Source organism: Paroedura picta, chromosome 13 (assembly GCF_049243985.1).
Source record: "Paroedura picta isolate Pp20150507F chromosome 13, Ppicta_v3.0, whole genome shotgun sequence".
Classification (NCBI taxonomy): domain Eukaryota; kingdom Metazoa; phylum Chordata; class Lepidosauria; order Squamata; family Gekkonidae; genus Paroedura; species Paroedura picta.
In genome coordinates, this window is record NC_135381.1 from 25,114,629 (window position 1) to 25,186,717 (window position 72,089).

Below are 72,089 nucleotides of genomic sequence, written 5' to 3' on the forward strand. Positions count from 1 at the left end.
GGTGGTGTAAAATTAAGAATCCTTTAACAGTACTATAATTTGGGAAGGAGAGATGACATTTATTGAGGCTTAATCGGAAGAGGGAATAATCTGAATTGGGTACATGTTCGATCTTTAACTTGACACGCACCTTAGTGAAGAATTGTTTTTTGGTAGATCTGTGATATGTGCTGTGGAAGATAATGATTGTACCAAGCAATTCAAGGTGTCTGTCAGACAGAAATATCACAAGTTCACAGTAAATATGTTCTACTACCAACAGGTGAGAACCTAGAGAGATTAAGGTTAGCTACAATAAAACAAACAAGCAGAACAGCAAGATACTGACTTTAAAAAATGAACAGTAGATAGCATATTAGATGAAGTTATAAGATTAACCAAAAAAGGGCAAGGGGAATGTTCTTTCTTGTATAAACCAATTCTTGTTCAATAATCTAAGAGGCAGGCAAGCACCGTTAATCAGGATGTTACTTGACTGCTTTTTTTTTTTAACTACAAGATTAGGTCAGCTTGTGCAATCAGGGAAAAGTCTCTTATTATCCTTATTCCATTATAATCATTTAAATAGCTCCTTTAGTTCAATTTATAAATTGTATGCTAGTGTTGTACGCTGAGAGACTATTTGGCTAAAGCACTGCGTGAGTTTGGTCAGTAGTTCTAAAGGGTTTTGTTTAGTTTGCAGTTCTGGTAGTGTATGATGCAGCTTGACATGCAGACAGTCTTAAATGTTATAATCTGTTGCTGAAATACATACAAAATAAAACTTTAAAGCAAACAGTTCCCTGAGAACTATATACTCACATGGTCCTGATGTTCCACCTCTTACCTCTCATCTCTGTTCTTGCTGTGACACTTAAAAGTATATCATATTTGAATTGAATTAAGAGGCAAGACAAATACCACTGTCATCAATGCACTTATAATGTTGGGTTTGTTCATGCAAGCCACTTTAAGCTAGTGCTAGTACTTAAAGTGGTGCTTTGATCAATAGTGAACACAACTGAAGACTGTTTGCTCCTTGTGTAGTTCAGATTATGAGCATACATTAACAGTGTAATCCCATGCAGAGTTATTCCACTTTAGCCCCACTGAAATCATTGGGGTTAGAGTGGAGTAATTCTGCATAAGATTCTATGGTAAATTTACCAAGACAGAGTCCATTGTGATGCAATAGTATCAACACTGTGTGTTCATTCCTTGTGAGTAAAATGTTTTTGCAAACTGCTGCGCATTTCCGTCAGACATCCAGATAATCTGACAAATGTATGTATGAAGAAAGTGTGTCTGAAATAAAAATCAGTGATTATAATTTACCTCCCTTCAGTCATATACTATTTGACATTTACTGATTACATTTTATTGCCAAGCAGGTGCAGAAATATATACTGAATTATTTAATTGATACTTAAATCTCTCATTTAATGTTTTATTTATGTATTTAATCCTTTGTAAACTTAGCCTCTGGGGAAAGGTAGAGTATAAATGTAATTAATAAAAACCTGGAAAGGCTGGAGGCCCCTGGGCAGGGAACTCACCACCAGCAGAGGCAGCTCACACACAGCAGGGATGTGCAGCCTCTAAGCCTTGGAGAGAAGTGGGAGGATGGGGTGGTCGGGTGGGCGACAGAAGGCGATTGGCTGGCTGCTGGACAGACAAGTTGGTTGGAGGAGGAGGCACTCAGGAGCAGGACAGCCACCCTGAGTGGGTATTAAGCGCTGAGTGGCACTTAAGCCTTGAGACCAGCTCCTCCTTCTAGGCCTTACCGGAATTAAGGGAAACAGATGTTGGTTCAGCTACAGCCACTAATTGTCTTATTTTTAAGAGATAGTTCTGTTGGTTCCTGACACTTGTAGCACAGCAAGTGTTAAGGCTGGACAAGAACTGGGATAAGTAAGTTTGCAAGGGGGCACTTTTTGTTGAGGCTGTGCAGCAGGAATGCCCATGTCCAATTTTAAGTCTCCAGTTTGTACATGTACACTATGCCTATTTTTATGGAGAGGCAGATCATGGACTACAGTTACCATGTGCCCCTACCAGCATGGCCACCCCTACTCTACAGTCTCAACCTTTCATTTGACAGGAACATACCATTGTATTTTTCAGAAAGGCTGAGGGCAGGATGTTGAAGCATGCCAAAGTAAATATTCTCTAGTGTTAAATAATCTGCTGGCATGAAAGGGTTTTGGGGGAAGTATGTTACAATAGGATGCCCTATTTGACTGAAAGGCCAGGTCGCAAATCTGTTGCTTAAGTATATCTTTGGCTTTCTGAAAACCTAGCTGTTATCAGAGCTGAAGGGAAGAAACAGTACTTTTGTTATTTTCCTTCAACAAGTCTCAGCCAATTTGAACAATGGTTATCTTGAAAAATAAGAAAAGCTTGTCCTGGGGGCAGGGGGGGTGGTGCTACAGTTTAATTTTAACTAGTAAGTGGTTATTTGAACTCAAATGCAAGCCTTAGGGCAGGTTCAAGGAATTAGCCATGTAATCTTGCAAAAGGTGGTGTTCTCTTATGCATTTAACTTGCTGTTTAAAATAGGAAATGGTGTTTCATGAAATTGGATTTCATATTCATATATATAAAACAGCATTGTGTAAATTACTCCTTTGGACTTGGGGATCAAAGTTTAAAAGGAACAGTGATTATTTCTACTAACGTTTTATACCAATTGTGTATGTGTTGAGACAAAACTTGGTTGCCAAGTCAATTGCCAAGGAAAGCAGAGAGAAATCCATAATTGAAAAGTGTTGAGAGAAGAGATCAGGTCAGGTGCACAAGCATAAGGGACTGAAGGAGCTCCTGATGTCACTACATAATCAGCTATTCACTTTTGGTGAGATTTCACATAAATGAGTAGAAAGCCAACAATTTCCTGACAACACAAACATCTAGAACCCTTGTGCAAAGCATGTGCCTTGCATCTTTTAGAATGATTATGCTGCCGCCATTCCAGTGTGCTGGGGTAAAAAGCCCCACCGTCTCCCGCGTATGCACAGGGGCAGGGCATCCTGGGCACACGCTGGCTGCCGTGGCACAACGGCCCTGTGCACACAACGCGGGGTCTGAAGTGCCAGTAAGCTGCGGCAGCGGCTGGAGGGGGGGACCAGGGGCAGTGGCCCCCGATGCAGGATGGTGGGGAGCAGCATGCTGCTCTCCCAACCATGGTGGGGGGGTGGGAGGTCGCCACTGTCTGCTCCGAAGAACCACGGAGCCGGCGGGGGCGAGAGGCATCTCTGCAGGGATGCCGTAGGTCAGGAGGAGCCAGGCCAAAAGCATGGGGCTCAGGCGGCTTGGCTCTCACGAGTCCCAGAACTCTGGAAAAACTCGCATTCCATTAACGTGGGTCTTCCAAAGGCCTGGGCTGGGCTGGGCCCTGGCTGGCGGCGGCGGCGGCGTGCATAATCAGTCTTAGTGTCTGAAATACCATAAATGTATAATTTGAATGAGATGGGTTGTTACTGTTTCTTTCGGGCCTTGTCAGATTTGTACTTAACTTTTTGGATCTACCTATGCTAAACATATACCTTTCTGCTTCAAGCAATCTGTTTATTTTCAGTCACAATACAGTGAGGCTTTTTTTCAGGATCAGATAAGCATAAGGATGATTGGCAACTGCAGAACTGCAGCATTTGGAAAAGTAGGATACGAACTTCAACTGCTTTTGTCACAGGACATTTTCTGGTTAACAAAATACACCTTATTTAAACAATTAGTCACCATGTTGCAAATTAAAAAGACTTTAAAAATATTGGGTGGAGTGGTACTTCAGCTGGATAATGCACCCAAAGAACCCTGGGACTGAAGGGAATGTTTCTCCTTTGGCAAGAATAGCTATGGATTGGCTTTCTACTTCTTGCTGGAAGTCTTTTGGGATGACACTTGAACAGATCTATTGCTCTTCGTGTCAGAATCTCTATAGTAAAAGCTGCATGGCTGGCAGGAATACAAGTTTTCACATCCCTACTAGCTTACAGCACAGAAAATTGCAGCTGCTAAATATTTTCCTTCCACATTTGAAAGCACAGGACAGCAATAAGTTTTTCATAGGGTTACAACTGGCTGCCAGGCGATAAGGTCTAAGGTGAGGGGTGATGGCTGATTCTGATTATTAATTTTATTAGTTAAATGTATACACCACCATTCCTGGCCAGCCAATTTGCAGTGGCTCACAACAGTTCATAACAATAAAGCACAATAAACAATAACACTAAAAATATGTGCCATTCCATTCTCTCCCAGCCCGTGCTAAGCCTGCCTCCTCTGCCATGCATTCAGGGAAGGTGTCTTATATTGGAATTTTGGAGGAGGGGCTATAGATCTTTATCAGCCTGCCCTCAAGCAACCGCTTGGTGGATGAGCTCTGTCTTGCAGGACCTGTGGAACTACAACAGTTACATCAGAGCCTCAGCTCTTCTGGGACCTCATTCCACCAGCTAGGGTGGAAAAGGCCCTGGCCCTGGTTGAGGCCAGGTGAGCTTCACGTAGGCCAGAGACCTGTTTAAAATCGCAGAGCATAATGCCCTGTGTGGGACATAGGGAGTTAGACGGTCCCTCAAATACATAGCTGTTATGTTCTGTTGTATGGATCTTTTGCACTTTGTGAACGCCCATGGTTGTACAATAAACTTAATTCTGAAAAGAAATTGTTACAGCCTAGCTATGAGGTTCCTGCCCAAGGAGACTGAGCCCAGCTTTCAATAATTTCCATAGTATGTATGCATTTTGTATTCCTGGGATTATGACAAGAAACTTTTTTCACTGGGAATAATCACCTGCTAATAGCCTGAACACCTAGCAGGAACAAAGTGACAAGTCCTTAAAAGAAAAAAGCATCAACTGAGTATCAATTTGTTTTAATCATCTGGTTAATTAGACACACTTAGTTATGCCATATGTTATATGTCTACAATTAGTAACAATTATGAAAAACACATATTGCTAATATTCACTATTACATTATCTCTGTAGTTCCAAAAATGATCCCCCCCCCCCCCCATTTCAACAACCCGCTCCACAGAGTTCACCTCACAGCTCTAATTCAGATTTTAGGATTATTCCAGTTCACAAAACACCTGCATATAAGTTGGCAACAAAGAGTCAAACTGCCATCAATGCAACAACTTCAGTTCTGTTACAAGGAAGGAATGAGTTCATCTGGGATTTCCACTTGCCAGATACCTTTGTGTCCTCGAGCAGGAATTGGTTCCAGCAGCCACCTTGGGTTTGAAATTACCGTCAAATATTTCTGCTCCAAGCCCAAAAGTACGGCTTTATTTTCCAGATCCAAACAATCTTCAGAAGATAAGTTTTCTGGACACTGTGATGTCTCTCCAATGTCAATTAGCCCGGCTATAACACCTCTACCAAATTTTTCACCTTCATATAGCAAGTCTTCAATTTCAGGTGGTGTCATGCCAAGTCTCTTCTTAAGGATATCTTTCCAGGTTAAGTAATCCCAGTCTTTATAAGCGATGTGGATAGCAAGGGTGCAGGATTCGTACTCTGCCAGCAATGGCTGCCAACGGGTCTCTATTGTTTTCACTCTGTTTAAAACAAAGCCAGCATATGGTTGTCGGAAGGAAAGACAGGCAAACTTCATTTTTCTTCAGTGTGATGCTCTCTTCTACATGCCTCTCACATCACCTTTAATTTACAAACAGAATAAACCAGAATTAAGAATAGTGCTCAGAGTTTAATTCATGTGTCAGAAGCCTTTCTAAAGTAACTGTCATGTGAAAATTTAAGAGTAATGGGATATGGCCTCAAATCACAGTTGCCCTAGAATATTTTGCCTAGGCAAGAGAGATTTTACTCCCTGAAAATAGGATTGCAGATAGAAAATGGTTAAATTGATGAACTAGGGCTGAGGAGACCTGGGTTTAAATCCCCACTCCACCATGAACCTTACTGGGTGACACTGGACCAATTACTGTTTTTAGTGTAACCTCCCAGGACTGGTACAAAACTGGTACCCTGAGCTCCTTCAAGTAAATATATCATTGAAAGATAAAACAGCGCTGGGAAGAAGGTAGACTACAATACATTGAATTATTATTGATTTCCTAAAGTTACTGATTCATTAACCACAAGGTGTCCCTTGTTGCTTTCAGGATAAGCCTGGTCTCTCACCCCACCCTGCCACCAAATCCTGAGCTCTAGAAAGTGTCTACCATTGCATGGGCCCACACCTCACTGCTTTAGCAACCAGTCTAACAGCAACCAATGTCCTCTCTAATAAAGTCACAAGTAAGAATGTTAACACAATCTGCAGGCCCCTTGCCTCAGTATTCCTCACCTGGATAGTAGTATTATGAATTGGTTGCATAATTATCCAGGTGATCACATGCTGCAATCTTGGGATCTGATGTTACAGTCTTTGGTATATAGTAACTCTGATCAGGCCTTGTTTATGTAGAGAAAGACTGGGGTATGGTTTCTGGCTGCACCAACTCCACACTACTATGCCCCAGGCTTTGGAAAATAAATAAACATATCTCCCAGGCTTGAAGCCTGCCAACCAGTGCTTAGAAATGTAAGGCCTAGTTTACACATCCTGGAAAATGAGGTGACAGAACAGACTGTGCCACTTCAGACGATAGCTGGGGATTCCAGTTTTGAAACAACACACATACACATTGTCCTGAAAATTTAGCAACAGCTCTGTAGCAGAAGTCCCTGGCATCCTGAATTAAAAGGATTTGATAACATGCAAAGTGAAAGCCTTCCTAAGGCCCACTGATAGAGGAGACAATGTTAGCTTTCACGCATGCTAAATAATGCCGTTTCAATCTCCTCCAGTGACCATTTTGCAAAGTGGTGCCTTCCATAAAGATAGATTCAAGTGGGTAGCCGTGTTGGTCTGAAGCAGCACAACAAAACAAAATCACAGTCCAGTGGCATTTTTAAGACCAACAAAGATTTATTCAAGGCGTGAGCTTTCGAGTCTGAGCAAGAGGCTCACGCCCTGAATAAAATCTCTGTTGGTCTTAAAGGCGCCACTGGACTCTGATTTTGTTTTGCAAGTGGATTTTGCCATTTCGCACCTTACAATCCCACGACAAAGTGCAGCGAGTGAATATGAAACAGCTCCCTGCACTGATGTGTATGTATCTAAACAGAGAACTACCGCAGCGGGAAGAAAGCTTCTACCTTCTCTCTTTGCTTGCTGAGCTGGTTTTCCATTTGTGTTTATTTATTTTAAAAGAGTGCCATTACAAAACATGAACCTCTAGAGCAGGGGGCAGTCAAACTGCGGCCCTCCAGAAGTCCATGGACTACAATTCCCATGAACCCCTGCCAGCGAATGCTGGCAGGGGCTCATGGGAATTGTAGTCCATGGACCTCTGGAGGGCCGCAGTTTGACTACCCCTGCTCTAGATGCTCCACCTACAGTGTGAAAATTCCTACCTTTCACGAGTCGATAAGACAAAGCCATGCTGTGTTTGCAGGCCCGCCGCTTTCCCTAACTTTCCCTTCCCGCGCGCGTCTAAGCGGGGACGTCTACGACAACAATAATGCAGGGGCTACATAACCCGCAGGCTCCTTTAAAGCCCAAGGCAGCGGCAGCGAGCCCCAAAGGCCGCCTTTTCTTCCCCCCTTCGCGCCCCCCCCCGCTTTTTACCTCCGCGGGCGAGAAGCGCTTCTTTCCCATTCCTCGCCGCCAAGGCCTACCAAGATGGAGACCGCGGCACTGCTGCTCTTGCCGCCCCTCAGCTGGTCACAGCCGGCGGCCGGTCCTCCCTGCTCCTGTCGCAAGAGGGAGGAGGAGAGCGCTCCGCCCGCCCGCTCTCCGCGCTTTGGCGATCGCGCACCGGGTTTTCCTTCCGCCACTCACTGAGACGAAGCGTGGGGCGGGGAGAAGGAGGGCGCCTCTTCATGACTTTTTCCCTCAGAGGAAGCGGCAAAAAGTAGCCTTGTATGGAGGCAAGAAGCCTCTGTTGGCTGTAGAGCAGGGGTAGTCAAACTGCGGCCCTCCAGATGTCCATGGACTACAATTCCCATGAGCGAATGCTGGCAGGGGCTCCTGGGAATTGTAATCCATGGACATCTGGAGGGCCGCAGTTTGACTACCCCTGCTGTAGAGTGTTTTGATGGCAGGCCGTGGGAGAGGGAAAGCCAAACTTAGATTTATAGCTTGATTTCACTTGGTGCTCCTCCCTGGTTCTCCTTCAGTGATGTTGCCAGAGCCTGAATCTTGGCACGTAATTTAGATTTTAGAAGTATTGTTTTTTTAAGTGCCTCTGAGGCGGTGCAGAGTGCATTTCTGCAGCAGGGTTTGCATTCGAGAACGCTCACGTTTCAGGAATTGAGGGAGAATGTGTAATTTCTCCTTAGCAGCCCCTCTCCCGGCGCTTTTTCTTCCCGTCAGAAAATAAACGATGCCAGTCAGTTTGAATTTCGGTGGGTCGGCTAAAATCACGTCTCCTTGGTTGCTTGTAAAAGACAATATAAAGGCAGAAAACCCACGTGGTCAGTGTTTTTTGTTGTTTCCGAACTCATTCAACCTTTCTCCAGAGGATGATTCTCCATAAGAACCAAAGCAAATATCACTATGAGCTGAAACATGCTCGAGCACTCAGTTGGAGGGGGACTGTCCTATTGGAGGTGCTAAAGTTTTTTTTTGGGGGGGGGGTTTGATTTTTTTACATTTATAGACTGCTGCTCTTGGCCAGCCAGCCTGCAGAGGCTAACAAATTTGAAATACATAATTAAAATTCACTTAAGGCAATATGGTAAAAACATACATTCCCTCAACCTTCATCTATTCTGCCCCTGCCCTTGTACAATGACCCCCCTGCTGAAATCCCCAAGTATTTGTTTGTTTGTTTGTTTGTTTGTTTGTTTATTAGACTTACTCCCCGCCAATCTCGGCAAGCAAGCTCATGGTGGTTTACACAAGAAAAGCCCCAAATACAATAAAATCCAATAAAAACAAATTAACATAAAAATCATCACATGGCAGTAAAAAATAAATCCTTCCACAGCAGCATGACTGCCAGAAGGGGTGTCAGAGAGACTACATCAGTTGGCCACCACCAATGGTGTTCCAAAGTTAGGTGGCATGTCTTCTGGGTCAGGGGGGGGGGCATTGATCTACTCCCAGCACTGACTTCATCCATAGACCTTGCAAACGAGCTCTGTCTTGCAGGCCTTGCAGAATGTGGCTAGCTCCCACAAGGCCCACAGATCTTCTGGGAGCTCTTTCAACTAGGTAGGGGCCAGGACCGAAAAGGTCCTGGTTGAGGCCAGGCAAGTTTCTCTGTGGCTGGGCACGTCCAACAAGTTGGTACCCTCAGACTGCAAGACCCTGCAGGGGGTAAAGGGCGACAAGCGGTCCCTCGGATCAGTGGGTCCCAGACCGTGAAGGGCCTTAAAGGTCAAAACCAGAACCTTGAACCTGATCTGGACTGCAAGTGGCAACCAGTGCAGCTGCCTCAGCACAGGCTGGATATGAGCCCTCCAAGGTGTTCCTGTGAGGACCACACAGCGAGTTACAGAAGTCAATTCTGGAGGTGACAGTCGCATGGATCACCATGGCTAGATGGAGGACTGGAGGGCCATATTGGACTTCAAGTTCCTAAACAAATTAATTAAATTGCACCATTTTTGCATGGAGACCCTAAGGTTGATAGCAGAGGCACTTCAACAAGATGTGTTTCTAACTTCTATAGACCTCTAGGAGGCCTATCTCCATGTCCCAATTTTCCCTCCACACAGGAGATTCCTCAGGTTCTGTGTTCAGGTGATACATTATCAGTACAGGGCTCTCCCCTTCGGGCTATCTTCTGCACCCAGAGTCTTTACAAAAATCCTAGTTAATGCCTCGACAGGTCTAAGGATACAAATAATTGTATAGATTATTCTAACTCCCCACATATTGATTGGGTCAATATGTGTTCAGGTCAGGAGAAAGAGATTGGGTTTCTAGATACTCTCAATGACTGTAAATGGAGTAAATGCGCACTGAACCTTCCAAGGGGGGGGGGGGGTGTCCAATTTTAGACTTTGTCCTGAGTCACACCCAAGACCTGGTAAGAGTTGTCAATGTGATAGCACCAGTAAGGAACAGTGCTCTTAATGCTATCGTTTAACATTTATATAAGTAGGGAGTTGCCCAAAAAGAACAATACAGCCACATTTCACTTTAGAAGGGGTAACTTCTCTCACATGCAGGGGCTTGCGAAGAAGAAAATGATTGGAAGGGTAAGGAAGGTCTAATCTCTTCAGGATGCTTGAAAACTATTAAAAACTACAGTCCTCGAAACTCAGGTAAAATGTATACCTCAGGTTAGGAAAGGTACAAATAGGTATTTAAAAGGCCTTCTTGATTAACGAACAAAGTAATGGAAGCAGTAAAAGGTAAAAAGGATTCCTTTAAGTGGTGGAAGGCTTGTCTGAGTGAAGTAAATAAAAAGGCTCACAGGCTAATAATAAAAATGTCTACAAAGACATTAATAACAGGAAACCAGCCAGTGAAGCATTAAGACCCTTGTATGACCACAGGGTAAAAGAATTACTAAGGGATGATAGGGAAATGACAGAAAAGCTGAATGCCTCCTTTGCCTTGGTATTCTGGCCTGAGTCAGATTGAGGTAATAAGAGATGGCATAAAAAGAGATCTGCAAGAATTAAAATGTGAGCTTGAAATCTATCACTAAAATTTGTCTCCATTCCTGAGGACTAGAAGGTAGCTAAGGAAACCGCCATCTTTAAAAATGGTTCCAGAGGAGATCCAGGACATTAAAGGCTAATTGGTCTAAGATTGATACTAAGTAAGTTAGTAACCACATTGAATTATTAGAAGTGAATTGAAAACAAATCTGCTAGTATCATAATGTCCCTGTATAAATCTATGGTGAGGCCTCATTTGGAATACTATGTAGAGTTCTAGTCACAATACCTCAAAAAAGACATTGTAGTATTGGAAAAGGTGGTGGGGGGGAGAAGGCTACTAAAATGATTAAGGGGATGGAACACTTTTCCTATGAAGAAATGTTAAAGAGGTTTAAGGGTCTTTAGCTTGGGGAAACTACTGAGGGGTGATATGATAGAGGTTTATAGGAAGTGGTGGCAGCTACAGGCATAGACCACTTCAAGAGGGGATTAGATAAACACATGGATCAGAGGTCTATCAGTGGCTATTAGCCACAGGGTATGGATGGAACACTATGTATTGAGCAGTGATGTTCTAAATTCTTGGTGCTTCGTAGGCAACAGTAGGCTTCTGGAGTTGGTGGACCTCCTGATGGTACCTGAGATTTGGCCATTGTGTGACAGGGTTGGACTGGATAGGCCATTGGTCTGATCCAACATGGCTTCTCTTATGTTCTTATGCTGTATTTAAAAATCTGGTTGTAAATTTTATAAAATAAATACTTAGCTTGAATTATTCTCCCATATGGACAAATCTAGTCAGCAATCTGTAAATCCACAAGCTGAAATCATTATATCAGGCTTGTTTTATTTTAAGCAAGCAAGAACAAAAGTCCCTTTGTTTGAAACTGACTCCCCCCATCCCCTGCTTTTGATTATATTTTGCTGGGTACAGCAATTTTATAAAATTGAGGAGAAATGCATTTTCTCTTTTCTGAAAGCAGTGTATATTAATGTAGTCATTCTGTTACTAGTCCTTATGATGAAATATGTATCAATTTGTTGGAGAAAATTGAACTGAATGTTTATGGAATATATTCAGCCACCTGTTATATAACTTTAAGTATCACTTGTGCTATTTTATGTACCAGAAAACTATGGAACACAAGCAAGAAGTACTCTTTGACAGTACTGATTTGTTGCAGCCTTTCCTGTCTAAATGGATTAGTTAAATTGCATTGAAAGTAATGTCACTATTGAACTACCATAAAATCAGTGGAGTGGAGTATTGTGAATAAATACAGCACATAAGCCACAGCCTTTGTATCCCCAGAAGGAAACCATAGCTGTTTTACAGTGGCTAGGACAGGGGATCTGTTTATCTGCAGCAGCTGCCACACTTCTATGATCCCCATAGGGATGGTATGGTACAGGAGCTCATACTCCAATTGCACAAGCATTAAGTCCTCAGGAAATATATCATCTAGCCGAGATGTTTTGTACATGGAGAAGAGAGCACAAGGACAACTGGATAAATCTTTTATGGTTAGGATTGGCATTGGTTGAAGGGCTTGTGGAGACAAGACCACTTGACTCTGCCACAACAGCAAAGTTTACTTAAGTGGTATGTTTGTGGCAGTCAGCAGGTAAGAATTGCTCATGTTGAGGCAAATGAGGTTTATTATAAATTGTGTAAAGTATGACTGCTCTCTAAATAGCTTGTTCAGCTGTGGACCAATTTTTATCTCTGCTCAGACATTGTCGAACAGAGAAAACATTAGGAACAGGTTGAAGGAAGAAGGAAATATGTCAGGCTCATTGCCCCCCCCCCCATTATAGATTCAAATTTGGGGGGGGGGGGTAGCATGGTGGTGTGTTTTCTGCTGTTCATTCAGGCCCTCCCAGACTCAGAAGCTAGTTTATGAAGAGTGAGTGCATTAGAGATGGACTGCAAGGTATAAATCAGATGTGGTAGAGTGGGATACTGAGCAGGGAGAGTCTACAAGCAGGAGTAAGGTAATGGCTAGAACAATGTCCGGAGCCCTCTTTTATCCCTTGTAAATACTTAACCCAAAATACCTTTTAAAACTCTGTAGCCAGTAGTGAATAAAATTCAATAGCATTTAAAAAATATCTGAACAACCTCATTCCATAGATGTATATGCGTAATTAATGTCACATGTGTTAAACATATTAATATTCTTTGGGCATTTTCACACTGTCTAGTAACTGGTTGCTAATAGTTTTTTTCCTGTCATTTCATATAATGTTCATATAAACCAGGGGTAGTCAAACTGCGGCCCTCCAGATGTCCATGGACTACAATTCCCAGAAGCCTGTTCATATAAACCAGGGGTAGTCAAACTGTGGCCCTCCAGATGTCCATGGACTACAATTCCCAGAAGCCTGTTCATATAAACCAGGGGTAGTCAAACTGCGGCCCTCCAGATGTCCATGGACTACAATTCCCAGAAGCCCCTGCCAGCATTCGCTGGCAGGGGCTTCTGGGAATTGTAGTCCATGGACATCTGGAGGGCCGCAGTTTGACTACCCCTGATATAAACCCATTTGTGTCAGGTTAGCAAACCATGGTTGAGCTAGTTTCGAGAGAAACTACTATTTTCTGTTTCCTACCCCCTCGTGCTTTTGAATCTCTGTGGTGTGCTGTTTAACACCTGTAGCACTTCCTACAATGGTTCTTCCCCTGCCCCTTTTCCCCAGGCAATTTTTTGTGTGTGTGTGTTCCAAGTTGAATGCTATAGTGCTAAACCAAGATAGCACAACAGTGTCTCATTCTCAGGGTGTTCTCTAGAGCTCTAATAATACGAAATCTGTTTTACTATACAAATGTTATCTTCTACCCTGAATCACTGAATTAAGATGGGAAAGATATAAATAACATTTTTAAATGGTCAGAATCTTAAGTAGCTGAGCCAGTACTGGAATTCTTGACACAGCTTTCAGCCCTCCACTTGACTCACATAGCCTTCCAATCTTGTATTTAGTGAGTGTATTGTATAGTCCATTGTCAGACCACAGAAAATGTGAAGAATGCTGCTACATGAATAAATAAATAGTAATAATTTCTCCAAGGAATGTGAACATCTGGCATACTTGATTTTAGAGATCTGCATATGAAAGGGATTTTTTTAAAAAAAAAACCCTCTGAATTCAGTTAAATCTTCATAAAGGCCAACTCTAGAAGTGTAAAATATAAATGTTTAAAAACCCTCTAAGTTTGATTAAAAAAAAAAAAAGCACCCCACCTTGTGTCAGGGGGAGAAAATAAAGCTTGCAGGGAGTATCCCTTTGCTGCAATTTCTTCCAGATTTTCACAGCAAATCAGTTTGGAAAAAATGAGGGAACACTGTGGAAAACCCCAGGATTTGCATTAATGCACTACAGTGCTGTGGGGAGTAGGGGAATCATGGCTCCCAACACTATCAAACCCAGGGCAACTATTCTGTGTGGACATGGCCTTTAAATATATATATATATTACTGCAGTATTGTTAAACAAATGCACTTCCCCAGAACAAAAAGCAATTGTTCCATTTGTATGACTCATATTATATGTCCTGAATCGGAATTCACCATGCAGTGCCAGTGTTAAAACTGTCAAACTAACTAACACATTTAAAAAAATCCAGCTGTAGTAGTAATCAAACCTTGCTGGTTCAATGTGCACACACTTGTTGTTGTTGAAGATTAGCACATTTAGCACATATGGCACCCAGTTGAAGTGCATGAGTCTTGCTTATCTGTTGGGCTAACAGCAGGGATTAAGTACCAAGTTTTTATTAGTAGCAGTTGTGGAATCAACATGTGGTGTGATGTTGACTTGTGTTTCCAAAGTTGTTTTGCCTCAGAGGAAGGTGGAGGGAAGGGCATTGGAATTTATCAGATTATCATGTGCTCTAGAAAAACAATATTTGCTGTTTTAATAGACTTACTGGCTGAAAAAAAAAAAAACGGGAAGCTGCCTGCAGCTGCTGAACCCTGCCCTTACTAGAAGCTATAACTATAGCAACAAGGAAATATTACAGTATTATGATCACAAACTAATGTCCACGCATTTTGTTGTTGTTTGCTCGGTTTGCAGATTTTCTCATGCCTGTTGCAAATATTGCATGGTCTTCCTCAACATCTTTGTCGGCCTGGCTGTCCACTCTTCAAATACTTCCATAGTACAATCCCCACTGAAACTACTGGTATTTTGTACATCAATTTTTCAGTCTTTGGGAATATAGAAGTGCAAGTGGGTGACCTGCAAAGATTTCCCTTCCTCCACTCTGTCCTCTTTTCCTACATATCCAGTTTCCTTTCTAACCAACAACCAACCTTCCTTTATATGTCCCTCCTCCCCGGTTTTCATATTTCCTTTCCCAGGAAAACTATGGCTCCCATTGGACAATGACAGCTGAGCTTGGGCCATTTGTACTGAAGGAGTATCTGCAAGGATGTACACAGGGTACCTAACTTCCCCCTGTATCTTCACCCCATACTATTTCCTCTTTCCTCTGCTTCCTACTCTCCTCGCCTACCCATCAATCTACCTTTAATCTGCCCCTCCATCTTCACTTATGTTTATTATTTTTTGATTTCATTTATACCTTGCCTTTCTCCACAATGGTGATCCAAAGCAATGTACATTGTTTTCCTTGCCTCCATTTTAATTCTCACAAAAATCCCTGTGAGATGAGGTAGGGGCATTGTTTGTGACTGGCTTAAAGTTACCTAGGTCAGGGGTAGTCAACCTGTGGTCCTCCAGATGTTCATGGACTACAATTCCCAGGAGAATTGTAGTCCATGAACATCTGGAGGACCACAGGTTGACTACCCCTGACCTAGTGAGCTTCCACAGCAGAGAGTGGATTCAAATCAAGCTCTTCTAGATCCTAAGATGATTAACACTATATGCTCAAGGAGGCAGGAACAAAACTTCTTCCTGTCACCTGTGGTGAGTGTCACCCATCTCTCAGTCTTCTTCCTGCCTCTTCAGGGAGAGCAGTCAGTGGGCTATCTATCTCAACTCAATTATTTTTTCATTTAGGGCAATAGCCTCAGCAGCAGCTGCACATCAAACTTTGTTCACCATTTACCATTACCATTCAACATTTATAGTTACAGCTCATCCCTTCCAAGGGGACAAGCTATTGGGGACCAGTTAGAAAAAATATTGGTAGAAACCAGGGACAAAAAAAGAAAGTGCTACTCAGATACATTACTAAGGAGGGTTGTTGACTGTACTGCCCTGCCAGACTACATACAGGAACCCAATAAGTACACCCTTGGCCATGAAGCTGAGACAAAGTCATGAGCTAGAATCAAAACTCCAGGGCCATTTTAAAGAGTTCACCCAGGGAAGTTCTCCATTTTATCATCACAATAACCTGTTGAAGTAGGTTAGGCTGAAAGTGTATGGCTAGCTTGAGGTCACCCAGCAGTCCTCCCTGGCAGAGTGGGGACGTGAAACTAGATCCTAGTCTAATGCTATTACTACAATGCATCACTGTCTCTGAATGGAAAGTGATCCAGACATATACATGCCTTCACATGCACCCCCATTTGGGGTTGCCACCTCCAACCTGGGGTATTCCTGTACATTTGAGGCAGAGCCTAGGAAGAATAGGGCTAATCGTGTGTTGAGCAGGGGGTTGGACTAGATGGCCTGTATGGCCCCTTCCAACTCTATGATTCTATGATTCTAATAGAATTTGGGAGTGATGCTTCAGAGTCCACCTTCAAAAACTGTCATCCTCTCTGTGGAAACTTGCCCTTTTAATCTGAGATCCTTTGTAATTCTAGAATAACTCCTCCCCACCAGGGTTGTCAATCGTAACTCCACTACTATTATCTAGGATTTAAGAGTTTCCAGGCAAGCTTCAGCCGCAGTACTTGGCACTTAAGAAACAAAATATTAATTCATAGAACATTCTGTGTGGAAGAAGGTACACAGAACGCTGGATTTGAGGTACTGGTTGTGAAAGCTTTATTTCTGATCAAGATACTGAAGAAAGACCTGTTTTTATTTACTTTCTGAAAGCAATGGGTTAAATATACCTTGTTATGCGGTTCAACATACTATGGGCACTAGACTGTGTCTCCAGAACTTAGTCTGTGTTCAGTGACTGTCTGTGGCACCAGTACATTTGTCACTTTTACCACTGAAATATTAAAGAATAGTTTGTTATTTCTGCCATAACCTCAATTAATAATTTACTCAGGTGCTACATTGCTTAATCTTTCAACTGCGCAGGGGAGGGGGGAAGAGAAAATAACCTGCAATGGAGTAACTAGTATAGCTGTTCAGTTTAGGACCTCTGGAGAGGGCCTTTTTGCCTTACCCCAGAGCATTTATTCTACTATAGAAGTAGCTATTCTGAAAATAGGGATAAAAGGGGGCTGTGGTAATCCTGCATTTCTCTCTCTTTTTCTAAATTGTTAATGGTTTTCCACACAGCTAGTGAAAAATCTCTCCCTTTCGCCTTGTTCAGTGAAGCATTTATTTTTTTTCCTATGCTGTGACTACATAATGAGGACCCACTGAGACAATATGTGTAATGCATACTTGTACGCGTGATAACCAAGGGAGATCAGACTTTAATCATAGGGCTCTGTTTACTAAGGCAGGAAAGCAGGGGAAGAAGAGTTATGTAGGTGTTCTGATGTTGCATTGTAGAGTATTCCTTAAGAAGCAAGATATGCCTTGATTTTTATATGATTACTGAATGTCCCACTGAAACGTGCACATGATTCAGGAGGAACAAATCATCAAAGCATACAATTAGGGCGGATTTTCCTCTTTAAAAACATTCTTCATCTTATTACCCAAAGGCAGATTACAATTTCAGAGTGCATTTGCTTGTAATGTTTTTCTCTCTGCAGATGAACTGTACTTCCATAAACTTGGCGAGGCAAAATGATTCAAAAGCACGTTGTTAGCCCTATTAAATGTGGGATTAAATGAGATGCAGCGTTTTTGAAGCATCTGATTTTACTCCAGTTTTTAACTCCACCCTTTCCCAATAGGTGAATCAGGTACCCATTTTTTTTTTTGGTGGGGGCAAAACAGAAAAGCCTATTAAAATTTATATTGCACAGAAATTAAAATTGCCCATACCAACTTAATCCTGGCTGTGAGAAGTCTTCCTTAAAGCACTTCTGGGAGGTTATTTGGATTTGGGCTGTGATGGACCTTGGTACTGTACACCTTATAAGAACAATAATCAAGAACTCCTCTCTCTGTAACTATGCTGTTCAAACTCATTGACAAGAGGTGCACTCAAAGTATCGAAGGTGGTGGCACTCACCCTTACCAGTTTTGTCCCCTGCTGCACCTGGGGCCAGGGGGGATGGGTTGAGTTCTCCATATCTCTGGGACCTTATCAAATAGAACCCATTACAAATTACTCAGTGGGCAAGCCTGGGAGGAAGCACTAAATCCAATCAGGAATTCTAGGCACATATGTATTTCATTTACATTTAGTATTCAGATTATTTATTTATGTATTTGTTTGTTTATTAGATTTCTTTACATTTACTATTCAGATTGTTTGTTTGTTTGTTTGTTTACCGCCCTCCCATATGGCTCAGGGCAGTTCACATACAGCATTGCAGAGGTAATACATAGAACAGTCTGAACATATAATACAGTCACAAAATAACACATCAGCAACAATGCAACAGTGGATCTAAATCAACAGAACTGCAATGGCTTTGGTCATCGATAACAACAACTACAACTTAGACAAACCCCCAAGGTCAGGTTGGTTCAGGTCATGGAGGGAATGAGAGGGGACTCATGGATGTTATTGGGTTTGTCAGACTCAGAAAAATGCCTGGTGGAGGAGCTCCCTTTTGCAGGCCCTGCGGAACTGGGGAAGTTCAGACAGGGCCCTGATCTCCTCAGGGAGCTCATTCCACCAGGTGGGGAGAAAACTCTGACCCTTGGTGAGGACCGATGCGCTTCTTTGGAGCCAGAGATCACCAGCCAGTTGGAGGTGGTAGAATGTAGTACTCTTTTGGGGGCATAGGCAGTCTCTCAGATAAACTGGGCCCAGACCGCGTATGGCCTTAAAGGTAAGAAATAAAACCCTAAGCCTGATCCAGAATTCAATTGGGAGCCAGCTGAGTTATTGGTGTTCCGGCCAGATGTGGTCTATTGGTGAGAATCCTGGCTGCAACGTTCTGAACCAGTTATAGTTTCCGGATCAAAGTTAAGGGTAGGCCTGCGTAGAGTGAATTGCAGAAGTCAATCTAGAGGTGACCTTCGCATGGATCACTGTGGCTAAGTGTTCTGGTGCCAAGTAGGGAGCTAGTAGCCTGGCTTGGCATAGGTGGTAGAAGGCCTGCCGCACCACTCTTATGACCTGTGCCTCCATGGAAAGGGAGACATTGAGGATCACACCCAGGTTTGTGGTGGAGTGTGCCATTACTAGACGCACTCTGTCCAGATTGGGTAAGTGCACTTCCTTGCTTGGCCCCTTCCTACCCAGCCACAGGAAGGGTTTGAAGGGTTGAGCTTCAGACTCTGCTTGAGCTACTTCATCACTTCTTCCAGACATCTGGCTAAGGGTTCTGGGGGGAGGGAAATTAGGGCAGTCATCCAACAGGAGGAAGAGCTGGATGTCATCTGCATATATCAGCACCAGCTGATCAAGAGGACGCATGAAGATGTTGAATAAAATAGGAGACTCCACATGTGAGCTGCCCTAAGGACCATATGGTGATCTCAGGTATGAAAACCAATGATTACCACAATTACATGAATGTCCAATGACAGAGGTTATGAAATATATCCTTATTATTGGAGAATTACATGCTACGTAGCGGAGTATATTTTGTAAAACTACTTCAAGCTTTGATTTTTATAACCCATATATCTAGAATGATATAAATGGATGTGCCTAGGATTGCGGAGCATATCAACAGTAACTATATCCTAAAAAGAAGATATTAGTCTTTAGCATATTACAATTTTATACTCTGAAATGTAGCGTCAGAGGCAGCCGTGAATATCTACATCCAAACTTTTACTCTGACAGCCATTAATTGCAAAAGGATCTGTTAAACAGAAGCTTATATTTCAAAATATTCCTTTTTCCATTATACCGTCTCCTTTTTTCCTAGACTCTGAGCTTGGACTGTCAACTGATTAAAATGTAGTTGATTGATCATCCGGCTTCAAATGCAATTTAAATTACATTCAGGCGAATTTAGATTAATTTTGGGTGATGAATTATAATTTGTGCACAAAGCTGGTCTGTGCAGTCTTACATACATCTTTATAAGGATATTTTGGATCATCCGATCTGTGTTTTAAAAAATGGATGCAACTTTGTTGCCTTCTTGTGATTGAAGTACAGTCTTTTAAATAAGAGACTTGCGAGTGAAATTCAGCTGGTTTTCCGCAGACCATGACATGTACACGAACAATAGCATCCTGTGGTGCTGATGGCTGAACTCCAGCTTGCTCCATGGATGGGAGCTTTTGTTAATATTCAGCATCTATCTTCTCGGGATTGTATGACAATTCAGTCATATCCTTGAATAACATAATATGGATGCCCTTGCAGCTTTACCCATTGAATAATGAGGCTCAAACACATAATGGGTTGTACTGTAAAGGTGTCCACTTTCTGATGGCATCTATCTGTGGAATTCAACATACTGGATTTCATTAGCTGTAAACTAAACAACTAGATACTGAAGAGTTTGGAAAACATAGTAGATATTTGCAATATTAATAGGAGATATTTTTGTGCCGCCTTCCTTTCCCTTGGGTTAGCTATATTGGAATTGGGTTAGCTATATTGAATTTTGCCGCCATTCTTGTCGTAACTTTTGTATTAATTGTATTATGTTTTGTTGTACTTTTATTGTTTTAGGGGATTAGTTTTTATGTGACCCGCCTCGAGCCTCCGGGGGGAGGCGGGATATAAATTTAATAATAATAATAATAATAATAATAATAATAATAATAATAATAATAATAATAATAATAATAATAATATTGTTATATGCATGATAAAAAGTAGTCTTTGAGAACAAAGGAATTTTTAGAAAGAAACTGCCTTAAACTGATGCAGCCATTAAACAGGCCGCCTTCCCTTTCCCTCCTCTTTTCCACCTTACCTCGTTTTTTCATTCTCTGTTCAAGTGAGAGGGTTGGTGGAAACTGGAGTCTTTCATTGATAACATTAAATAAACAGTGCTTAACAAACCAGGAGACGTCAAGATGAAATGTAGGTAGTTTAGTGATATTATATTTTATGTAATGAAAACAGATTGATTATGTCAAAGGTTACAATGAAAAAAATAAAATGGAATTCTTGTGCCAGTATAAGTTAGATGCTGTAAACATCTTGCCAGGAAAGCAGCAACAGGTCAGGAATCCTTGCAATGTTTTATGGTATATGTTTGACATGATTATTTTATAATTCATAGATAATGCAAAATCGATGGGCTTCTTTTGTATAAATGTATGTTAATGGAGGATGGTCTGTGTGCTCTATGACAGGGGTAGTCAAACTGTAGCCCTCCAGATGTCAATGGACTACAATTCCCATGAGCCCCTGCCAGCATTCGCTCATGGGAATTGTAGTCCATGGACATCTGGAGGGCTACAGTTTGACTACCCCTGTCATAGAGCACACAGACCATCCTCCATTAACATATATTTATACAAAAGAAGCCCACAGTTTGACTACCCCTGCTCTATGATCTCTTGGTAAAGATAGAATGTGTATGATTTCTTGGCCAATAAAACCATATCATATTTCTGAGACCTTGCCTCCTCTCCTAGAATCATAGAATCATAGAGTTGGAAGGGGCCATACAGGCCATCTAGTCCAACCCCCTGCTCAACGCAGGATCAGCCCTAAGCATCCTAAAGCATCCAAGAAAAGTGTGTATCCAACCTTTGCTTGAAGACTGCCAGTGAGGGGGAGCTCACCACCTCCTTAGGCAGCCTATTCCACTGCTGAACTACTCTGACTGTGAAATTTTTTTTTCTGATGTCTAGCCTATATCGTTGTACTTGAAGTTTAAACCCATTACTGCGTGTCCTCTCCTCTGCAGCCAACAGAAACAGCATCCTGCACTCCTCCAAGTGACAACCTTTCAAATACTTAAAGAGGGCTATCATGTCCCCTCTCAACCTCCTTTTCTCCAGGCTGAACATTCCCATGTCCCTCAACCTATCTTCATAGGGCTTGGTCCCTTGGCCCCAGATCATCTTCGTCGCTCTCCTCTGTACCCTTTCAATTTTATCTACGTCCTTCTTGAAGTGAGGCCTCCAGAACTGCACACAGTACTCCAGGTGTGGTCTGACCAGTGCCGTATACAACGGGACTATGACATCTTGTGATTTTGATGTGATGCCCCTGTTGATACAGCCCAAAATGGCATTCGCCTTTTTTACCGCTGCATCACACTGCCTGCTCATGTTTAGTTTACAGTCCACAAGTACCCCAAGGTCTCGTTCACACACCGGTCTCGTTCACACCCAGAAGCGTATCCCCCATCCAGTAGGCATGCTTTTCATTTTTCTGACCCAGATGCAGAACTTTACACTTATCTTTATTAAATTGAGCCTGGGACAGAGGAGCAAAACAATACTTTGAAATCAGATGTTTTTTAAAGTCTCAAAACCTCTGTGGAAGAGAAGAGGGTTGGCAGAGAATTCTGATTGAATATAAGGAAGAACTGGAATTAATGTTTTAACTTATGACCTTTGTAATTTTTATAAATAGTACCCTTGATAATGCCCTGCTTGGTGTCTTCCCTGTTAAGAGGGGGGGGAGGTCTTTGCCTCTTCCTAGGCAACTCTGGGGCAACTTTCTATATGTGAATAAATTTCCCTAAATCACAATGTAAGTACACCATTCTTCTACTGTTTTCAGTATGCACAAAAATAAAAAGGAAAAAAAATCTTGCAGTCCTTTGCTGGCCAACTAGAACATTAGTTCCATGGAATATAATTGTACTTCAGAGTTTATCTCAGTGTACTTGGCTCCAATGTGCTTCATGTTGTCATGCTTGTTTGGAGGTTCTAGCAGGAGAGGGCAGCTATCGTATACCCTTGACCGAAGAACGGGACACTCCTTCTATCTGGGATGGTCATCCTCTTCCACCGAGCATGCAGCTTCGGGAGGGACGCACATGGAGCGGTGAGGGAGGTAGGGGACACCCGCCTAGCCAGCCAGATCAGCTGAATCAACCCTGGTGATCAATGGGGTGACAGATGTCTCAGCCAGACCGCCTTCACATCCAATGTCATGCTTTAAGGCTGAAGTGCTTGGAAATCTTAATTCTTATGTATTTGTAATCTAGGTGACCATCTGTTTGCCATGCTGTCAATGTAACTAGGGTAGCCAACAGTGGGTTGGGAAGTCCAGGGTTACTATGCATTGGCAGGCAACCTGTTTCTCTCTTGCTTTGAAAATCTTATGGAGTTACCATAAGTCAGCTGTGAATGGATAGCATTTTTCATACATTTTGCTTTGAGTTCCTAATGAGAAAAGTGGACTGTGACTTAAGATGCCAATAGAGGCAAAGGAGGACAGGGTTCATATAGTGTTAATAATTCCATTAGGTGTGGCATTTCACACCCATTCTTTTGCCAAAGAGGAACAGGAGCCATTCACTTCTCCAGCTGTTCACACTAGTTGCCATGTACAATGCTAAATACCAAAAATCACATGGAGAGTCTAATTCATAAGCTGCCGTATTAGTCCCATCATATCATAGAAAGCTAAAGCAATACAGCAATTACCTGTTAAAACAAGACCAGGAAAAAGGGAAAGAAAACCACCATCAGGCAGAAGCACAGAAAGTGTACAGAGAAGCTGCTTTCTGGATGCTTCTTGGCCACTGCAAATGCAATACCACTGTGGAGAATTGCCACCGTGTTGGAGCAAAAATGAATGAACTGGGAGGGGTAGGTTCCAGTGAAGAAACAATTATGAAATAGTACAGATGCACTGGGACAGCAATATGGCCATAATAAATCCAAATAGAGTCGTCTCTCTTCAGTTTCAGATGTTTTTAAATTCTTACTTCAAATAAGTCCCAACGCATTTCGCCTGCTGGCTTTGTCAAGGGACAAATTATTAGTGTTTCAAACACACTTCTTATAAGCAAATGCTTGTCTCTTGGACAGAGTATAAGGTCATATTAACCGCAGCTACTCCTAGCTAATGGCATTCCAGACGCATCATAGCCAGATTTCCCACAGGCGTGCTGAAGCTTGTTTCTGCTTCCCATGGTATCTGTGTCACCTGTGATGCTTAGGGGTTGGGCCCCAGCCTGGCCTCCTCCTCAAAGGTGATCACGGGCATCTGATGGGGGCCATCTCACCCACTGACCATTGAAGCCATGGGAAAAACTAACCTCCCCCTTCCCTCCACCCTCACCCCCTCTTTCCTCCCCAAACTGGCCCATGCCAAGCCCTTGCCTCACACAGAAGTGTGTGGGGGATTCTTCTGAGCCCCAATGCCATAAGCTGGCAAACCACTCCTGCGGCAACCCCTGCCAACTCTAATGCTGCTGCAAGAGTTGCCCGCCAAGCCTCCAACTCTCCCAGCTCACCTTGTGTTCAGCCTGGCCACTGCAGACAGCAACATGCTTTCCACTGCTGCCCAGGGGAGGGAAGAGGCTGGGCCCACACACACTGCACCTTTTAAGGTTCCACAAGCCCATGCCTAATTCCCATCCCCTTTTGGCACCAAAGGCTGGTGTGCCATTCACAGCAGGGCCCTGCCAGTGCAAATGCTGCGGCAGTATGTCCTCCTTGGGGCCTGTTCCTCCACTGTGGCAATCGGACCATTGATGGAATGCATGGCTGCATTTGTGCTTGCAAACTCAAAAAAGTTGGGGACCCTTGCCATAGATTTAACTGTTTTAATGGCATCATTTTCATGTTTCCTAAAATATAAACAGTCTTCCCAGGGCTACAAGGAAAAGAGGCAGCATACTCACCACAACGATTTATTACCCAACGCCACAATTTAGAGGAAAGCAAATTTAACTATTCCAGTTTGAGTGGCATGAAAGCTTAACATGCTGTCATTTTCTTCCAGGAGAATCCCTGCTACCAGTCCTGCTAAAATGGGATTACCATATGTTTGTCCACTGCTTCACTGTTTTGACATTGTATCTGAGGAACACAAATGCTCATACCTTGAATCACACTTTGTTGGTCTTAAGGGTACCACTGATCTCTAAATTTGTTCTGCATTCATTCTTAAAAGATGCTAGAAGCTTGGTCATCAGCTTAACCACATACACACGCCTTGCAGAAATAAGTATTGATTTTCTGCTCTGCAAAAACAAAGCCTCAGACATTCTGATAAATGATTGGGCAAAGCTGAAAGCTTTCTAAGTCAGAGAAAAATGTTTAATATAGACACGTCAGGATCTGGGTGCAGATCTTAACAGCTTCATGTGTACAGTTTTGGGTCTATTCTAAATGCATTGCTTAGGACACAAGTTTGTACAAGTGCACCTGTAAATGAAAACTGAAATGTGGAAGGATAACTATGGCTACCCTCAGGTCAAACTGATAGCTAATCCATCATGTATCTTGGTGTTTGCTGTGCTAAGCACATCTGTCCATAGACAGGGCAAGCATAGTCCCTCAGCAGTAGAAGAGGGGAGAGTGTATGTGTGGTGGAAAGATTACTGTTTTGTGCATTCCCTTGAAGCCTTTGGTAATGCATATTAGCATTATATTGTGAAAAATTCAGCAAGCCTCTAAAGGATGCAGTGTGTTTGTGAGCAAACACATTTGCATCTCAAGAAATTGAAGGTTTAAGATGAGTAGATTCAAAAGAGGAAAAAACACATGTTGATTATGCCTAGCGCATGTCTGTGCCCTGAGTGTTTACCTCTTAAATTCATTGAGTTCAACTGGGAAGAGAGGAATGCAATACACAGAGGGTTATGAATAGGAGATAAAAGAGAGCCCTAGCCCTGTGGAGAGTGGCAGACATTACCTGATGTATGCTGACAGGTCTTTGTCTTTCACCCGTTCACAATGAAGCCCAGCTTTCACTGCTTCTAGTCCAGGGGTAGTCAAACTGCGGGCCTCCAGATGTCCATGGACTTCAAATCCCAGAAGCCCCTGCCAGCATTCGCTTATGGGAATTGTAGTCCATGGACATCTGGAGTGCCGCAGTTTGACTACCCCTGTTCTAGTCCATACATGACTGCTTACCACAGAGTGAGCTGACCTGCCCCTCTATCACATCAATGCATGAAGCTGCATTTTATTGAGTGTCAGTATTGCCCATTTTGACTGGCAGCAGCTATCCATCATCACAGATTTTTGTTACTTACTGCCTGATACTATATGCCAGGGGTAGTCAAACTGCAGCCCTCCAGATGTCCATTGACTACAGTTCCCATGAGCCCATGCCAGCAAACGCTCATGGGAATTGTAGTCCATGGACATCTGGAGGGCCACAGTTTGACTACCCCTGCTATATGCTGTGGCTACCTGAGACCTTCCGTTTGCCAAGCAGGTGTTCCGCCACTGACCCTCAGCCCCTCCTCTCCTTGGCAGCCTTCACGATAGCACTATAGATGTCTGTGACTACACATTGTGCCAGTATGTACAGCACCTCTTTGGAGATAATCAACCCCATTTAATTGGGTAAATAACAGAACAGGAATACCAAAGCATTATAGTTTTTCTCCAAATAAAGGTGTTCCTTGAGATTAATTATGAACCATTGCTAATTAAGGGCATGTAAGTATAAGGAAAGAGCCTCTTGTGGCGCAGAGTGGTAAGGCAGCCGTCTGAAAGCTCTGCCCATGAGGCTGGGAGTTCAATCCCAGCAGCCAGCTCAAGGTTGACTCAGCCTTCCATCCTTCCAAGGTCGGTAAAATGAGTACCCAGCTTGCTGGGGGGTAAACGGTAATGACTGGGGAAGGCACTGGCAAACCACCCCATATTGAGTTTGCAATTATAACGCTAGAGTGCGTCACCCCAAGGGTCAGACATGACTTGGTGCTTGCACAGGGGATACCTTGACCTTTAAGTATAAGGAAACATGTTCAGATGTAATTAAATTTCTACCTCAACTCTCGTATACTTTTTCCTGGAATGTGTAGCCCTCTTTTAATTAGCTCAGGGTGTATTCTTTTCTTGTTGTAGTAGAACATTGTCAAATGTATATTTTCTATGTATGAGTGCTTCCTTTTGAAACAATAAAATCAGAGTCCAGTAGCACCTTTAAGACCAACAATGATTTATTCAAGGCGTGAGCTTTCGAGTGCAAGCACTCTTTCTCAGACACTCAAAAGCTCACGCCTTGAATAAATCCTTGTTGGTCTTAAAGGTGCTACTGGACTCTTATATTATTGTGCTACTTCAGACCAACACGGCTACTCATTTGAATCTATCCTTTTGAAACACTACACATATTCTTTATGTTCCTTAATGACCACTGTGCAAACAAATTATGTGTAAGCTTGAATGAAGCTACAAAAAAAACCATATTTGCCAAACTATACATGCAGAACCAAAGATCCCCTTCACCGTTTAACAAATCAGTTAGCAGAGAGCTGGAAGAATTTTAATTGAATGTCAGTCAACCACAGCTTCTAATGGGCCTCATGCTCTCACAGTCATATTCTGGAATACTCTTAGTGCTTAAAAGCAAAGGGTCCATGAGGAATCACATGTGAAGGAGGAATACATCAATGTGGAAATTTGCTCCTATAGAGTTCTCTAATCCAGTAACTTCCAATATGGCACCCTGCATAATGCCGCCGTGCATAATGGGTCATTTTGAGTGAAGAAAGAGGAAACGGACTTCTTTGTTTGAGAAATTAATTATATCCAGGTTCCTTTTGTCCTTCCCTGGTAGGATCCAGTGACCTACTCTAGAGTTCTGCCTCTAAGAAGGAGATTCAAGGGGGTAGCCGTGTTGGTATGAAGTAGCACAACAAAATAGCACCTTTAAGACCAACAAAGATTTATTCAGGGTGTGAACTTTCAAGTGCAGGCACACTTCCTCGGTTCCATTTTGTCTGAGGAAGTGTGCCTGCACACCAAAACTCACACTTTGAATCTTTGGTGGTCTAATAGGTCCTACTGAACTCAATTGTTGTTGTTCTAAGAAGGAAAGTGCATTATTCAAGTGGAGTATGGCAGAACACATCTGTAGGGAGATTAGCTACACCAAGAGAGGATTGAGTGGTAAGCCATAGTATGTAAACATTTTTGGGATTCTATCCTTGGACAGAGCCTCTTGTGGTGCAGAGTGGTAAGGCAGCCGTCTGAAAGCTTTGCCCATGAGGCTGGGAGTTCAATCCCAGCAGCCGGCTCAAGGTTGACTCAGCCTTCCATCCTTCCGAGGTCGGTAAAGTGAGTACCCAGCTTGCTGGGGGGTAAGCGGTAATGACTGGGGAAGGCACTGGCAAACCACCCCATATTGAATCTGCCATGAAAACGCTAGCGGGCGTCACCCTAAGGGTCAGACATGACTCGGTGCTTGCACAGGGGGTACCTTTACCTTTATTCTTGGACCACATTGACTGGAAAATGACAACTTGCATATTTCTGGTTTTGCAGTTAACCTGTAAGCCATTAGATGGTGCTATTCTGTAACCATAGTTTCTCTGAGTTTAGCCTCATTGTGGGTTGTTATCTGACCAGCTCTTAAAAGACCGGGCGGGCCTGTTCTGCATTCTTGGAGTACTGTGCACTTTTTCGTTATTTACAAAAACTACATTTCAGATTCAGGCTGCAGGGGTTTTGTTATTGTCATTTTTTTAGCCGAAGAGATTACATCATTCTAAATGCATTTTGTTTTTTTAAAACAACAGGCAAAAGGCAGACCAGATTGACCATTCTTTTTTAGCTGAAAGAAGTCGGCAGTCTCAATGATTTACTTATTTGCTAGGCCTGCATGGTGCTGTCTCCTGGGTTATCATTCACAGAAATGGCCGATGTAAATGCAAACGATACCAGGGTTGCAAAATACATGGCAAATTTACTGGTTATAAACTGAGAAGGGTAAATTATTTACCCTCCATGGAGAGCTTCTTAATTTTTTCCTCTCTTTCATATTCAAGGATAGAAATCTATTCAGGAAACCTTTAAAAATGCAGATGTGCTACAATCTTGACTTCTAAAAGGGAGAATTTAGAGGCTGCTCATTCAGAATCTATTAATCTGAATGTAAAACTCTCTCCCAGGGCCTTATAACTTTTCTGACTGTTTTTTGTTGTAAAATAAATCCCTTTTTAAAAAATTCTGGTTGATAATGTTGTTGGGTTCTCTTGGGCTGCCGTATTCATTCCCCCTTATTTGGCTATGCCCTGTGACATGAATGTCCTGTGTTGTGCATAAACAGGTTATAAATATGTAGAATCAGATTGTCTTCTCTGCTTTGGCATCAACTCTCCAAGTTCGCAATAAAATTTTTCTCAGGTCTGCCATCTTACACCAGAAATGTGTATGACCTTTATATTTATTGTTTTGGATAGCATATCTTCACATTTTTCTCTTTGTAGGTTTTTTGTGTGTTATGTGGGGGGAGAAGGAAGGAAGGGGGGAAAAAAGGAAATAATTACTCACACGTGGTTCCCATGTGAAAGTTCTGACCAGTTTGCCATTGCTGATTTAGTTCCCTGCTCAAATTTCAGTCCGACTGGCAACTGCATGCTAAGTTTTGTTTTGCTGTTTGACATGTTGCCATCTATTGTGTAACAGCCTGGCTTGTTACTGCACTATGACCAACTTCCTGTTACTCATAAAGAGTGCCTTTCTCCTCCTTTCCCCCCCCCCCCTTGAATTCACATATAACTGTTTGGAAACTAGTTACTTATCCCTAGCTGCAAATATGAGTTATTTTGCTTCTGTCTTTGAAAACCAGGGATATTTGTTATATTCCCAGCTAAAAGTTTGCAGAAGAAGAAGACAAGGAGACAGTTGCAGAAAAGTTGGTGGAACCCTGGTAAAAATCACTAAAAAATTGCCCAGTTTTATGTCTTTGCTCTAACTAAGTTTGTTTCTTTCCTGTGAGTAATTGAATTGGTGTAACTATATTAACTTCCCTCTAGCTATCTTTTTAGCTCACACTTACATAACAGTATAGTTAAAGAACTTGGAAGCTGTTAATTAAACCGGCATACTCAATATTATAGGAATTCTACATTTGTCCCAAGTCACAAGGAAGAGAAAGTGGGTGTTGTATTCATGTTCTGTGATTATTTCGACAAACATGTCTTTGTGGCATGGCTGTCTTCTTCACTCAGACTCTGCCTGTGCGCTACAATAGCTTAGCATCTGCTAGACATGGTGAGATCCAATGAAACAGAGACGAGACCAGAATGTTATCTAGGCTGACGCTGAACCATCAATGAAACAGATGCTGCTAGAACATAGTAGGAGAGTTGTTTCTCCCCCTCCACCTACTGCATATTGCTTTTTTTAAAACTGATTTGAAATAGATATTAGCTCCTTAAAGCAATCAAAAGAACACTCATGGATATTTGGCAGACGCAAACCCTGAGAGAGTATTTTATAGTCTGGATGGTTTGTCAGCATGTTAATCTAGTTGCCATATTTCTGCTTGCCGTATTGCTCAACTTTTCCTCAATTATGTCTGGTAAAAGATAAAAAGATGCTAGTTTTGTTCCCAGTTTTCATGTTGCTCAATTTTTGACTTTATGACATACTGTAAATTGTACCCGGTCTTTGTTCCATGTATCATTGTACTCAGTGTGCATTTTGACAGCCTGCCGTGATTCTCCAATGGGTTGCTTATGATGCTTGGAAGCATTTGTTGACAATGGTCTTTTTTGGCGGTACTGTTAGGTTTACAAAAGAAAGTATGTTCACATTTAGTTTGTACATGCTAATCTGTGATCCTTATCCAAAACTGAAGATCACTCAATACATTGCCTCTTGAAGTTACACACTTCAGTATGTTCTACAAACAGTATGGTTTGAAGGCTTTTGTGTCATACTGGTACACTTGCCCGCAAGCAGTGATGGACAGCAGATGACTTCTGTGTGTGCTTGCTGACAAACCTGCACTTGCTCCTTAATAATGTGTAAAATAGCCTTATATTTGTGGCCTGATCCTTCAGTGGCAGGCAGAGGACAGCCCAGAAAATCAAGACCTGTCCTTGTTTGAATCATGAGCAATCAGTCTAACAATTCTGTCTTTCAACGTACCATCTGTATTTGTCATAAAGGGTTTCTATTGGCTAGCATAGGTTTTGTTGGAGCTCAAACAAATTAAAATGGAAAGCAACCAACCATATGCACTGTAGTTATATGAATTAATCCTAAAGGTTCTGTACTACATCAGATCAAGTAATTATCAAGTGACAAATATGGACGCATGAATCGGCAGCTAGAACTAGGTCGCGTTTTTGCATGGCTGGTCAAGTATGTTTAGAAACCTGTGTTGCAACCTGACAAAGAAGCACAGGGGCTTTCTTCCACTTGAAGATATAATGGGGGGGGGGGGTTGATATTTATCAATCCTCCCTTCCCACAAAAGACCTTTGACTACCCCCTTACATTGTTCCCAAGGTTTCCGTCTATCCATGGAAATTACTAGTGGATCCAAGACAGGGAGAGGAGCTGATATAATTGAATCACAACTAACTTCCCTCATATCCATCTGAGTTTGAAGGACTAATGGAAGCAACATGATCCAGCACATATATTGTGTGCATCTGACCTGGGTTTAGTCCTGGGAAGCCTGAGGTAGTGGAAATGAGGGTTTGTCCAGATGACAGCACATTGTGCCTTTTGTATACTAAATTACATTTAATAAAAATGTATGAGATTGCTGGTCCGGATGAGCCCTATGTCCTTCCCTTGTTACGATGTCTTGAATGCAATCCCTGCGAGCTTCCCAAGGAATATGCTTCCCAGGTCTCTTCATGAGAGCTTTTGTAGAACTATTTATTTATTTTGTTTGTAGTCTGCCTTTCACATTGTGAGTTAAGGTGAACTACACAGTGTAAGTCAATGTGGCCATAAGGTAATAGGAGAAAGATTACAGAAATATGAAATAAGAAAAAAAATTAGGCATGATAGGTAATGTAGTGCCAAAAATAGTATTATGTATGTAGAAAAAAATATATTTTCTATGCTATGAGTGTGGGAATAGGGCAGAATATAAGTTAGAATATAAATACGTAAATAAAACTGATGCAGTAAAAGGGTAATACATTCTGCAAACAGATAATACATATTATACACTGTAGTATATTCCACAATCATATTTCCTTAATGAAACTGCCATCCTGAATGATTCCTTTATAATATAAATCCTATTAAATTTTTAAAAAATGCCCCATGGATCAATCCTGTTTCACATAGTTTCTGGAATAATACTACGGTTGCCTTCTTGACCTCCCCAGACAGGCATAAGAGGGGGAACACAATAGTGAGTGTGTATGGAAGGTTCCTTGTTGATTTTCCAGTGCAGCTCCTAGGATAGGTCCTATTCAGCTGAGTGAAGCTGTCCTGGCAAAGCATAGGAGGAGAAGTATGAAATAGACCAGAACAAAGGCAAAATCAGTAGACGGCAATAAAAAAGAACCTTTCTAGGAAGGCTATTTCCTAACAGAGACTTGAGCTTCTGCCTTGGAAAATATCCAGGTTTTTGGTTTGTTCTTTTGTTTTTAACCTCTGAAAATAAAGTAGGTAAAGCCTCTTCAGAAAACTTCAAAGATCAGAAAGGTTTACAGGGGAGAAGTCATTCCTCAGATTTGCCTGGCCATTTGAAAAAGATCAACAGCACAATTCTAACCAGAATTAAAGTCTTGTAAGCTGATGAGTTTAGAAGGATGAAACTGTTAACAATGGCACTGTAAATTAGTCATGAAAAAATAGCAACAGCCAGTCAAGGCTAGCAAAAGCCAAGCTAATGTGCTTAGTCTGGCCAACTGGCCAACTCCTGTAGAGAGGCTTCAGAAAGATGAAGCATATTTCCCAAACAGTGTATAAGGACACTGTTGTTTGAGCCACAGTATTCTTTTCCAGCCAGACTGCTAAACAGTGGGGCAGTGTGTATGAGAAAGTCCTTGCCACGCTGGCATTCTTTACATAAACTTCCCAAAGGTTCTTTTTAATGCTGCAAATAGCAAAAGAGAGGAGGGGTAATAATTTTTTTTGTCAGAGTATATATCACTGTTGACATAGTAAGCAGATGGCCACAGTGGTTCCCCTCCCTTCTTTTATAACTGGCACTTTATTTTGGCATTCTAATCCTTCCTTGGTTGCCTAAAATAGCTGAACAGGCAGAGTCAATTATTTTTGGAGGGTGCTGGGTGTGTAGCAATTAATTGCACATGGCAATTGGTTTATAATGCAAGATAGCCTCCTCTCCATAGCCGGCATCTCCTGGCTGTTCCTTTTATGATTTGGGGTGAGGTTGGAGTGCTGCCTTTGCAAAAAGGATTAGCCTGAACATTTTCTGGCTCCCCTGAATATTTTGGCACACGTTAATTAACCTTCAAAAGCAAGGAATTTGGTTTCTGTGAGTTAAAGATTTTGATTTCAAATCTTGTAATTGGAAAAATAATGGTAATCGCAGCCATGCTCTCACCGCTCGGCCGCAAGTTGCCGACACGGACAGTTGGGGGCCGGCAGGAGGACATCAGCTGGGGCCATAGGCTTGCGCATGGGTTGCTGGGAGAGGCTCCGAGCATCCTGCACGTGGGTGGAACCATCCCTTCATAGGAGTGGCTTGGCCATTAATCATAGAATCATAGAGTTGGAAGGGGCCATACAGGCCATCTAGTCCAACCCCCTGCTCAACGCAGGATCAGCCCAAAGCATCCTAAAGCATTAACTGCCCTCTTGCTTCCGGGACCAGCACAACAGGAGCACCTGCTGGCTGGTGCATGGAGGGAGAAGGCTGCTGAGTCATAAGGCACTAGTTTAAATGGGCTGGGAGGGAACAAATGTGCTCCTTCCTGCCTAATTACAGTAGTGCCTTTTTAGGAGGAGCATAAGCCAACTCACCGCACCAGCTCAGCAGGCGGGGAGTGCCTTCTGAAGCAGGGATAGGGCTTAAGTCAGTAGCCCATGGAGGACCTCTTTGGTGCTGGCTGTGGTAGGGCTTGGTTATTCATTTGGTTAGGTTTAAGAACGAAATATTCTTCTTAAAAGTGATAGGTATTAGATGTATTAGATTGTAGCTAAGTTTAATGGTAGTATAGGTAGCATTTATGGGGCAATATAGTACTATTAGGTAAGGAGGATAGGATACAATTATAAGTAAAGTGCTTGAGGGAGTACAGCATAACTTTAAATTAAATGTACATAAAACAAATTGTTAATAATTCTACTAATAATGCTATAAAAAATTAAATAAAGTGGTGGATATGGCTCCTGCAAAGCGCAATATTTTAAAATCTGATGCAGGAAAAGTGAATAAGGGGATGAGGCTGCGCAGCACAAGTAGGGCTATGGGGGGCAGATCCTAAAACAGTGGCCAAAAATTTGTCAGCCAAACCAAGGGCCACGAGGAAAACTCAAAGTCAACCTGGGATAACTGCAGCAGCTGTTGCTTCAGGTCGAACTCTAAATAAGAAGGGTAGGACAGCAGCAGCTCAAGAACCACTGCCACGGGTGATCAATGCTTCTCCGTGTGGGGGCAGAATAGAGCTAGGGCCACTTTTGGCTACTTTGACACAGATTTTGTTTATTAGATCAGGCAGGTCTAAACAAAGGTGTCAATAAGAAAGTTGGTAGCCAGGCAGGTAAGATCAGGGGCCCCTGCTAAAAGAGTTTAGCTGGCCACGTGACTGCCTCCGCACATTAGCACCTACACCTGTGCAGCTGGGGGCTTTACAACCACTTTTGAAGGTTTATACAAACCAGCGTGCGGCAGACTATTTGGAAGCCAACGGCAGCCTCCGAAGCGATTTGGGCAATTCAGGAGGGCACGAATCTACCGAATCTAATTGATTCGGCCAATATCGAACCCGGAAACGTCCAATTCAGACTGTTTCCGACTCGAAATTGGCTAAATAGATCACGATTCAAACCAATTTAAGAGTTAATTAACCAGGAAATTGGATATTAACCCTAAAATTGTTTTTTTTCCCAGCACTGACTTTAATGCTGAATTTAGGCACCCTCTTTGGGAGCCCATAGGATTGGACCCCTTGGTCCAATCTTCTTGAAACGTGCAGGAGAGCTCAGGGAGGGTCTTCCCTAAATCTTCTGCATGTTTCGGGAAGATTGGACCAGGGGGTCCTATCTTAGGGGTTCCCAAAGTGGGTGCCACCATTCCCCATTGAAGCCTATGGGGAATCAACTTCAGACTTGAGAAGCCCAATTTCCATTATATCCTATGGAGCGGCTAGGGGCATGCTCTTTGGGAGCCCGTAGGATTGGACCCCTTGGTCAAATATTCTTGAAACTTGCAGGAAAGTCAGAGAAGACCTTCCCTGAGCTCCCCAAAAGTTTTACGGGTGCAACTTTCACCCCCCTCTCCCTCAGCCCCCGGGAAAGGCAAGGGAAGGATTTCCAATGCAAGTCAATGGCAACATTGACTTGCATTGGCCCCGAATTGATTCGATCAATCCAAATAGATTCGGGTGAACCCAAATCGATTCAAATCAATCAAAATCGAACCCGAATCGGTCCAAATCATGTTCATCTGAGCCCGAAATGGTCTGAATTGGGGCCACCTTGCACAACCCTAGTAGTGGCTATTTTGGCTGAGAGAGATTCCTTGTTAATCTCACCATGACAATACTTCATTAAGTAAGTAAGATCAAATTTAGGGAAGCAGATAACTTATGCCACGCACACAAAAGCTTGGATTCACCTGAACATTTGCACAGATGGAAGGATTTCTGCTTGCATAATGTGATATTTTTGCCTCCCTCTGCTGCTGCATCCCAAATATCCCCGAATTCTAGTTTCTTAGGGTACCATGTTGGGGGACATTATTGCCTGAAAGGCAGGGCAGAATGTCACACTCCATGGGCAGCAATGCTTCTGTCCATGGAAACACTCTGGTGCATCTAAGCATTAGTTTGGGAGTAAACTTAAATGTCTGTGGCTTCCACTTACAGAATACAGTTTACTTTTAAAGAGGAATCTTATTTTGTATTTAACATTAAAATGTTGTTTGAACCCAGAAAGCTTAGCATTTGCTTTTCCCTCTTGTCTGAAGATATACCAAAACCTCACCCCCCCCCCATTCTGCTTCCACTGATTTAAAAGAACATAGAAAAACACCATTGCAAGGAGGGAGAACTGTAGCCTTTTGCTTAATATCCTTTTACCTCTAGTCGGAAGATAAGCATTCAGATTTACTGCCAGGAGAGCTAGAGTAAAATACACATTTTGAGCCTTCCCTAACAGCTAGGTCTCTTCCCACTCCAATTTTACAGGCTTGAAGGCTAAGTGATTGTATGTTCTTTTCACACCAAGGAAAAGAATATACTTTTAAACTCACACTTGTTCTTGATGTCTGGTAATGATACCACACAGCATGTATAACCTGACATCAAGCAGAGCAGAGAGAGAGGTTTTCTGCCGCCGGAGGCAAGGGATGTTAGTAGTGGGGTCTGAGCGCATTTTGCAGAAGCATCTTCTGAAATTGATTACATCCTACAGCCTCTTTAGGATTAGGCAAGTAAATGCCTCTCTAGCCTGTGGGAATGAAAAGTTTAAATTGCTATAGTGAGTGCCATGGCTTTCACTTGGTCATTGTCATCCTGAATGGCCCACAAAGAGTTTGTTATTAGCTAAGTGGCCCTGGATGATGTGCGGTGTGTTGTATTGACCTTTACAGAAGAGACCTATTGTGAGTTTATGAGGAATTGGAAGGTCATCAACTTTAAACGGATCTTCGTTTTTGTAATGACTTGTTTATTGTGGTGTGTACAGAATAATGTAGAGAAATAGTACATTAACCCCTTCCTTTTTTGTATGGTGGACTCTCCCTCTTTATCTCTTTCCCTAACCCCAACCTTATTATTACGTCATCAAGACAAAACAAAAAATAAGGGGGAGGGGAGAGGAATGTGGGAAATGGGGCCTGCTCTTACAAATCTTAATAGTTCTTTATATTCTTACATTAATCAAGGTATTATCACTACATTTTTGTTTGAGAGCCCTCCTATTTTAAAGCAGAATATCTCACAGCAGTTTCACAAAATTTAGTTCTCAACAGATACAGCCCTTTCCAAGTTAATCATATGCTTAACTCTACATCATTCAAATCAATGGGATCCTCTTGACAATTATACCCTGAAAACCTTTTTGCTACTGGACTTAAAGATGGGTTAGAGTAACATAAAGGTAAAGGTAAAGGTATCCCCTGTGCAAGCACTGGGTCATGTCTGACCCTTGGGGTGACGCCCTCTAGCGTTTTCATGGCAGACTCAATATAGGGTGGTTTGCCAGTGTCTTCCCCAGTCATTACCGTTTACCCCCCAGCAAGCTGGGTACTCATTTTACTGACCTCGGAAGGATGGAAGGCTGAGTCAACCTTGAGCCGGCTGCTCAAGGATGGAAGTCCTGAGTCAACCTTGAGCCGGCTGCTGGGATTGAACTCCCAGCCTCATGGGCAGACAGCTTCAGACAGCATTTCTGCTGCCTTACCACCCTGCACCACAAGAGGCTCAAGAGTAATATAAGTGGTGTTTATTCACATTCAGGACTGATCATGGAGGACACAAGTTCTGTGCACAATTCTGATTTTCTCTGTCTGCTTTAGTCATTTCTTTTCCCCTGTTTTAAAAGTCATTTCTCTTCTCTTGAAAGCAAGGGGGAGGTCCTTTCCTGAGGCACCCAAATCATTGTAAATAGCCCCTGCTACAGTCCCCACTCTTTCACAAGTTGATTGTTTTGTTTGCCACTGTAACTGGCAAATTTGTATCAGCAATATAATAACAACAGTTCCCAATAAATAACAGTTTGGTCTGACTGGACTGTGACTCCGTTTTTGTGGTTTCTGTCTGATGGTTGGAGGCTCATTCAACTGTCTTGACCTAATGCCTGGTGGAAGAGCTCCTTTTTGCAGGCCCTTCAGAGTCCCTGCTATCCTCTGGGAGCTCATTCCACCAGGTGGGAGCCAAGACTGAGAACACCCTAGCTCTAGTCATTGACAGATGAGCTTCCCTGGGGGCCAGGGGTTGCCAGTTTGTTGGTGGTTGAGGAGTGTAAAGCTCCTTGGAGGGCATAGGTGGAGAGGTAGAGAGGCGGTTTCTCAGATACTCAAGGCCCAGATCACATATGGCCTTGAAGGTGATTAACAGAACCTTAAGCCTTATCCAGGAGTCATCTGGTTGCCAGTGCAGCTGTTGGAGTGTGGGCCGAACATGGGCCCTAAGAACCCTGGCTGCTACATTCTGCACTAGTAGGAGTTTCCGGGTCAGGGATAAGGGTAGGTCTGCATAGAGTGAGTTGCAGAAATCCAACACTGGTACCACGCACCCCTAAAGATGTCAGGGGTCATTGGGGTCACTAAGGTGACCAGATTTTAACATTGGTAAATCAGGACACCATTGACCAGGGAGATTCTTGATTAAAAATTTGGTCTATATGGAGCAACAAAAAGTTTCATAGAATGCAAAAATAGTATTGTAATATATATATTTTTACTTGCAACATAAGTACTATTTGCCAGGTGCCCCCAGATGTCCCTCCAAAAGTGGGACAATCTGGTCACCTTAGTCTAATTCCCAATGGTCCCAGACCTAACTGAGTTTCACTCACCTCCATTTTGAAGGTGTTATGGCTTAGAGATTGCCCTCCTTCCTCTGGGGATGTAAAAGGTCCTTCTCTAGTCCTGTAAGCCTTCAACTAGGTAAGCTTATGGTCTGAAGTGGGATATGGGCTAAGGATAGAAGTCTTTGCTCCTTCTCCAGCCCTCCACCAGGAGGTGGAGGGAATATCTCTTGTTCCCTGACTGAGAGTGGGCTGTCAGTGTCGTCTGTCTGTTCACACCAGGCAACCTTGGCTGTGTTCCATATTGAAGTTCAGGGAATCTCTATGTTTTAAAATAAGCTCTCCCAGCACTTTCTTCAGGGCCTAATGAAGATGTTTTCTCCTAAGTCCAGAGTGGTCCCTATCAATAGAACTGGCAATCTTGATAGGACTCCTGCTAAACCACTGGGTTTGGTTCTTCTAGCCATCCTCACAAGGAAGACTGCCTTTCTGATCGCCATTATGTCTGTTAGTAAGATTGCTGCCTTTAGGTTGGACACCCCTTATTTTCAGTTTTTCCCTAATAAAATGGATCTGCACCCTAGCACAGGTTTCCTACACTGAACGGTCTCCAATTTTCATCTGGCCCAGGAGGTAATCCACCCTGCATTTTTTTCCTGACCCCTCAGAGACAGAGAAGCACTCCTAGATGCTAAAAGAGTGTTACTGTTCTATATACACAGGATAAAACAATTTAGGTAATCAAATTCTTTGTCTGTTATTAGGGACCCAATAAGGGGAAAGCGGCTTCCACACACATGCATGCTGGATGGTCTCAGCGATAAGGTCAGCCTATGCTGTGACTTGGATCCCTTACCTGTTAATTGTTCAGGCACACTCTTTGAGGGCCATAGGTTTGCTGGCTGCATCCCAGTGTCACATATCATTGGTGGAGATCTGCAGAGCTGAGACCTGGACAAGAGAAGACATTCATTTATGCTGTTGACCTTCAAGACAAAAGAGACACTGAATTTGGGAAAGTTGTATTATATTCCCTGCTTGAGGAGCTCATCCCTCCTCCTGAGATAATCAAGAGAAGGTCCCAATGTGCAGCTACATCACAAGATGGAAAATGAAAACATGGTTGCACTTACCTGTTACCCTTGTTCATGGATGCCTTGTGTACAGACACACATTCCCTCTCTCCCTCCCCACGATGAGCTCCATCTAGAGGTTGAACAGTAACAGGCCCAATTCCAAAGCCTACTTGGTTTGGGATTGCAGAAGCAGTTCAGAACTGAGGGTAGGGACACTGCACCCTCAGGTCACGCGATGCATTCAGCAGGAAACTAGGTGCATGCATGTTTCAAAGGAGTGGGATCACCCCCATTAGGAGATTAGCTCTAAAGGTTTCCCCCAGCCAACCTGCGCTTGTGCAGTCTCAATGTGTGTCTGCACACAAGAAGTTAGTGAACAACTGTTAAAGGTCAGTGCAACCATGTCATCCACATCTTTCGGATGGAATGGAGCCTGCATTTGCAGTGTGGACTAAAATACTATAATGATAGATTCAAATGAGTCAGACTATGATCTTCTTCCATATTCATATTCCCTGTCATGTAAGAAGATCATAGTCTGCTTGCACTCAAAAGCTCACACCTCGAATAAATCTTTGTTGGTCTTAAAGGTGCTACTGGACTCTGATTTTAAAATCCTATAATGTGAGAGGGGGTTTCCTGTGGTTTTGGACGTGCAGGGAAAGTCCAGCGCTCGTTGACTTGTTAGTGCAATATACTGTATTCCTTGTGTGCACAAATGAGGAAGCGCAGATGTTTGTTTGAAGCCCTATCATTTGGCTGTAAATGTCATGTTAAGGCCAGCCTCCAATTTGTGTGGGACACACAGAGCTTTGACCTCATTATTTCCCTTCTAACACAATGTGACTGGGGAAACATTTGCAAGGTGAAAAATCTGAGAATGTAATGGGTTATCTGGTTCTCAAATTAACATTTACAAATTGACTCCTGGCAGTCTTTAATTCCCTCCCTTAACTTCAACGTCATATGTGAGTCTAACTGGGAGGAATACTGGCATTGATGGTGGGGCAACGTAGGAGGGCATCTTCAGGGAAGAGACTGAAGGTCCGAATATGCACAGGGTGGACTGCCCAAGCTGGCGGCGACAGGGCTTCAGGGCAAATCCCTGATTATGCCCAAAGTCACTGACCAGGCCCTGGGAAGGCTTGCGGTAAGGGAACGCTGATTCTTGTGGGTTCCTGGTGCTGCTGTGGGTGCTGGTGAGGGCTAGGCTAGGCCGGTCTAGTGCATAATCAGAGGAGCCGGGCCCAGCTCCTCCCCTGACCTATGCCTCTTGCTCCTGTCAGCTTGGCAGAGCTGAACGGCGCATCCCCCCCACCCCCACCTTGGTGGGAGAGCAGCATGCCACTCCCCGCCATTGTGCAGTGGGGGCCCCATGCCCCCCGCTCCCCCCCCCCACTGCCTCCGGGCTGTGTATCGGGCTTTCCAGCCCTGGCATTCTGTGCATGTGTGCAAAACACCAGGGCAGTCTGCATATGCTGGAGGATTCCTCCCCCGTGCACATGCTGAAAGCACTGGGGCATGCTGCCCCAACGCAATGCCCAGCAGCAGCCTGGTTTGGCTGCTGCTTTGCATAACAGGTCAAGGAGAGATTAAGCTCCTTTTCTACCCTGTAACACCCCCCCCCTCCCATTCTTGGTAGCCTGATTAATTGCAGGGTTAAAACCACAGTTTACTCAAGATGACATCTGTTTTGGCCCTTAGTAAGTGTGGCATAGAAGGTTACAGTCAACACTACCCACCAGAATTAACAGCCCTACTGTTGTTTGCATGAGTGAGGAACTTTAATCTTGGTGGCTCTGATTCTTTTCGGTTCCAGTTTAATACTGTGCCTGTTTCAAGAGCCTAGCTATCCTGTCACTTAAGGATAAGGTGGGCTGTCGGTTTTAGAAGGTGATGTGAGCTTTTAGAAATCTGTTTCCTTCCATCTCCTCTTCAGTTAGTTGGCTTCTGAGTTATATTGTATCAGGCACATGGGGTTGTCATTCTTATGCTTAGCTAACACTGAACGTTCAGCATTGTTAATGGAATGGGGACCATGTCTCTCTGCTTACCACACTGTCTGCACTGTCTAACCAGCTTGATCCATACAATCCATATCCAGCTCAAAGTCAGGAGGCTGTAGTTAGTATTCTGTATGATTATCATCAGGATAAGGCCTTGTTGCTTTTGTTTACTTTCCCAGGGCAAGCTCTGTTGTTTGGTATTCCTTGCTCTCAGATCAAATGTTAAGATATGTTTGCTGTTGACCTCATTTTAAAAGCCCTCTAGAGAAGCAGACTGAAAAGGTTGATAGAAGCTGGCATGGTTATTCATTATGAATGGTAAAGCACATTGCCTTTATTTTCATTAATTTTACATAGAAATCAGATGCAATGCTACATTCTTGTCTTGCTTTCAGAGCCCTTGTATTCTGTGCGCAGAGCAGATAATGGAAAGAGAAATGTGGAGGCAGGCTCTTTTTCTCTCCCCCCTCCAGCTCATCAAGTGAACATGATTAAAGAGAGTTGATTTTAGCTAATGAAAAGAGATGTCATTCTGCCCAGAATTTGGCCAGCAAGACAAATCACTTAGTATTGTTGATAAATTTTAGGCACCCTGAAGAACTGTTCAAGTTTGTCCATTGCCAAAGAAATTACGTGTTACACAGATGCAAAGTGCGGAATCATTTTGAAGCATTCAGGGAAACCTCAACCACCTGCACCAATAGATTAATAATAATAATACATTTATAAAGCACCTGGACAGCTATACACTCACTGTGCAGTAATTTTCTTAAAATGACAGGATGCTGTGTACAGGTTTACAATCTAAGAGTCAAACTAGACATGATGTTTTTCCACAAGTCGGGTTTGGTTTCCTCTGACTGTACTCATGCTCTTAATAGTCGAATGGCAGCTGCTGGGCTCAAGCACTGCAGGGGCCTGTTGCAGATCATGGTGGGGCCAGGAGGGACTTCAGCAGCTGTAGGAAGATGATGTTTAAAAATAAAGCAATAGCTTAATTAGAAACCAATAAGAAGGGGAAGCCAATGAAAGGAGTATAAAACAGAAGAAATTGAGACTTTGTGGGATTTAGGAGTATCTGTGGCAAATTGGCAGAGCGTCTGCTTTGCCTTCAAAAGGTCACGGGTTCAATAACCAGCACCTCCAGTTAAAACTATCAAGTACTAGGTCATGTGAAAGACCTCTGCATGAGGCTTGGAGAGCTGCTGCCAGTCAGAGCAGACGATACTGTCCTTGATACCTCTTTAAGTATTTGAAAGCTTGTCACTTGGAGGAGGGCAGGATGCTGTTTCTGTTGGCTGCAGAGGAAAGGACACGCAGTAATGGGTTTAAACTTCAAGTACAACGATATAGGCTAGATATCAGGAAAAAAATTTTCACAGTCAGAATAGATCAGCAGTGGAATAGGCTCCCTAAGGAGATGGTGAGCTCCCTCTCACTGGCAGTCTTCAAGCAAAGGTTGGATACACTCTTTTCTTGGATGCTTTAGGATGCTTAGGGCTGATCCTGCGTTGAACAGGGGGTTGGACTAGATGGCCTGTATGGCCCCTTCCAACTCTATGATTCTATGATAGATAAATTAACTCATTCAATAGAAGGCAGCTTCATGTACTAAGAAAACTGCAGCTGTTACTTACCTAAAAGATGCTGATTGTGGCCACAGGGTAGGGTGGGGAGGAGGAGAGCTTGGTGTGGTGAAAGTGGCTCATGGCAACGGCCCTTCCTGGCTGGCATTTTCTATGATTGATGTGCATCTAGTACTTTTATTAGTAGTAATAAAGATAATATTTTTAAAAAGAGAAGGGAAAGGGGAATAAGAACTGGAGGCTTGCCATTAGAGAAGTCGGCTGTAGGTGCAAAGGTCTGGCTGTATTGGGCCCTGACCCTTGGCCATCCTTCTTTGACGGTTGTGTGGACTTATATTGCCCTTTGTTGCTTCCATACAAGGCCCCTTGCTGCTGTGCATGGCTGGGCTGGGGGAGGGACTAGTAGCTTGTTTTGTTACTTCCTTTAGTGGCTTCCTAGTGCCTGCACCCATCTAGGGGAGGCACGAGCTTGTTTCTGTAACATCTCAGCAAATGTGCTGTATAGCATGGGGTTGTGGTGTGGCACCTTGATGCTGTAGGGTTTCCTGAACAAAAAGGGGGACAAGGCAAGGTCAGAGGTGGGCTGTGGAATCCAGGGACCCGGTTTCTGCAGGTGGAAGTGCAGGTGAAAACTGCCACCTTTAGATGCCTTGGGAAAGTCTCTGACATAATACAAGTTTATTATCTCACAGAGAGTTCCACTGACCCTTTCACTTCATACTTTCACAAGCCAGGGGCAAGGGTCCAGTGAGCAAGTGGTTGGCCACACTGACTATCAACCACTTCAGCAGGCCACAGCACCCTCCCTTGCTCATAAAACACTGGGCAAGCCACGGCTAATGCATAAGACGTCGCATTAAATCTTCTGAAAAAATCCAATTCTCAGTCCATTTTTTAAAATGAGTATTTTGATTTTTCTTATTCGTACCCTTATTTGGGTATTTCTAACAGAACTGACACCAAAGTCCCAGGGCATCCTTGCTGAATGATGAGGGAGTCCCCCATAATCATCAGCAAGTCATATATCAGCAAGTGATATAGCAGGCAAGTCATTACCCCCCCCCCCCATATTAAATGATGACGACTGTGGGGTGACCAACCTTGCTCAAAAGTTAATAAAAATCAAGTAATAGCAAAGCTGAATGCATCCCACAGACGCCATGCCAACGAATGCAGGTGTTGCTCCCAAGGCCTAGGTCGCTTCCCCACGTGGACTCAATCATATACTTTGATGCCCAGAAAACAATGCTGTGACCAACAACAAACAACAACAGCTGATGATCATCAGGACCTGAAGTTACACAACCACATTAGTGTGCACATATGAGCAGAACTCATTGGAATGCCAGCGCCCAATAGCCTGAATGTGCTCATGACCCAGGTCCTTGATTGGTGCCTGAATGGTGGCCACAATGCAAAAGGAATGGGAACTGGATCCTGCTGGGGCCAGTCCCAAATCCTTCAGGCAGAGGCACAAAACATCTGTGGTTTGAAACCTGGATAGATTGGTTCTATTTGCAGGATAAAAAGGTGCCCTGAACCAGAGGCAAAATTTGTAAAAGGTGACCACACAAGTAACTGGGTAAGCAGAGCAATCTCCTCTAGGAATTAGCACACCAATTGCACACCTGCCCATCTAGCCATTTTTTGCTTTCCTCAAATTAATACGGAACTGCATGCCAGCCCACCAGACATCATTGGCCCTGATGGCCCAATCACCCTGGTCACAGCAAGATCAAGATCCTCCCACTCCTGCCAGAACACTCGAACATCAGAGCCATGCTACAAACACAGTACCCAAAGTGCTCTGATGGAATCCTGCCACACAGTTGCAAACAAGCCTGCTACAGAAAGGCAGCTCTCTGACCCCTTTTCAAATTCTGATCAAATCTCTAAATAATTGCCAATATTTTTGTCTTTAATATTCATATTTTTAAAAATAAATAAATCATCTATGCCTTCCCAAAACAGGAACAGAGGCTCAACCCATGAGGCTGTGAAGCCAAAAAGAAATTCCTCCAGAAACCTTACAGCCACCTCTCACCAGATCTGGAAGAACTTAGCTGCATTCCATGAGGCTGAGGTGGTTGCAGTAGGTATCCGGCTGAAGAAATTGTCATCAGCAAAGTGGTGAACCTCAGCAGCGTGAGTGGCAAAAGAGGCTGGGCATCCACTCTGGCCATCCTTTTAAGCCTGCAAACCTGCCAAACCATTCCCATTCCAGCCACAATTCAATGTGGCTGGTTGGACAGCTTCCCGTGTGGCCAGGTCATGCAGGAAGAGACTTGCCTCCTCCCTTTGTCCCTCCAGAGCGCTTCCCACCTTGAGCACTTCCCACCTTGAACTTGGAATAACAAATATCCTACTTCTCTTGAACCAATCAAAAATGGCCTTTGAGTTGGATCCAATCTTTATGTGCTACTCATTGAATCATTTGCTGAAGTCAGTCTGGATTTATATAATAAACAGCGTTAAGAAAAACAAATATGGAAATGTAAAATTTATATTCAATAGCTTGAATGCTTTATTGATAGTATAAAATGAAATGGATTCTGAGTGTCCACCCCACAATTTGAGATTAGAGGATATAGCATATTCTTGGTTGTTCTTATCCTCAGTACTCAGTATGTGAGTGCTCTGAATGCAATCACTTGAGTCATAAATACAGACACCACAAAAAGCATGACAGCATGATATTTGCTGCACCTTAACACAAAAGAGGCAGGTGGAGAAAGGAAGAGTTTGTATGAATGAAATGCTTTGTTTCACCAGGCTTGACTAGCAACCAGATTAAATCTTATTGGGTTTCCACCAAAACAATTTATCTAAACAATATGCTTCAGTTGCTCAGGGGCTCTTGCTCATTTCTTTCTATCTTGTTTGAGAGCACTTAAGATACTCAGCAACCTAAGACATTAAATTTTTTACCCATTTTTCTGATCATATTCCCTTAAAAACACTTAATGTGCTTGTCACAGCTGCATCTTACATTAACAAACTTTGATAATATCCTTGGAACTTCATGTTGAACTTCAGGTTTCCCGCTGTGTTCGTCTGTTAAGAAGTAGTCCATTGTTCAGAGGATCTGAGCAAACAGGCCAAGGACAATGCTGAAAGTGCGGACAATTGTAATAAATATATTTACATATGTTACACTGACGGGAGTTTAAAAGAGCATCGGAGCTATACAATTAATAAAAAAACACTTTTCTTTGTGCGGCTCTGAAGATTAACATGAAAAGAGGAGCCTTCCTCTTCAGCAGCTAATCTTTAAGGTGCTAGCAAATATTTCTGCTGTTTTGGCTACAATAACTCCCCTGGAATTTTGCAGTTTGCCTTGATCATCAAGCATTTCTTTTTATAATCAAGGTTTGGTTGGAGGTTATTACTATAAATGACTTAAAATTATGCTTAAACTCTTTCCTGAAGAGAAATGGTTATATTAGGCACTAGAGAACATCCTGGAGGAATCAGCTGCTTAGAAGAGCACAGTTTCATTTATCAATAGGGATGCCATCCTCCAGGTGGGACCTGAAGAAGAAGAGTTGGTTCTTATATGCCTCTTTTCTCTACCCAAAGGAGTCTCAAAGCATTTTACATTCGCCTTCCCATTCCTCTCCCCACAACAGACACCCTGTGAGGTGGGTGAGGCTGAGAGAGCCCCGATATCACTGCTCAGTCAGAACAGCTTTATCAGGGCTGTGAGGAACCCAAGGTCACCCAGCTGGTTGCATGTGGGAGGACATGGAATCAAACCCAGCTCACCTGTTTAGAAGTCTGCCCTCCTAACCACTACACCAAGCTGGAGATCCCCTGGAATTACTGCTCATCTCAGTTCTGCTGGAGAAAATGAACATTTTGGAGGGTGGACTCTATGGCATTGTACTCCACTGAGGTCCCTGTCCTTCCATTTCTAAATGTGCAGGAGTTTCCCAACTTGGGCTGGTGACCCTGCCCCATGATCCCCTGCTGGTGGCCTGTAGAGTCCTGGCAACCCTCTTTATTAATCAAGTGCATTTATCAATCAAGTACACTATCCTGACAACCACCCTTTGAGGTGGCTTAAGGAGAAAGAAAGTGACTGAGCCAAGTATATTTCATGGCTGAGAAGATATTTGAGTCATCCTGGTCCAACACTCTTACCATACTAGCTTCCCTTGGAAATAATAGCAAGATCTTAGTAAAAGAAGCCCAGTAGTAATTTCATCATATAGTATTTTTTAAAATTATGCTCATTTTATATTGGGGATATTTAAAATAATCCTTACATGGTAAAGTCTGGTATTTAAGGAAGGATCTTTAAAAATGAGAGTACACATAATATGAGGAAACTGTAGTTCTAATCCATTAGAGCCTCATTCAAATGAAATTAACTGGAATAAAATATTGTTTGGAGATGCTATCCCCCCACCAAAAAAAAAGAGAATGGAAAATGAGTGGAAGAGGCTACTACAGGGTCCCTTGGTCCTTGTTAATTTAAACAGAATTTAGATAATTATGGCCTTTTATTATTGGTTAAAACAGATTTATTTCCCAACTGGCCTTACATACATTATTTTGTAGGACAAACTTTTGCCACCATGGCAAAGGAAGACAGAGGATAAATTGGGCTATTATGGATTTTCCAAACAGTCACTGGACTATGGCCAGCCTACATCTGTCCTAAAGCAAATAATATTAGAATAAGATTGAAATCATCTATTAAAAATTTAGGGCTACCATTTGCAGTTGTTAAGGCCAAATTCACTAGATCCACTCAGAAAATATGTGTATGAAGAGTGGGATCTCTAGAATCTCTAAACATGTTTTCTTTGACTGTAGGCTCTACCATATTATTAATCCCATAATTGCTTCCTGATCAAAGTAGAAGGACCCTTCTAACAATCATGTTAGCTGGTAAAAATCAGAAACTCACATGGAAGGTATGTATGGTGGGGCCTATCGAATTAGAGAAGAGCTTAGAGAACAAAGTTGGGGCTGTACCTAATTTAATTAATCTTAAACTTTTGGCAATAAATTGTATTTTGTATTTAATTTTAATGGCATCACAACTGTGGAACTGTATCTCCTTCTGAAAATCTGCTTCTGATTCAGGTTTCTAGGTATGTTCCTCTACTAAAAGGGATTCCAGTCAACATAAAGAAGACTTTTAATCCCTGAAATGATTTATTCCATGCCGGTTTTATTGGGGTTTTGTGTGCATTTAATTTGGTATAGTATCGGACCTTCAGTCTTTGGTAGAGAGACAAGTGAGACAGATATATTCACTTCAATTCAATTAGTTTATTACATTCATTGACCAAATCAAAACAGCCACAATATTTAAAAATTCAGTCATACAGTAAAATCTGGATTACATTACAATTAATATTATTATTATTATTATTATTTCGATTTATTTCCCGCCACTCCCAAATGGCTCGCGGCGGGTCACAATGTCTTAAAAAACCCATTAAAACTCCCATTAAAAGACTTTAAAATGTCACAACATGGCAGCACAATAATAAGATCCCCTTCCTACCCCCATTCCTAAAAAAGGGGGGGTGGAGGAGAAGGAGGTCAACGATGTTCAGGAAGCCCGAGGGAGAGCAGTCGATGTACCCCGGCAGCCCCAGCCTCAACCATAGACCTGGCGGAAGAGCTCCGTCTTGCAGGCCCTGCGGAACGTTAAAGGGTCCCGCAGGGCCCGCAGCTCACCCGGGAGCTCATTCCACCAGGTGGGGGCCAGGACCGAAAAGGCCCTGGCCCTGGTCGAGGCTAGGCGTGCTTCCCTAGGGCCGGGAACGACCAGAAGATTCTCATTCTCATACAGCATTAGAATTATCCAGACTCCCATGCTAGCCTGACTTTAGAAAGAGGTAGTGGTTATTATTCCCCTGAAAAAGCTAGAGGATAAGAGAAAGTATTCCCATTATGCTAGTCTAACGCAAACACGTAGGGGTTGATCAGTATTTGAACTGTTTTCTTTTTCTTCAATTACTGCCCCTGCAGCATGTCTGCACCTGGATGCTGCTTGTACATACAAGTCAGGCTCCGCTTTCAGCAAAACCCTTAGATCTCTAGCAAGGAGGGATGCCCTGCTTACAGCTGAGCGTCTTCTGCCGCTGAGACAGGATGGCTGTTCTTATTGATCAAAGACAGTTGTTAACATCTTAAGGAGGGGAAATAGATAGAACTGGGTCTTATGGGCTGAAAGCCTTATATTGTTGGCATTTGTATCTAGCGATATCTAGGAGGAACATAGTTCTGTAGTGTCTGCATTTTCGGTACTGAAAACTGAAAACACTACGCTTTTCTTTTAAACCTGTCATTATATATAAGCTGTTGACTGAAGGGCTTTCATTTTACACATTTTAAGTCTCTGAAACTTTTGTCTTGCAAGTAAACTTTTCCTCATTTGCAGGTTTTTTTTTGGGGGGAGGGGTGTTGTTGTAAGTTAGCAGCTGAGGCTGGGTCATTGGGACAACCTCCACAATGAATAAATGTATTCCCTGTATAAGGCCCCCTTTTTAAAGGGTTGCACAAAAGAATGGATTAGTTTGAGTGAACTGCCTGCTACTTTGTGGAAATCATATACAAATGAGCCCCAATCAATCAATACACATGAGACTAAAGAAGTTTTTTTTTTAAGCATAAAAGATTAGAATATATATTTTAGCACCAAAAAAGCCTCTTAAATGCTGTTTTCTGACTCTATGAATTCCAATCAATGTGTCAGTATTTTGGAATTTGAAAGGAAATGGGGATCAGGCCTGACAATCCAGAGCTGAAATTTGATGCCTTGGTCTTTTTGATAAACTGACAGGCAGTGAAAATTGCACATGTCTGTAGGGAATTGGGGGGGGGGAGTTTTGTACAAAGTCTGCTTATGATTCACAAAGGCATGTGCATTATCAAAATGATTTTCTTCCGTATTCTGTGGCAAATTGTTTTCTTTCGGAATGGAGACTTTTTGCATCATGGCGTCTGCTATTTCATGCATGCTTATAGGGTAATATGATTATTGTGGATTTCCAATCATATTGTTTATCTGTTCTTGGAATCTCAAGAACAAATTGCAAGGAAGAATAAACTGGATTAGAGATCTGCTGGAACAAGGGCTGTGTTTGTGAGAAAGAGAAAGAATGTCTTGAAGAGCTGGAACTTTTTACTACCCGAAGAAGTCACGGCTTACAATCGAGAGAAAGAATGAGTGAAACAGAAAGAATATAGGCCAGTCTATACAATCAGCAAAACAAGAGGTAAAGCTTTGCCCAAAAAACACCATTGCAGCTTCAGGGAGGAAATTTAGTTTCTCTTTGACATGCTTTGTCAATGAATGGTGTACCCGAAAGTGCTCAGGTGCCAGAAATAGTAAGGAAATAGCTTTGTGATCACAGCTACTTGGTATAGCATTTTTCCATGTCCAACAGTTGCTGCAACTACTGCTGACTTAAATATTGTATTTTTTTGATTGAGGATACCTTTAAAGTGATTCTGTGTCACTAGCAAAACTAATATCAGACAGGGGTCATGTATATGGGGCAAAACATTCATATAGAAAACCTACTTAATTTTTAATATTAGATTGTGTTGTCATTGTTACTTTATCTTGTTTTTAAGGAGACCTAAAAGAATCCTGTTTCTATACATTTCACTATTTTATGCTGTTTTCTACCTTCACATTAATGTAGAAAGGTAATTTCTACCTTTACATTAATTGATTTGTTTTTGCATTGAAAGACTTCACCTGTGTCCTTAGTTGTCCAGATGCTTTGCCTTTGTTGATCCTTTGCTTTTACTCATATTTAATCCTATTCCTTTAAATACCAGTTCTTGAACTCATCACTCCTTCAAAATTTTCCTTCCTTTTTCGCTTGTAATACAAATATATTGCCATTCTATTATATAACTGTGCATTTGATGAAGTAGGCTGTAGTCCCTGAAAACCTCAATAAGTCTGCTAGTCTTCAACATATCCCAATGCTTCTTTGTTGATTGTACTGTTACAGACTTGAAATGGCTAGTCATCTGGAATTTGCTTCCTTTTTGGCTTTGGAGACATGAGCCATATAGAATAGTATTGCCTTTTTGGGTGTGTTTTGGCCATCAGAACCCATAAAGTTTCAAAAGTTAGCCAGAAAAGTTTGGCACTGTTTTTTTGTGTTTGTGTGTTTTATTGCCCATCTTGAAAACAGTGCTAAATCATTTAGTGTGTTTAATGCAGCTGCAAGGACTGAGAGTGGAGGCTTGACAGAGGATGGGATGCTCTGAGGAGGGGTCTTTAATGGGTTATAGATAGGACTCATGCTGCCCAAGCTGGCTGCCCTCTAAATAAGAATGAGCTTGAAATTTCACTCTACTGGCTTGCATTTCTCCAAGAATCTAACTCTCTGTAGCTGTCTTACCTACTGGAAGAATGACTTGCACTACCCAAGGAAACTGGGAGGGAGGGGGAGAAAAGCATGTCTTGAGTGAAACTACCAAAGGTACAGAACTAGGGGGGAAGCAACCAAGCTTTTGGCAATGGCTGTTCATCATCCATTAGCCCGGTTTCACATAGCAATGGCAGGATAGGGCGAAGATGCACAGGCATCTCTGGGCTTAAAGAAAAAATCACATCAGCCGCTGTGCTTGTGGATTCGAGCCATAAATCAAGCATAGCTGTGTCTGAAATCATTTTCTGCCAAGGCTAATACAGCTGTTTCATCCTTGTGTCATATCAGCTTGTAAGCAGGGCGTTATTGTTTAGGCAGCTGGGAACCTTTCGCTTGCTGTGTCCTTTTTTTGTCTCAAACATTGCAAAGCATAATCTAAGCAGCATGTTATGTTCTATACAAGCCACTTATGTGGAAGAATCAATAATGGCAAAGTGAGTGTTGTGTTATCAAACAGAGAGGAGTGTCATTTGGCTGCTCCTAACACTGTTACATTGTGTGCTGATGTCTCACCAGAGATATAATCCACCCACGTGAATTGGAAGCAAGCACAAAAGACTGTGCTTTCTCCCCCCCCCCTCCTGCCCCTCCTTTAACAAATAACTAGAGGGCTGTCTAGCCTAGTGTCTTCCCTCCTTAATGTATATCTTCACCTTGGGGATTAGCTGCCTGTTATTGATTTAGCTAGAAAAAATATAACCCAGAATACATTAAACATGGTAGGTCCTATCTGAACTGGCAGCGTTTGTAAAATTTTAGCTCCTTATTGGAAGAGAAAGCCTTAGCTGCACTCAGGTTTTCATCTTTCAGATAGATCGTTTTAACAAGGAAGACGCTGTTGCATGCATATTGATTTCTCTCCGTGTGCTTGGCTGTTGTAGCCATGACATGCCTTGTTCTGGCTTTTGTGAGAATGGCCGTAATGGGGATGCAGAAATGCAGTTGCCAGCATTTGTGGCTGAAACTGCCTCTTTTAAAAGATTAAATAACTTTCAGACTTGCAAGTGAGATCCTGCTTGCCCATCCCCCAACCCAGACAAAGCAGCCACATGAGTTGATGGTCACAGTAAGAGCATCTGTTGTTTCCAATGCTGACCAGCTTGACAAGTGAAAAATAGATGCCTGTCATGTGATGGGGCTTCAAATATAAATCTTGGTAGCATTTGCTCCAGAGAACAGGAATAAATGGTAAGAGCAGCAAAATGGGTGATAAAAAGCATAGAAATTCAGCCAAGGCTTTAAAGTTAGAGGTAACTTTCCGAGTCAAGCGATGACAGCATCAGTGAGTTAGAGCTGCTGAACAGAGTGTATCTATGAGGACAGAAGAGCAGCTCTGCTGGGTCAGCCAGGAGTCCCCCTAGTCCAGCATCCTGTTCTACACAGTTGTCAAACAGTTGCCCTGGAGGGTCAACAAATAAGGCATGGAGGGTGAGTCCTTCCCCTGATGTTTCCCAGTTCTCAGGTATTCGGAGGTCTGTTGCCCTGAATAGAGAGGTTCCCTTTAGTCACTGTGGCTAGGGACTAAATCTGTCTAATTCCCTGTTAAAGTAATCTATGCTTATAGACTTCACTAGGTCTTCTGATAGTGAATCCCACACTTTACTTACTTTTTGAGTAAAGATGTGCTTTCTACTGCCTATCCTGAATGTGTTGGCTGCCCCTTCTGTTGTTATTATTTAGATTTATAAACTATCCTTCCTAAATAGATGGAGGATGGTGTACAACACTTTAAACATTCTCTATAAATTTTCATAAATATATTGTTGTTGTTGTTGTTATTGTTTTACCATCATTTTACCATCTCCGCCAAGCCAAGCAATTAGCGGCCTACCTGGCCACGGAACACCTAGCTGCAGTGATCCATGCGACGGTCACCTCCAGACTGAGTTTCTGTAACTCACTGTATGCAGGCCTGCCCTTAGCCTTGACCTGGAAACTACCAACTGGTTCAAAACACAGCAACCAGGATCCTCACAGCAATACCGTGAAGATTCCACATCTGGCCCACCCTCCATCAGCTGCAATGGTTGCTAGTTGAATTCCAGATCAGGCTAAAGGTTCTAGTAATTACCTTCAAGGCCATACACAGTCAGGGCCCAGTGTACCTGAGGGACAGCCTCCCTGCCTATGTCCCCAAAAGGGACCTGTGATCCGCCACCACCAACCTACTGAGGGTCCCTGGCCCTAAAGAAGTCCAGCTGGCCTCGACCAGGGCCAGAGCCTTCACTGTCCTGGCCCTACATGGTGGAATGAGCTCCCAGATGAGATCAGGGCCCTGACAGAGCTAAAGCAGTTCCGCAGGGCCTGCAAAAGGGAGCTCCTCCACCAGGCACTTGGTTGAGGCCAGGCACAATCGATCAAAAACATCAGCAGGGCCCCTGTCCCCCTCTCCCTCTCCTTCTCCCCCCCCCCACAGAAATCCACCAAGGCTCCTGGACCTGTTGTATTGTTGTTTAATTATTTAATGTAATACAGTTACTTGTTATTATTAGTTAATAATATCAATGTTATAATTAATTATATGTAACGTTTCCTGTATAATTTCTTCAGTTCCATGTAAACCGCCCTGAGTCTTCAGGGAGGGTGGTATATAAATGCAATAAATAAACAAACAAACAAACAAACAAACAAATAAATAAATAAATAAATAAATAAATAAATAAATAAATAAATAAATAAAAGCTGCAAGAGCAAACTCAGCATTGCAATACATTTGGAAATGCAAAAAGCATTGCAACGATTGGCTGGACTCCTACAAGCTGCCAGTGCATGCTCAGCATTGTAATACATATGCAAATTTTAAAAAGCATTGTAATGATTGGCTGGGAACCCAGCCAGCCATTGGTCTACCTCTCACTCACCCCTCCCTTTGTTCCAGGGCCTGGGAAGCCCAAAGAAAGAGGGGGAAAGTTGAAGCGCAAAAGGAGCCAGGCCAGCCAAGGTAAGTGACAGCTATGCCTCAGGGTTTTTTTTGTCCCCGCCAATCTGAGCTGCACATCCCTAGTTGGGACCCTCACTCTGGTACAAGCTGAGGGGGGCTTTTTCAGTGTGAAAAAATGTGCTGAAAAACTCAGCTCATACTTGAGTATATATAGTAGTTGACTTAAAAGGGTATGTTACTGCCTAGGATTACACTGTGAGTGACACTGGTCCAGTCACCCAGGGATGTTCCACATGGGTTATCTGCCCTTTCAATGTTTTGGGGCAGCCGTTTTTGCCCCGCAGCTACATCCAGCAAATTCCCTGGCTTTTCTGTGATCTTTCTCACATCTGCTTTGCTCCAAGCTTTTGGGAAAGATCACAGTAAATCTTCGATGATTGCTATGTGGGTGGGGAAATTTAGATTTTCTGGCATATGTGCCAGTCATTTCCCCTGGTGCTTTTATTTATTCTTTTAAATTGACATTTTGGGGCTGCTCCCACCACAGCATCTCTGAAGATGCCTGCAGGCTTCAAAAGTTTGGGGTCCCCTTCCCTTGCAGAAATATCAAGAAAAAGATGTGGTCCTTCAACTAATTGGAGGTGGGCCCCGAAGGACGCCCTCTCCCCCCCCCCGGGCCCTTTACTTCATCCCCCCCAGCCCTTTACAACACACTTCATTGTTGAGGCATGTCTGTATCTTATTTTGAAGGGACGTTTAAACATTACCATAACGATCAAAGAGCGCTAGGGCAGTGGTTGAGAGTAGAGGAGTAAACTACCCCCCCCCACCGGGCCTCAGTAAAAGGCGTTGTGTGGTCCCCAGTGAGTGGTCCCCGGCGTTGAGTGGTCCCCGGTGATAAAAAGGTTGGGGACCACTAGGCTAGAGATTAAGGGACTTGTTTAAAAAAATAACAGCTGAGGCAGTGAAATCACAGGCATTCAACTGGTTCAGGAGTTGCAAATCCTATCATTGATATAACAATAAATTTGTACTGATTTTTTTGTAATTGCAAAAACCCTGATGGCCCCAGAGAGGAGGGGGCCACTTCCCAGGGATAGAGGCAGGGTAACCTGCTTTGTAGAGCCCCCCTTACACCTTATTTGCAGCACCACCAGCAATGGGGAAACCACAAAATCCCATCATTTCCTGGTTGAAAGACACTCTTTCCCTCTCAACCAAATCTGCCTCATAAAGTGATAGTGTGGCCACAGTGGGAAAGAGGAATCATGTGCAATGCCCTGAGCTTCTTGGACTAAGGTTGGAGAAAAATGTGCTGGAGACTAAGTGTTGTGTGCTAATTCACAGCATGTTGGAAAAAAGTAAACCCAGTTTGAAATCATTGTTAATTTGGCACCATTTGAGCAACTAAAAGGGTGTAAAAGATGTAATGGATGCTACGTCACCCCTATTTAAAGAAGCTTTACAAATCTAGTTGCATGAAACTATAGGCTCCTTTTGATTGGTCTTTGGATGGCCTAGCTCCAGTGGATTTCCATCGCTCCAAATGCCAACTCTCTCTGGGGGAAATGGAGGTTGTCTAAATGCAATCTAAGTGGCACTCTTTGAATCTTATTTCATTAATGCACCTTTTATCTTTCATATTCACCTAGCCTTGCCTACCCTGTCTCTTTATTTCTTACAGGCATTCTAAACATATTTTCATTTGAGTACTTAATGGCAGACATTGTTCTAATTATGTGCAGCTGACCCAGAGATGTGATAATTTGGTGTAGGAGAGTCAGATGACTTTATTAGACAAGGGCCTGTAATGTATAAGCAGAAAGTGTGTGTTCCATTTCCCCATCAACCCCTAACCTCTATGTTAAAATGTGCTGCAAATGTGCAAAAAAAATGCAATAATTATGACAACTATCAATTTCTGTTTATTTGTTATTGACTAAAATGATAGTCCTAAAGCAAATGAACGTGTGAAGAAAACAACCAGAATAATGTGTGAAGAAAAAAGAGAGAGTGAGATGTAGATTGACTGGTAATTATTTTATGGCAGTGGTCCCCAACCTTTTTGAGGCTGGGGACCAGCAGGGCAACTGCTCGCCCGCACATGCCATGCATGCGCGGCTGGGCTGCGCATGCGCACATGCGCCATGCGCGGCCAAAATCGTGCATGCGTGATGCACGGGCGTGGCCCTGATTCCATCTCCCCCCCTCTCACAGTAAGAAGCTTCTCAGGCCCCAAGCTTGCGACCTGGGAAGTTTTTTTACTGCGGGGGGGCAGGGAGAGGGAGCCGCAGCCCGGCGCCAAGGCCTTCGCAGCCCGTCACCGGGTCGCAGCCCGCGGGTTAGGGACCACTGTTTTATGGGACATACCAAGTTCTGTTTCAGTAGTTACATTTCTTATCAAATACAACAGGAAACAGCTTCATCAGCCCCTTTGTGTGTAGTGCAATTTTTTCCAGAAAGGGGCCCTTTGCTTACTTTTCTCTACTGCAAAAGCTGCCTGTTTATTTGTACTCTTTGTTTCTGATTAGTTACTGATCTATCGGAGGACCTGTTGTCTCCACTTATTATTCTATGTTTAATCAAAAGCCTGAGGTGAAGGAATTTTGTCAAAAGCATTGTGGAAAACTGAAGTATATAATACCATGTCTCATTCATAGAGAATTCCAGAAGGCTGCCAAGGCAGGATGTACCATTGCAGGTTACTCTGTTTTTTTGCCCCTACCCCCAATAAAGCCAATTTTTCTACAATCTATAATATGGCTACTTTTATGTATTTTACTTATACCCTGCCTTTCTCCCCAATGGAGATTGGATTCAAATCCTATAAACAGTTGAAGTTACCTTATCTTAAAAAAAAAAAAAAGTTATTGTGCCCAGTCTTGTATATGATCATGGCAACCAGCTTCATATATGCAAGATACTGGAAACAAGCAACATTCCCATCAAGTCAGGAACAGCTGGATACATTGTGGAATTCTGCTGGGATGGCAAGACTGCCCAAATGGGTGAAAGGAAAAAGAGTCACAACTTTGAGAAACATTGGGTTACTCTTTGTTAGATTCTGTACAGATACCCCATTTTATTCTAAATATTGTGTTATAACTTTGGAGAAAAAAATGTAGTCATGATTTTTTAAAAACCTATGTCCTTTTAAATATGACAAATGATGATGAGGGCTGTATAAATATATTGTTTAGGACAGAAATTAAAAGCCTAGGATGTTAGAAATAGGGTTTTCTATGTTTTTTTTTCCTTTTTTGTATATAACTAACACTTGATGTTTCAACATGACTGATATCTAATCTTCGGATTTCTTGACATTTATTCACACTTCAATATATGTTGTTCTGTTGTTATTAGTATTGATTGGTCTTGCTAATCATTACTGATATTTGGATCTGGACTTAATGATGCATTATTATGAAGTCTGATGTAGTGGTGAGACATCCACTAATATCAGTATGCTTTATGTTACCCTATTGTTAATGGTGTTGTATTGATCCTATGCATTAATAGTTATTAAAATATTTATATTTAAAGTCGTACTAGATTTAAAGTCACTGGTATTTTTTATGCTTTAATAGTTTTTAAGTTCTAGATTCTAATAAGTTTCACGCCAAACAAAAAAGAAGGAAGTAGATTTTTAGTCTTTTTAATATATGTGTTTATATTTCTTTTTGTAATAGAAAAATTGAGAAAGAGTGTTGGCTTGAATTTAGGAGGAAAATGAAATATGAATGCTTAAGTCAATTACCGATAACATTGAAAGCATCAAAAGGAAATTACATCAGAAGGTGTGTGTGTTGGGCTACTGGTCCTAGTTGTGTGAATGAGAGACTGTTTCCAAATTAACTGGGTGCAAACTTAGTCTTTACTAATAAGTATTTGCTAAGGCAGGACTGCACTGGAGCTTCTGTCAGAGGAGAGCTGAGTATATTAAGCCGTGGGGAATTAGCTGAGCAACGAAAGGGGGCTAACTTAAAGGACTGAATCCCTTTGTTTTACAAGGTAATTATGCCCTTAAGAACTCAAGGCAGACAATGTTGGTAAATTGTGTAAATAGTAACAGTCTTTATTAATAAGATAATAAAAGCATAAATATAACTAATGTTCCCAGCAAGCAGTCATATAGAGAAAGATCAGAGTGGGGAAAGAAGATGGTTCAGTATAATTACCACTCCTGGAGAGTGGAGAGTCAGAGGTAAGCAACACGAGCCAGCATGAAGGGAGGTTCCAATGGATCCAGGTTTTGAAGGCACTCAGAGAGGCTGTGTACAGTCATGGTTTATATTGGGTTTTTGGGGAGGGGTCTAGGTGATGTGGCCTAGGTGAGCATATGATGGAATTTTCCATGGGTCAGGATGTTGGGCAAGGCCCTGGCCAGGTCTGGAGATGGCCGTTGATGGGCTTAGACAAAGGCATTAATGGGTCTAAGAAAAGGGAGCCATGTCTCAATAGGTCTAGCTGCAGGGTTTGGGGAAGAGATTTCCCATGGCAGAGGGGCCAAGTAGTAATCATATGAAAGACAAAGAGGTTGTCCTAGGAGCCCCTGGGCATCAAGATGGAGTCTGACCTGGCTTGGCAGACTTTCACAGTGTCATGGTTTTGGCTTAAACCTAGATTATAGGGGAGTGCCACTCGTTGTAAAAGACAGTATGCCAGTCTGTGAGGCAGGGGTCCTGCCTTGCATAACAGCAGAGCTGAGCTGAGTTGATACTTTACAGGAGGAAATCAAGTCCTACTTAAGAAACAACTCCATTTCACACATATAAGGACATTCACTGCTTGCAATAATGTAGCTCCTTGTTCATTTCTGATTAATTAGCTGTCATTTTGCTTTGCTCCCATAACAAATGTCTAAATAGGTGCAGAGAAAAGAACTGCCACATCAGACAAATGTTGCCCATGTCATAAAAGTTCTCCTTGAATAAAGGGACATACATTCCAGTTCAAGCAGGGGTACAAAGAAGAAGGGAGGCAGAAATCACAGCCCCCTTCCCATTCTGTGTTTGTCTTCAACAACTGAACATCTAATTTTTTAAAAAAAAAATATATGGCATTCTGAAAATTTAGCCAGCTGTTAAATAATGGTTAAAAAGAAAATTTTAAATATTATGTATGCTGCTAGGCTTATGGACAATTTATGTGATTTCGGTTTGATTTCACAGCTTTGAAATTGTTTGGCTGTCATGAGGCTTTAGGGAAGAACTAAGCAAAAGGGGAAATAAACTCTAGACAAAATACTACTGCATGTGTTTAAAAATAAATTAAAAGGCAGAAAAGTCAATCCCAACAAACTGAGGTAAGGTTTTGAGATGATTACTTCCTCCTCTTTTTCTGATCTATTAACCAGTGACAAATATCTGTGTTAGGGTGGATTCAAATGAGTAGCCAATAAAATCAGAGTCCAGGAGCATCTTTAAGACCAACAAAGATTTTACTGTGTTAGGGTGATGCTTAGAGGAGAGTTGAACTGTATTTCTAGATTAAATAATAGAGACAAACCATTAAGTACTGAAAGTACAATCTGAAACCCCTTAACTAATTGGAGAGATATGTCTCCTAGATTGTTTAACATGGTGAAACTAGCACCAAATACCCCTTTACCAACAATTAAACCTTTTGCCAATGCAGATTAAAATATATATTTTGAATTTGCAGTGACAAGAGTTCATCATTTCATACAAGCCTACTGTAGCCTTTGGATGGGGAATGAGATTTCCAAATTGATAGCCTTTCTCCAGTATTATTGTATTTCCTAAAGCTAAATATGAAATCCTGCTATTCAGCACAATGAAATGCTAAAAAGAATGCAATCAGTGTAGTATTTTTGATTGCCTTATAATAAATGTTGCAGTTCTTTATTTACTAGTTTCCAACAATACAGTGTAAAATAAGCTGATCGGATCGCAAGGACATTCTGTGAAGCATCCCCAGAAGCACAATTAACTTTCTGCTTCTCAGTTTTTCCATGAAATTTCAATTAGCTCTGGTTTCCTTTGCTACCTGTCCCCATGTGCCCTAAATGGCCGTGGAGTGCTGGTGCTGCACTGCTTAGCAGCTGCTGTGTTCTGTGCAAGAAGCAGCTTAATTTTAATGCTTTGTGGAATTATTATTTCCTAGGTTTATATAATGTGTTTGGGAGATGGTACTACTTTGGCCAAGCAGGAGCAGATCTTTGTACAGGGCATATGTATTATATAATAGTCTCCCCCTTATGCTAGGGAGTGCTAGGAACTGTAGTTTTGTTGGGGGAGTGTGATGTAGTTATCAAAGAATTCTCAACAGCTGCATCCAATTGAAAACCCCATGATTCTTTAGAAGAAGCATACATTTGTATACAAATATATATATAAATTATAGAACCATAGAGTTGGAAGGGTCCATACAGATCATCTAATCCAACCTCCTGTTCAATGTAGGGTCAGTATCCATGAGAAGTAGCTCTTACTGTCCAGCCACTGCTTAACAACCACTAATAAGAGGGAGCTCACCTCCAGGTTTGGCAGCCCATTCTACTGCGGAACTACTCGGACTGTGGGATTCCCCCACCGCCCAATATCTAGCCAGTACCATTCTATATGCAGTTAAACCCATTACTATGGGTCTGCTGCCTGCAGGAAACACTCCCTGCCCTCTTACAAGTGACCACCTTTCAAATACTTAAAGAGAGCAAACATGTCCTCTCTCAACCTTCTCTTCTCCAGGCTGAACATCCCCAATCCCTCAGCCTTTCCTCATAGGGCTTGGTCCCTAGGCCCTGGATTATCGCCATTGCTCTCCTCTGCACCCTCTCAATTTTGTCCACATCCTTTTTGAAGTGAGGCCTCCAGAACTGCACAAAGTTCTCCAGGTGGTATATGACCAATGCGGTATACAGTGGGACTATGACATCTTGCAATAGACAATTGGAGAACAGATATATTCCAATGCCCTTTTTTGTCTCATATTGCTTCTAAGCTGCAAAAGCATCTGCAGCAAAGTAATATTAGAGATGGGAAACTCGCATCAGTTTTATTTATCAAAATTGCATCCATTCTCTACCCCCTGAATGGGACTTAAATTTAAGTTAATTTTAACTTTATATTCTGTTAATTCTCCTATTTTAAGTTTGATTTTATTTGACAGCACGGCAAAAATACAATATATTTAGAAAATATTTAAATGATTAGCGATCTATCTACTATGATACAAAGATAGGGAGCATGGATTCTGAAAACACAGCTACAGCTTAATTTATCAACTGCCTGGTAGATGACAATTCCCTAAAGGCAGCCAGGGAAAGAGCAGCCTTAGAGAATCTGTATAGTTTATAATTCTTCAGGCAGTTGATGCCATAGGACAGGAGCCACTACCAATAAGGTTTTCATTCTTGTTGATACAAGGCAGACAATTTGTGGACCAAGAAACCACAATAAATTCTGATATGATGGGAGGATCATGCTGGGAGAGACAGTTCCCAGAGGTAGGAGATTCCCAGATTATTTAGGGCTTTAAAGGTAGTAGCAACACTTTAAATTGGCACCAGAAACTAATTGAGAGCCAGTGCAACTGCTACAAGATAGGTGTTTTAGCTGCTAATCAGGACTGTCAGCAATCTGGCTGCTACGTTCTGGACCACTTGGAAGTTTCCAGAGCATCTCCAAAGGTAGCCCACCATAGTTACAGTAGTCAAGTTTCAAGTGTGGTATGTTAGGAATACTGCCAGATTCCTGACTAATTCGGAATATTGCCAGATTCCTGGCTAAATTCAATAATTATTCCCATTCATAAAAAAGGCAATGTGAACCAACCAGGTAATTTCCAAGCAATTAGTCTCCTATCTATTGTGGGCAAATTGTATGCTAAATATTTAGTGTGCCATCTAATAGATTGGATGTGATCTAAATCATTTGGCTGTAACAAAATGGTTTCTCCAAAAAGAAATTTACCTTAAATCATTGTCTTACTTTGGGAGGATGCTCCCATGGTCTTGACGCACCATCACAGTGACCTATTATGCACGGGGCTGGAAATCTGGAATGGCAGCAGCAGGGCAGCCCCAATTATCTTCTGCATTCCCTGGGATGCCGCGGGGGCCAGTGATGGCTGGGTTGGGCCAGCCCCGTGCATAAGCGGAAGAGCCAGGCCTTTAGGCCCAGCCCTTCCCTCAACCTATGGTGTCCCTGTTATGCAGATTAGTGACTGCATTAGAGAACAAAGTGGAGTTGGCAAAACTACAGGGAGCAGGGCTTGTTTCATGCAGAGAGCATTGCAATGTAGTTTTTCAACAGACTATATTCAATGCAGAACAATGATTGTGCTATAATAAAGCAGCCTAAACTTGTTGTTTTTTTAAACTGTTTTATTTGGCTCCATGCAGAATACCTCTTTGGCTCAAAGATGTTCCTCTAGTTTATGTAGCTATTCAGTTAAAGGAAGACTTCTTAGGCTGGGGAAATGCTTCAGGCTTTGCTTAGTAGGCCAGTATTATGTCAGCCCTAGCCATGTAAGCCTGCAACGTGCGTAAATCTCAACTTCCTATCTTTTACCTTGCTCAAGTTACCTCATTTTGGAAATCAGAACATGATTACTAATTATAGTTTCCATTTTCAGCCTGCAGTGAAGTAAACCCTCCGTTTTCATTTGCAGCCTACACACTGACGCAGCAGTCCTTTCCTTTTATTTTTTTTTTTAATTCTAATTTTGTTGAGCCGAAATGAAATTAGAAATTAAACCCTCTTCTGGTATAAATCACTGCTACACTATTGTGCTTGGTAGACAGCTTTCATAGGAGGCTAGAATTGTGACGTGTTCATGAAAAGGACATTTATGGCTCTATGTCTTGTTAGCTGATTTAGTGTATTTGAAACACAATTGAGGATGAGAAGAAGAAGAAGAAGAGTTGGTTCTTATATGCCGCTTTTCCCTACCCGAAGGAGGCTCAAAGCGGCTTACAGTCGCCTTCCCATTCCTCTCCCCACAACAGACACTCTATGGGGTGGGTGAGGCTGAGAGAGCCCTGATATCACTGCCCGGTCAGAACAGTTTTATCAGTGCTGTGGTGAGCCCAAGGTCACCCAGCTAGTTGCATGTGGGGGAGCGCAGAATCGAACCTGGCATGCCAGATTAGAAGTCCGCACACCTAACCACAAAAGGGGATTTTGTATGGGCATCCAGGATAAAAAGAACTACTGAGGACACTGGAGCTGAAAGTTGGGTTGCCTTAATGGAGACTCTCATAGCTGATCAGGAGGAGATGAAACATAAAGTGTGTTGGGCCAGTGAATTTAAGCAAAAGCATTTTCAAATAAGTTTTCAAAAATATATAATTAAATCAGAACAGGTAGTTGAGAGGAAAGGTAGGGTATTAGGGGGACTGTGCTGCAATGGCTGGTCAGACAGATGGGTAGATGGATGGATGGATAGATAATGTTTAGTACTTATAGAATCATAGAGTTAGAAGGGGTCATACAGATCATCTAGTCTAACCCCCTGCTCAATGCACCTACTTGTCAAGTGGCTGGGCCTTAAGCAGTTGGAGCTATTTTATAGCATTGTCGATAATTTTGCCGTTAAAACTATTGGAATATTAGAGATGGCAATCTTGATATATTTGAGATTCAAACAGTTCTGTGTAAGTTAAGTGGTTTTTCTGCAGGTCAGACTGTCTTTACAGTCAGGTTTGTGATTAGTTATTACTACCCAAATACTTTTTTACAGGCCCTAATCTGTAATCTTCCAGTCCAGATTTGATATTTCTTTGAGAGGAAATAACACAGATCATATTTAAATATCATCCCAGCAAAACCAGAAAAAACAAAGACCAACAGTCAAAACAGCCTGGTGGAACATGATCCTTGCAAGAATCCTCTGAGGTAAAACAGTGTCATGAAATCTGTGCCCGATTGATACTTTTGTGGCTAGATCCCATAGCTTTGCAGTGCCTGAGTTCTGGCACTTTTCTTCAGCAGCCAAGGTCTTTCACCTGACAGATAAGTAATGTCCTGTTCTCATCTTTCTCTGTAAAATGGAAAGAAATGATTTAATATAACTGTGTCAAATAGGAGTAGGATTTCTAGCCTGCACTGATTACCAGATTCAGCTTTGATTTGAAAACTTCCTTCCTAATGGAGAATTGTCAGGTTTCCCATTGTTCCTCTTGCAGCTGTTCTTCCTAAATGTTTGTTAAAATATTGTAATGGGTATTAACCTGCTATCGCTTATTCACATGTGCAAACTATCAATGGATGCTTCACATTTATGAAATCTTTGTATTTCTTACAATGGAGTCAGGTTTATATTCCTCTTCTTTCTTTCTCTCTCTAATTCTCTTTCCCTTTCTATAAATATTAATTTTCTTTGTGGGAAAACCGTGGAAGCACTAAGCAGAACAGAATGATCCTGAGATAAAAATTTCTGACCACTATGGGTTGAGATGAGTAAAACGAGCGTGTGTACCCCCTAGTAAGATCAAAGACTGTTCTCTGAACAATTTTTCATCCCAAGTTACAGAAACAGAAGTGAGATTGTAATGTCTTGTTGGCTGAGTTCACCATTGTACAGACATCACCGATTAACCATGGATCATATTAAACTAATATATAAAGTCATGGCCCATCTAGCTGAATTTTCTCTGATTGGCAGAGGTTCTTGAGAGTTTTTCCTATTCCTGGTACTAAAGTTGCTTTCAAATAATGATGCTAGAGACTGAATTTGAGACTTTGTGCATGTTTCCCACTGAGCTTTCAACTGTTTGGAAACAAGCCAAGCTTATCTGGGAAAACCTGAGACAATAATTCTAAATTACTATTAATTTCTGTATATAAATTAATGTTCCTTCCTTCCCTTCCCTCCCTCCTTCCCTCCTTCCTTCCCTCCCTCCTTCCTTCCTTCCTGCCTTCCATCAGGAGATGGGGTTAAACATGCCTGGTTATGGCTTTTTAAACCATTCACTGTTTCTCTCAGGTTGTACATACCTCCTCCAACTTTTTAACTCTTCTGTGAAATGCTGCTTCCACTTAGGAGTGGGCACTCAACAGGCAACAATGGTAGAAAAGTGTTGGAACATTTATTCAGGAACTCCAGTTTTAGCAAGAACGAATAGAAAGCAGACAGCTATAGTTCTGCAAAACTTATAAGAATAATAATTTTAAAAGTTTGCATCCCTTTCTTTGTCCACTTGAAAATGTAGGAGGCAGGATTTTAAAGTGTCCTTTCCTTTAGTTTTGCATTTTAGGGACCATTTTGTTCATGATATTTCACTTCATGTCCTGCCCCTTCCTTCTTCAGGATAATATCCAGAGATAGGCCAGCTGCCAAGACCCAGAGTTTCTGGTGGGGGCCACTGTTGTTGCCTCTGAGCCCCATCACCAACCAGCCAGTTTGGTGTAGTGGTTAGAAGTGCAGACTTCTAATCTGGCATGCCAGGTTCGATTCTGCACTCCCCCACATGCAGCCAGCTGGGTGACCTTGGGCTCACCATGGCACTGATAAAACTGTTCTGACCAATCAGTGATATCAGCGCTCTCTCAGCCTCACCCACCCCACAGGGTGTCTGTTGTGGGGAGAGGAATGGGAAGGCGACTGTAAGCCGCTTTGAGCCTCCTTCGGGTAGGGAAAAGCAGCATATAAGAACCAACTCTTCTTCTTCTTCTTCTTTCTCTCACACACCTGCTTACAAAGTATTCTGCCACACATGCTCCCAGTTGCTGTCCAGCACTGCCAGGGATTGGGCATATGAGTGGTGCTTGGTGATGATGCCACCCAACCACGTGCACTACCCAGTGGCATCAGTGGAAGGATGTGTGGACAGTAGAAGATATATGAACAGCCAAGCTTGTTGAAAAGGATTTAGAGAAATGGCACACATGCAGGAAGAGGGGAGTATGTGGCAACATGAGCAGAGCTGGACATTCTCTGCCCAGGGCCCCCAAAGCCTAAAACTTTGTCTCCAGTTCATATTATATGATATGACAGCAGATGAGAAGCATATCTAAAGATAAGTATTTGCTTTCAAAATCTTGATTGATACCAAGTGGCAGAGACATCCAATCTTAACAATCAGGATGCCAGAGATTGATTTAAGCTCATCAAGCCACTTCTGATTTACAGAAACTTGACTGACCATTTCTTGAAAGGAGCAATTAGCACATGTACTGCTTTGGGGAGGAAGCAGTTGCACAGGGGATTAAACATCTAGAATCTAGTCTATACCTGAATTCCAGAACTGCGTAGAATCTGACAAATGTTCCTAATATGCAGTATGCCTTTAGTTGTATCTCCAGTATTAAACATATTAAGAACCTCTTGTGGCGCAGAGTGGTAAGGCAGCAGACATGCAGTCTGAAGCTCTGCTCATGAGGCTGGGAGTTCAATGCCAGCAACTGGCTCAAGGTTGACTCAGCCTTCCATCCTTCCGAGGTCAGTAAAATGAGTACCTAGCTTGCTGCTGGGGGGTAAACGGTAATGACTGGGGAAGGCACTGGCAAACCACCCCGTACTGAGTCTGCCATGAAAACGCTAGAGGGCGTCACCCCAAGGGCCAGACATGACCCGGTGCTTGCACAGGGGATACCTTTACCTATTAAACATATTACTCTCATGTTACATTGCTGCAAAATGCCACCACATACCATGAAGAACCTTTTTCTTGCTGGACTTTTACTTTCAGGTCACTGTACCTAGCCTTGATATTTCAGATAATGCAGGCAGACTGACGCTATAGAAATGTATAAACTTAGCTGCTGTGTGACCTTGGGCTGTTATGTTTGTCCCATACTCTGTTTCTCAGGGATATAGATTATCCTTCTTACTTTTCTTAAAACTGTTATTATTGTGAGTTGCATTTATGTTTTATCCTTTGTTGAGGAAGTCAGAAGAATGCTACAGTCTTGAAAAATAGGTTAGGATGAGACAAGGTTTTCTGGTGGGCTTTGTATCTCTGCAAGGGTTTGGATCTCAGTTTCTCATGTCCAAGCCCAGCATTCCAGAAGGGAAGTGGCAGCCTCAATTAGTTCTGGTTCATCTCAAATGCCATAGAATCATGCCAGCTGCTGAAATGGGCATCTGTTCCCTGGAGGTACTTAGCTTTACTGCTTTTTGGCAGGCAATCTGTCCACATCCCAAGGGGCATTGTAATATATTGTCCTAGAGTAGTCAAATATACTCATGTTAAGAGTGGCAATCTAAAAACTTACTGCAGCCAAAAAACACAAGATTTGCATAATCCCACACAAGCACTAAATGGTTCCAGAGCTCTTGGTACTGCTCCTCATTCTTCTTCTTTTTTGTCATCAAGTCACAGCTGACTTGATGGCAAACACCATAGGATTTTCAAGGCAAGAGTCTTCAGAGGTGGTTTGCCATAGCCTGCCTCTCTGTCATGACCCTGCTTTTCCTTGGAAGTGTCCCATCCAAATACTAAGCAAAGTCAACCCTGCTTAGCTTCTGAGATCTGATGAGATCAGGCTAGCTTTGGCTATGCAGGTCCTTCTACTTTATCTCTGCCTTTTATGAACCTTTCTACCTTCACTGTATACTCACTGTCAATAACTTCTTTAACTGGTTTAACATTCCTATAACACAACAAATCCCCTTGCTCTTCTGTTAAAGAGATGGCTGTGCCCAAAGTCCAGCCAAAAACTCTGATTCTCTTCCTGGTCCTCCAAAGGGAGGGAAAACAGATGTGTGGAAGGAGTGGACTGTGTTTCAGTGGAAGAGCCTGTGCTTTGCTTGCTAAAGGTCTCAGGTTCAGTCCTTGGCATCTCCTATTGAAAGGTCAGGCAGGCAGTAGATGATGTGAAAAACCTCAGTCTTAGACCCTGGAGAGCTACAGCCAATCTGAGTAGACAATACTGAATTTGAGGACCAATGGCAGCTTCACATGTTGTCAGCAGTTACTTGTATCAGGTCACAGATCTGTCCCCCTACTGGCATGCAGTTCACTGTCTTTTGCCAGCCACTTCTGGGCTGGGCATTTGAGGGAAGACACTCACAGGTTGAGATTAAACAAGATCAGAAATAGTAGCATGTTCCAGCACCAGAGAAGCCGCCAATAAAGGGACCTTTCTCCCCAGTAGAACACTAAAGGAACACTGTGTTACATGGACTGGAACCCCCTTCCTCGCCACTGCCGCCACCATGAACGATCACACTGCCTGGCTTTTAAGAAGGCTTTATTCCATTAAAATGTGAGCAGGAATCATTGATAACTAGGAAACAATTTACAGAAATGGAATATATAGGCTCAAGAGACAGATATCAAACAATGCTAGACAGCATTAATTTACACTCTGTAGAATGTCTCTCTCCTCTTCCCTGTATACTGAGGGATGAGTTCACTCTTGCCCTCTTGAGTTTCTACTACTGGGGAAACCAAAGGAAGAGATGAGACAGGAAAGGGGGCATGTGGTTGGTGGCCACTATTTTTGAGATTGCAGAGGAACCCACCCATGATACTGGAAAGCTTATTTTCCATTTCCCACCATCAGATGGTTTATCGGGAGGATTTCTAGTTATGGATCAGAGGTTTGCTAGCAACATGACACCAATTTAGTGTTAGGACAATTTAGCCAAGGTGCCTCAGAGACAAGATCAAAATCTTCCATCAGAGAAAAGATAAAAGCTCAAATACAAGAACACCAGGGTGTAAACTGCACAGAGCTTTTATTCCAATCCCAGGTCGATTCAGTCCCTGCCATCTACACAGAATGCGATTTCCGTTTTGATTTTGGGCGATTTAAATTTTCCTTCTGCAATAAGTATGATTGATCCGGAGTGACCCTACCTTTATCGTACGATATCTTAGAGTTCTTATAACCCTCAATATTTTAAGATTCGGATTGGGAAAGCAGGCTGTTTTGAATCTGGGCTCTGCTCCATGGTAGAGATTCCCTGATTGGCCAAAGCTGCCCACATGACAAGCTTGCCTTAAAGGAGGAGCCCCTAATTTCTCTCAACTTCTGTCGATGTTGGATTTTTCCCTCCTTCCTCTGCCTTCTTCGATCCTCTCCCACCCTCTCCAAGAAAAGAAAGAGGCTCAAAAGAAAGAAAGTGTATGTGTTTGGCTCCCCCCCCCCTTCTGAACTCCCCTAACCATGTGCAGAATACTTTTCTGTTTCAATAGGGGGGAGAGGAAGATCCGAATTCAAATCAATCTGAATTCAGCAGGATTGACAAGGGAATAAACAAAGTAAGTGCAGAATCAGCCCTGGATTCCAGCTAACCTACCTTCCCAATCTCTTCACCAAGGCAGACCACCTTCCTGTACAACTCTGCCTCTATGGTGAAACAGACCTCGAGGATGATCTCTCCCATGGTTGAGATGCTAGTCCAAATTGCTTGATGACCAGTCTGTACAGGATGCTATTTGCCAGGTACCATAGCCACCCTCTTCTCCACCAGGATGGGCGTATATTGGTGATCTGCTACTGCAGCCTCCCTCGAAGCACAGACATCAGCTTCTCAAAGGTCCCTCATGTCATCCTGAAGTTTGAGATCCACTGATTATTGCTCCATCCAGACAAGACAAAGTTCTCCCACCAGTCAGTGCTTCTCTCCTCCATCCAAATCTTTTTTGGAAAGTACAATGCTGTGAGCTCCAACCACTGATACCTGGCAGCTTGCCTTGTTCTTAGAGAGGTTTAGATGCACTGGCAGTGCTGGGGACCCTTAGAGAAGGGCTGCGCACTGGCCCCTGGTGCCTTCTATGGAGCATACACCTCAGGTGATGTGTGGTATCCTGCCCGATGGTCATCAGGGTGGCAGAGTTCAGGTTGATGATGGCGCTCACCTGAGCCAGTATGGCTATCACCCTGCGATCCTCCATTTCCACATATGCCTGAAATGACCCCTCTCCATGAACAAAGAAAGATGGTGGATAGGTGTGCTGTAGGGAAGGTTGCTCAAGGTCATTTCAGGTGTGGTCAGGGTGTGGAGTTGCTCTCTGCCAATCAGCAGGCATTGCTAGGTAGAATACAGGGACCAAAACATGAATCAAGACCACCATAAGAAGAATACTCCAAAGAAATCAAGGGGAATATTTTATTGCTGCTGCGGATCCCCATAGCAATGCAGAAGTTTCCTTAAAACAAAATAATTTCTGTACTTGGGGGGGGGGGATGTTTGAGTCCCCAAAACCACTGCTGAGAGGACATTGGTGGCTTTCATTGATTGACAACCTGAAGAGTGAGGGGGAAGTTTGAGTTGTCTGCACTTCTGGCTTCTCCACTGTCTCTTCCAGAAGGGAAAAGCTGCTATGAGGCAGCAGAATAACACAGGAGGGAACTCCCGTCTGGAAGCGGCCAAGTGTTTTGTTTACAATTACGCTTTTACAAGCAGGAGGCAGCGCGTTTTCCACCTCCATGTGGAAACAGTCTGTATTATTTCAGTGATAGAGCAGCTCCCATTCATCACACATGCCAATAGGCCTCTAGAGATAATTGGTCTACTTGAAGACACTTTCAGAAGCCTGTAGGAGAACTAGGCTGCTATAGCTGACCTGAGGCTCACACTATAGTTTAGAAAGGCACTAAGTTTAGCTTTGAAAAGGTGACATCCATCAACACATTGGCTTAACCTTTGCATGACCCAGTGTCTATGAGACACCTCAGTGATGTTACTGAATCCCAGAAAGATTACCCAGTTATGATTCTGATTATACCAGGTGGGTCCATTCTCAGTTCAGTTGAGAGGAAGTTCAGCAGTTGTATTCCATCAGTAGAAGAGGTAGGGTAGGTTTGGGTTGGGTAGCTGCACTGGTCTTCAGTAGAAGAGCAAGATTTGAGTCCAGTAACAAGATTTCCCAGACATGAAGCTTTCGAGAGTCAACGTTCCCTTCATCAGATAGCAAGAGGATGTTGGTAGAAGATTTTTCTTCAACTTCATCTCACCTTCCTCATCTTCACCTTCCCCAAGATATCTCCTCCGCAAAAAGGCAGTGCTGTGGGATTCTTGAAGAAAGGGGGGAAACCATAGGAGCCATATGCCTAGCAATTAAAAGGGGGGGGGGGTTGATTCTGCCAGCAGAATATCCAGATGTTACCACCCAAAAGTGATGAAGGAACTAACTTTGTTGGCTTGGACTGCTAGTGCATCCCTTCCCAGAGAGATTTGTCTGTCTCCCCCTATCTGCATCTTTCACCAGTGAGTGAAGATTTTTTTATTTGTTTGGCATACCCCTAAAAACGGCTAAAAATTAAAATCTTCCAAATATTTCTAATAGAATGATAACTGGAAATTGCCATTTTAATCATTCCAAAAATAAACATTTCCACAGACTACTTGTAACCTTCTGTTTGGTAGCTATTTTCTAAAAGAATGTTCTTAATACTTAGCTTTATTCCATTTAACTTTTACTTTGCTGAAGGCATTTGGAAAACCAGCATGAGGTATCCTGCAGTTTAGCGTTCTTGTTAGTGTAGTTGTTTTATTTATGTGAGGCTTCTGCCATCAAGGGGGCCTCTGTGATTTCAGTGAGGGGATGAGATAGGCCCTTGTTAATGTTACCTGCCTATCACCTAAGTCTTCAACCTACTTAGTCCAAACTATCCCTTTTTACTTATGTGGGACTAGCTCAGAGAAAAAACAATTGGAAAAGCATAGCTTTTGTTGAATGATAACTCCCTAGTGTGTTTATAAAAGCTTTTCTATTCCCTCCAGTTTCCCCACTTCCACTTTTGGCTAGCTTTAAGCTGTTTTGATCTTTTAAATGTAGGAAGATATTAATAAAAGAGGATTTAAACAATATGATGTGAATTTTCCTTGACTGATTGCATGAGGCAATGGAAACTTAAAAAAAAAAATTCCTGCACTGACATGTTTGAAAACCCCTCAGAGGCAACACATTTTTGAAGTCATAACTGAACTTT

The 72,089-nt window shown here is 42.6% G+C and overlaps 1 protein-coding gene across 3 annotated transcripts; it reads right to left on the reverse strand.

Moving 5' to 3' along the window:
* Nucleotides 1–4,837: 4,837 nt before the first annotated feature.
* On the reverse strand, nucleotides 4,838–29,203 carry LOC143822831 (protein EOLA1-like). 3 transcript variants are annotated; one of them, XM_077308463.1, is made up of 2 exons: nucleotides 29,185–29,203; nucleotides 4,838–5,643 (listed from the first exon to the last, which is right to left on the reverse strand). In XM_077308463.1, the coding sequence occupies exon 2, from the start codon at nucleotides 5,597–5,599 to the stop codon at nucleotides 5,132–5,134; it is 468 nt and encodes a 155-aa protein (XP_077164578.1). In that variant the 5' UTR covers nucleotides 5,600–5,643; nucleotides 29,185–29,203; the 3' UTR covers nucleotides 4,838–5,131. The 3 variants fall into 3 exon arrangements, with proteins under 3 accessions (XP_077164578.1, XP_077164576.1, XP_077164577.1); XM_077308461.1 differs by lacking the exon at nucleotides 29,185–29,203 and adding an exon at nucleotides 7,622–7,849; XM_077308462.1 differs by lacking the exon at nucleotides 29,185–29,203 and adding an exon at nucleotides 7,408–7,555.
* Nucleotides 29,204–72,089: the final 42,886 nt, after the last annotated feature.

Excerpts from the sequence above, each read along its gene's own strand:
- LOC143822831 (XM_077308463.1), bottom strand. The coding sequence starts at position 5,599 with ATGAAGTTTGCCTGTCTTTCCTTCCGACAACCATATGCTGGCTTTGTT.